General features: G+C 38.5%; 4 protein-coding genes across 8 annotated transcripts; 2 read left to right on the forward strand and 2 right to left on the reverse strand.

Moving 5' to 3' along the window:
* The first annotated feature begins 22,484 nt into the window (after nucleotides 1-22,484).
* Nucleotides 22,485-36,476, forward strand: LOC149012313 (uncharacterized). Of its 5 annotated transcripts, none has more exons than XM_089158306.1 (6): nucleotides 22,485-22,763; nucleotides 26,038-26,184; nucleotides 26,268-26,343; nucleotides 27,148-27,179; nucleotides 27,345-27,415; nucleotides 35,500-36,476. In XM_089158306.1, exons 1-6 carry the CDS (start codon nucleotides 22,737-22,739, stop codon nucleotides 35,540-35,542), a joined length of 396 nt encoding a protein of 131 aa, XP_089014432.1. In that variant the 5' UTR covers nucleotides 22,485-22,736; the 3' UTR covers nucleotides 35,543-36,476. The 5 variants fall into 5 exon arrangements, with proteins under 5 accessions (XP_089014432.1, XP_089014435.1, XP_089014431.1 ...); XM_089158309.1 differs by having other exon boundaries at nucleotides 26,038-26,115; nucleotides 35,500-36,471; XM_089158305.1 differs by having other exon boundaries at nucleotides 27,106-27,179; nucleotides 35,500-36,468.
* An 11,019-nt stretch (nucleotides 36,477-47,495) lies between these two features.
* Nucleotides 47,496-49,421, forward strand: LOC149012314 (uncharacterized). Its single transcript, XM_089157570.1, has 6 exons — nucleotides 47,496-47,591; nucleotides 47,714-47,916; nucleotides 48,005-48,338; nucleotides 48,475-48,525; nucleotides 48,642-48,831; nucleotides 49,063-49,421. Exons 1-6 carry the CDS (start codon nucleotides 47,496-47,498, stop codon nucleotides 49,419-49,421), a joined length of 1,233 nt encoding a protein of 410 aa, XP_089013696.1.
* Nucleotides 49,422-52,104: 2,683 nt separating this feature from the next.
* LOC149012315 (AIG2-like (avirulence induced gene) family protein) lies at nucleotides 52,105-53,410 on the reverse strand. The gene has a single exon (XM_089159541.1). It carries the CDS (start codon nucleotides 53,324-53,326, stop codon nucleotides 52,757-52,759), a length of 570 nt encoding a protein of 189 aa, XP_089015667.1. The 5' UTR covers nucleotides 53,327-53,410; the 3' UTR covers nucleotides 52,105-52,756.
* A 3,752-nt stretch (nucleotides 53,411-57,162) lies between these two features.
* On the reverse strand, nucleotides 57,163-57,933 carry LOC149012316 (uncharacterized). Its single transcript, XM_089157572.1, has one exon. It carries the CDS (start codon nucleotides 57,931-57,933, stop codon nucleotides 57,163-57,165), a length of 771 nt encoding a protein of 256 aa, XP_089013698.1.
* Between the last annotated feature and the right edge of the window lie 14,156 nt (nucleotides 57,934-72,089).

The following is a 72,089-nucleotide window of genomic DNA, read 5'->3' on the forward strand; positions in this document are numbered from 1 at the left end:
GCTTTTGCAGATTTTTTTCTTTTAGAGAATTTTTTGATATAGTATGAGTCCAGATTCTCTTCATCTAGCTTGTTCATTTAGTGGGATCAACACTTATAGGGCTTGCGCGTGTGAAGACAAAGCATGCATTGTGGGTCTCATCCTCATATGGCTGTGTGGATAGGATAAGTGAAGATGATTGAGTTTCAGCTCTATGCATTTAATGCATAACACCGTCCTGCGAAATTTTGATCTCGACCATTGATTGCATAACAGTTGAGATCGAAATCTTGATTGAAATCTCGATCTGTCGGTCTCCCAAATTTCGCAGGACTGCAGTATAGTCCTCCAAATTCATAATACACTCATGTTCAACAACCAGGTAGGTATAGACATTCTAGTGAGAACTGAAGAGTGATATGATCCAATCAAATACGGAAAAAGCACTGCCAGCAAACGTAAAATGATTATAGCAGAAGATTTGTCTTTCACATTTTTATTTTCTTTTCTTACTTCATTTTCTCCCATCTCTACATCTTTTTTATGTATATCTCGATAGCAATTTTCCCCATTTTGTTTTGCTTAAGATCTGTGACTAATCTCGCCAAGGATAAGATTGACTTCGTTGTTGTTATTGTTCTTAAGCATTGCTGAGAACCAGAAAAAAGAACAAAAAGAAAAAGGGTCTATCTCTCTCAGTACCTGCTAGCATTGCTTATTTTCTAAGGTTTTTGATACGTACAGATAGGCACCAAACATCCCAACTTGCTTTATTTTAGCAGATATCACCTTATCCCAGCACATGGTGGTCTCTTCCATTTGTTCTTGGTTTGATTTGGTGTAGTGGAATGGCTTTCTTCACAGTTAGACACTCTTACTTAACAGTTTTCTGAGTTTGAAAATTTGTCTATTCTCTTCTAGAGAGAGGCCACATAAATGTCTTTCTGGGCTTTCTGTCCCTCACACAGGACAGCTTCTTCTGATCAAAAGCTATCAAAGGTTTCACCTATTGAGTACCTTCTCCAGCATCTCTGAGCTTCGGCCTAGACATGGACTCTTACAAAACGGAATGGACAAGGAAAAGAAAATGTCCGCACCTTCCATTCATCATTTCGGATACATATATGATTAGGTCATTGCAGGTAAACATGAATTTTAAACTTTCACAGGATCTAGGACCACTAGTGGGCATTCTATCAAAATCGAAGTGATGGTTTTTTTTTTCTTCCTCTACTCTGCAAAGATTCAGATTTCTTATCCTAAGTTTAAAGTATTAGTATCGAGCATTGTACTAGTCAGGTAATTTTAAGAGACTCTTCCTCTAGTATTGAGTATTATTGAGAGACATATCGATGTATCATATCAATTATACCCAATATAAATATGTATCGTCTGCGATAAGTTAAACCTTGTTCTTATCTAATTGTAGGACTGCTTCTTGAAGGCATTTTTTCTGGAAGTTTAGTATGCGTTTGGTAACGTTTCCATTCTAAGAAACCAGTTCTTATGTAAAACCATTTTTTGGTGTTTATGTGCTAAAAGACTGTTCTTTGATTTGAAATGGGCGTTTGATAAATCCGATTTGAAAATATTTTTCAGAACACCATTAGAATAAGTTGGTGTTTGATAAACTCTTTCTAAGGTTTCAATTGGTCCTAAGGTTTCAATGGTAAACAATTTTATCACTTCCGTTTATGTTCTTTCGTAAAAACAGCTTTTTGATGTTCTGCAAAAGGCGTTCTTCATATACTTTTTTGACCGATCCATTCTTAAAGAACAAAAGAATGAACCGTTTTAACAAACGCCTCTAACCTATTCTTCCGTTCTCAAATAACAGAAGAACACCAAAAACATTATTTTTCATAGATCTAAAGTTAAAATTATTTTTCTTCCTTGTTTTTGCGTGAAAGATTTCAATTAAAGTAGCAAACCAAATTGGTTTCCAATTGAACCTTTGTGTGGTTTTCATGGTTCATGCACTGGATATATGCATCTGACACTTGCTCATCCTGTGTATGGTTAAAGCATATTTGAGCTTTGAATCATCTTCCTAATTTATTTTTGTGGCTGGTCATAGGAGTTTGCTTTAAGAAAAACGTTTTCTGCTTCAAAGCAGCCACAAATAAAACTAAGTCACGTCCACATGTCTTGCTTGATCAGAAATCATCCACACCAAGCACTTCCCTCACACATAAATGAACATTTTGTGGAATAATGGCAACCATAAATGGATTGGGCTGGGCGGGCTTAAGTTAGATTTAGGCCCAAAATTCTATTTCAACAATCATATTTCATATCCACCGAAGTAGACATTGAAAAAGAGTCGACTGGTGAGAAATTTTTTGCTGGAAGGAAAACATTTAATGCTTGGTTATTGTGATTGATCCAAGTGATATGTTACCATCCAGTGGTCTACTTGATGTCAAATCTTTTTTTCTTTTTTTGGTAGAACTTGATGTCAAATCACTACCATGTGAATTGCCAACATTACTGTGCGAATCGTGCACGGGGGAGGGAGTAGACTTAGATGTTCTTATGCCATGTCACAAAAGGGTTGGTCAGTTGGTAATGGCCAACACCTCTTCCTAGTGAATAGTTCAGGTTCGATTCTCTTTGATGGTATATGTAATAACTTCATATATATACTTTGATTTTATTATTACTTTATCCTCTTTACTTTTTAAAATTGTTAATCCAACCTTTAACTTTGTCTAAAATTACTAATGCCCCCTTCCGTTAAGCTCAGTTAGTTTATTGATGATGTGACATCTATATATTTTTTCAAAAACTCAAAAATAACCTTACAATTATCTCTTTACTTATTTACTATTTTGCAAGTTATAATACCATTCTTAAGTAACTATGGAGAAAAATTAACTTTAAATTAAATTTTCTTTTCTAAAAAGAAACTACCGAATAAAGAAAAGACTTGATTTTTCTTCTCTAAAAAGAATTCGCCGAATAAAGGAAATATGTGATTAAATAAAACTTAAAATAGAAACGAAAATATTAGGAAATATCAAATGTAATTCAAAATTGAAAATTGAAAATCTCCTCATATATGCTAACCATTGTACAAAGTGTGTGGTCCTACCAAAGCCAAAATTTATTGTAAAATATAAAATTTTAAGGATATAATTGACATTCAATATAGTTTCTAAATATGAGGCTAATGTCATATTTTTTAACTTGTTAATTTTAATGAAGGGCAAAATAGACATTACATATTTGATGTTAACAACCACTTAACACCGTTAGAAGTGAGGGGGGCAACAGTAATTTCATAAAGAAAGAGGTTTGATTAGTAATAAAACCAAAGTACAAGGGGGCAATAGTAAGTATCCCATATATAAAATAACTAGCTTCTAAAAAAACAAAAAAAAACAAAAAAAACAAAAAAAAAACAAAAAAAACAAAAAAAAAAGAGAGAGAGAGAAAGAAGAAGAAGAAAAAGAAGTTCTTACCCTATATCAAACTTGGCTGAGGTCTGAGGAGGGTGAACTACATAAGGAAGTGAAAATTCACTTTTGGTGGGATTGCCACATCAACCATCACATAACTTTGATGATAACAAATACAAGGTATTAATGCCTTTGTTTAAGAAATGCTTAATTAAGGCAAATAAAATTGATTAAGCCTTACAAATTAAGCAAACCAAGTGAATTGGATAAAGAAAAAGTGAAGCTTTAGACCGGGTCAAAACATGAATCAAACCCATACCCAAGGCTCAACAATTGAGTTAGAACGTGAAGACTTGAAGCTTGAAGATCACATGAAGACTTAGACACCAAGGACAATGACCAACCAAGCTCAAGACGACTAAGTGCATTTATAACACTATGATACACTTGTAACATTGCACACACACACTCATGCGTCATGTCTAATTTAACCCTTGATAGATCTCGAATATGTTTGAAAGCAAGGGCAGGACCCGGATTCAATATTGGAGGAGAGCCAAAGAATGAAAGTCTAGATTAGAGAAGCACCAATACTTTTTTACTACACACATTGTGTGGGCCTTTATGAGACCCATTGGGGTCCCACCTATGAATCATTTTATTATATTAAGGAATATGTCCACATATATTTTGTGGGGCCCACACACATTTGACAAAAATAGATAAATTATTGATAATGATATTTTTTTCAACAAGATATAGGTAATTAAAGCATCAGTAAAAAAAAAAATACACACGACTTCAACCCTAAAAAGTCAGATGTAATTATGCAAACCAAATTTTTTTTAGGTAAGAGATGCAAACCAATGGTACGTAGTTAGTTACTTTACTAACTGTAGACATTTTATTTATAATATAAAATCAAATAAAAAAATGCAGAAGAAATAAAGAAACAAATAATATAAAATCAAATAAAGAATAACAAAAAAATGCAAAAAAGATTAACAATAAATAAATTGAGACAGAGAAAGAGTACCTAATTGTGGAGAAGATTTTTTCCCAAATTTACCTTAACCCATGCTTATAGAAAGGGAAGAAGAATAAATAGGAAGAAAGAAACGGAAGAGAATAAATAGGAAGAAAAGAGGAGAGAGGAGAAATATGAGAGAATAAATAGAGATTGAGGAGTTAGTTTCTAATTATGAATGACATTTTGAATATCTAATAAGATTTTTTATTTTTTTAAATCCTTTAACTCATGTTTATAGAAAGAGAAGATAATAAATAGGAAGAAAGATGTGAGAGAGAAGAGAGGGGAGAATAAATAGTGATTGAGGAATTAGCTTTTAACTAGGGAGGACATTTATACCCATTATTTTACCTTTAAAAATTATTCTCAATATTGGGGGGGGGGGCAATTAGTGACATTTCACATGTGAGAAGTGAAAAAACTGGAATAATGAAAAAAAATCAATATAAAAAAGTGAAAAAGTAATGGAATCTATAAAAAAAAAAAATTTAAATCCGGGGGGCATGGCTGTCACATCTACCCAACCGGTACCCTATGCATACCCGAGGTTGTGATCCATAGCCCCGAAGATCAGTATCAAGGAAATCAACATCCCACATTCACAATAATATAATCAAGAACAAGACTAAATCAAAGTTATCAATATTATTTAGAAGATCAAGCAATGTAATGAAATAACATCAGAGTGCGGAAATGATACCAAATATATATATATATATATATATATATATATATATATATATATATATATATATATATAATCAAAAAGTAAAATGAGGCGGAATCTCACTCCACGGTTACAGCGGAAATGTAGTTCGAAAGTAAAAAAGGAGATTACAACCGATTCCAAAAGAAATGAAAAAAAGAAGTAATCAAACTAAGCTAGAGTTTATTCTACTTTATAAAGAACGTCTTCATAAACATAAACTTCATAGATTAAGCACAGCCACTTCCACTCTACGGTAGGGCTAATCATGGTACGTAGAATGATCACATGAGGGATCATCACCAGAATCTTCGTAAATGCCAACACCTTCGTGAAGTATGCTTCATCAGCTTGCGTTTCCTCGTACTGGCCGTCATAGTCATCAACACCTATAGGATAATCTAATAAAAGATATTTGCACGAAAGGAGTGAGTTCAAGAGAACTCTACAAGGCAAGTTATTCCATAACAACATAAATAACATGATAGCAGGACATAGCATGATGTAATATGATATGAGACAGACAATGCATGTATGAGTCGTATGGTGGTCTCTATAGGAAGACATGCTTTAAGTCATAGCACCATACTTCTTTGGGTAGGTCTCAAATCACTTTCCCTCAATCATCTCGGTATCTTGGGTTCTCCGGTGGTAATTGGGTCCTACATCCCTCGGGACATAACATGACTGGGGTTTAGGTCACTGCTCTCTTACATCGCCATTGGTCTAAGTATTGGCACATGTCAAGGTAAAGCCTAGCCAAATGCAAGTCATCTACTTGGTTATATCAACTTAGATCTAGATTTGTCCATTCCTCACCCCGGGTGATCCTTTCCAGTATCCTTCACACTAGAGTTAGCGTATCCTATGGTTACAACTAACTCGGACCACGGACTCATTAACCCTACTGGTCATCCACAAATAATAGACGGGATTACGGGAAGCTCTCATGTCCTCTCATGGGTTGGCTATCGGTCTTGAGCGCCTATGAGCCCAAGTCTACTAAATGCAACCCTACCAATGAATGGCCTCTCACGAATATCCACAATGTGATTTATGTCCTCTCACGAATATGACTCACTGGTCTTGAGCACCCATAAATCTCCATTGCTACCACGGGTTACTCAGTCTCAATACCCTTCCAAATCGGGTTTGATATAACAGGGAATCCTAGCCAACACTGCTAGACAAGTCCTAGGTATGACAACCAATAATCCAAGAAAGCGTCAAAGGGCACCATCGAAAATATCTCATACTATTCCCACTGATGTCCAAGGACAGAAATGTCAAAAGGACATTCCCCAATCCAAAATCATACATAATCAATCACAATCCCAATTCAATCATAACGTACACAACTGATATCTCATCATATGAAAGAATACATAAAGACAAGATCAATTGAATAAGCAATATATATGAGTAAGAGTCCATACATGATCAAGTACATAAAGGAAAGGTAAAAGTAAGATCCTACTGTACTTACAACAGTCATATCATAATTAGAAACTACAATATTAGTAGCAAATCTAGATGTTTCCCAATTTAGAAACTAGGGTTCACGCAATCTAGGTTAATAAGGAAATAACTGTCCTTACCTTAAATAGATTCGAAGACATTCCAGACAAACAAGAGAATGAATCCAAAGTTAGCAAACAAACCCTAAACAAGCATTAAAGAATCATTAGGAAGCAATCCTAAAAGAATAGACATCAAACGGATTGAAACGGACGAAGAAATCCCTTGCTGTCATGCTGGGAAGACTGGCTGGGTCGATTGGTTCAGTCGACCCAATGAACAGTAAGCATCCAAAAACTGATTTTTCATCCGAAACCTATTCTACAAGATTCAAAACGCTACGAAACTTGGAGGGAATCTCTAACACAGTAATCTAAGACTAACTAGCATAGATTAGACATCAAACAACGATCAAAACCAATACTTACTAATTTAGAATCATAATTTCTAATTTGATAAAATCATGGTTTTCAATGAAAACAAGCTATGAATTCAAGAGAAGAACTAGAGATTATGAGATCTCATTCTTGTAGATTAACATAGTAAATCAAGGATATGAATAATCATGAAAATGCATCTATGATGCTAGAGAAATCATATCAAGAGTATGATCATAGTTTCATGAAGAAATCATAAGAATCATGGTTAAGATTAAGTATGAAGATCATAGCATATAAGAATGAATGGAGATTGTAGAAGAGATGATTGCAAGGAAACATCTTCTTCATAATCTCGGTACGGAGAATAGATCATAGTAAGAGTAGATCAATACCATACAAGAGTGATTACTAACCTTTGATTGAAGAACAAGAGAGAAGACTTGAGAGTTGTAAGAGTTGATCTTCTTCCACACTAATGGAGGCTTTGAGAGGAGTTCCCTTTGTTCTCTAGGTGTTTTGGAAGCAAGGGAAACTAAAAATACGAAGGCCTATATAATATAGCAACATAAACCCTATTAGAGGATCTTAAACAGATTCTGTCTCTGTGGGTCGATTGGCTGGGTCGATTGACCCAGTCGACCCAAGCTGTCAACAAAGCCTGAAACAGGGAAATGAAGGTCTATCTCTTATCAAAATCAAATGGGCTTCTCACAACATAAACTATAACTCACTTAGCATGGAGGAATGCCTTCAAATCATGTCCAAGCAAGCTCTAAGGTCATCAACCAAACTTCTCTTCATCAAGGTGTAGTCTCTTTTCCAAATCCATCAAGGTCTCCAAGTATGGGGCATCATCGTCAATCTCCATGGCTTCAGAGTCGAACACCATGTCTTCCACTGATATGGCCCATAGTTGACTTCCACTTCTACTTTGGGTCTTCAGACCTACACACAATAGAGTTTTCGGGTTAAGGTTAGGGCCGAGTTTCACAATGGCCCCTGCAGCCTCTTAGTGGGTCCACCCCTGTTTGAAAGGCTCCAAATGGACTTAGGGATGACTAGAAATACTCGAAATCTAAAAAACTTATAAGTCCAAGGCTTGCTGAAACAAGTGGTAAGTCATTTTAGCACAAGCTTACTTGCCCACTAAGCAAAAAGGTGAGCTATTTATCAAATAATGTGCCATTCCCCCTAACAGCAAGTTGTTTTGTATATCAATGGTTTAAATTCTCCAATAAACTTTCAATCATAAAGACTAAATGGCATAGAATAGTTTCCCCAAATGGTTAGCCCCTTGTAAAATGGTAAGTCATTTTCTTTTGATACTATTTTTGCATATTTTGTCATGTATAGTCATGTGAGATCAGTTTTCTTAAAGAGGGGCCTTGGTTGGGAAATGTTTTTTTAACTAAGTCTACCACTTGATAAAGAACTAGTGAGTGATGGATGTATTGGGGGCAACTATTATTGTGGGTTTGGTGTTTTATGTTCCTTGTAATCTTCTTTTCCCTCTTTTAATAAAGTTGATCTTTTATTCAAAGAAGAAAAAAAAAATGACCTAGTCGATTAATGAACAAATGCCTTTCACATAACTTCTCCTATACATAACTTCTCACCTTGAGACTAATAACTCTATTTTTTGTCCGCATTGTGCCCATCTCTAAGTGATCAAAAAGCTCTCAAATCTCACTTTTAATATATTCAAACCTCCCTTTCACCCCTTTTGCACACCTTGAAGAACTCTTCCAACGAATTAAGCCTGTCAAGATTGATTGTGGCTGTGGTGATAGAATCCTAGGTGGAAAATCAAGTAATCCCAAAGTGGTGCAAACATTTTAGTAGTGCATTTCATTCTATATTGCATCACAATTCACTTAAGGCATAAAGTATCATATCCCTTGATAGGTAATTCTACCTTGTATTTTGTTTTTTCTTTTGCTGGATTTCTAGTTCTAGGTTGAATTAGAATTGTAAAAGGTGCTCTTACCCTAGTAAGATAGATTATAAGGGTACTTTTGCCTAGTGAACAAATATTATAAGGGTTTGTTTCTTTGTCCACCATAGTTAAGGAGAAACACTAGTTGGATTTCTCTTGAGATTAAGAGATGAGTGGACATAGACTTAAATAAGCTGAACCATTATAAGATCTTTGTGTTTTAGTTGTTTAAAATTGTTTCAATTTTCTAATTATCTTTTAAGTTGCAATTGTTGTAAGAATTAGGCTAATCCATTGGAGGTAATCTATTCACCCCTATCTTTTAGGTTACATTTACACTATTGATTTCAGTGTCTATCGACAATCTTCATAAACATAAAAAAAATTTTAAGAAGATGTGCAACATTTGTTACTTGAACATTATTCTATGAAATACTTACCTTCTTATTATAGCGATAATTTAGTTTTTATGAAGAGAAGTTCAATTCCGAAGAGTGTGGTTCATTCAGACATTTGGGAGGGGGAAAATGATTGCCTAGCCCTGATGAGAGGTGAAAATTCCAACAGTAAGGAAGCCAATGTGTGTATTCTCATTAAACCTCGTGTGCAAAGTGACTATTCTTCCCCATAGAACGCATCAACACAATTTTATTATTGACTTTATACCCAATAGAGTTAAATATAAATCAAATTGAACTTTTAACATGAAATGTGATGATACATTAAGGTAATCCACCTATGGATAATTGACACATGATAGAAGACTTTATCAAATCAGAAATATAAGTTAAAGTTATTGTTCTCCATAAGAGTCAAATTTTCATAATATTACAAAGGTATTAGAGATTCTTTGTAAGGTTAATATTCCATATTGGGATTATTGGGATGTTTTCTGTAATACAAGGCTAGAGCATAAAGTAAAGTAAACAAATTATACCAGAGGTCACCTTCTTTTAAAATTCTCAACTCATATTATTGGGTTAAAAAATTTCCTTTCTTTCCTCTCCCTTATAATTTGCTCTATAACCAAATGGTAATGTGATTAAAAATCTATTTACATACAAGTAATACATGAAGAAGACTGCACTCACTGGTCAAATGTTAGTTTTAAAATGAAAATAAGTTTATAAAAAAAAAACATTGGTTGTTTGATAATGATGTGGTGTGGCTTGATTTGGTTGTATAATTTGCATACCCATTTATTAAGGATATGATAGTTAATGAGTTAACCCTGTTTAGTATATTGGATATGGTGTTGGAATTTTAAATTTATTTTTAAATTATAAGATTCAAAATATTTTTTGTGTTCTACTATGAAGGGTTAGAGGTAATGTTATTCCCTATTTAGATACCTAAATAGCCAATGGGTAGTCTATGGAAGTCTTGTTTGAATGGCTAACTAACAAGACTTAAGGGAAAAGACATGATCTGAGAGGTATGTTTTAGAGATACCCTTTATAGGTGTCTCTTCCTCTTCTATATAAAGAGAGGAGTTGATCCCTAGTAACTCTAACAATTTTAACACAAATATTAGTATTTTGATTTTCTATTAAGGTGTGAGCGTTTTTTATGAGTTTGTGAGTACTACCTTCGGACGTTCTTTGCAAGTAGATTCCATTGGGGTGCATGCCATTGGAACTAAGGAGTTGTTGTATCTTGGAGGTGAGGATGCCATGGTCAAACCCAGTCTGCACTATAGGGGGCATTCAAATACCTTAAGGAAAAGTACTGATATGTACGCCTCAACTCACCGTGATCGAGTTCTTCTTGTTGTTATCATATTGTTTCCTCGATGACATACGGATGCTTAGTGATGTTATCGATTTCTTCTTCACTTCAACAAAGACTTGGATATCTCTTCGAATCAGATAAGTTCTATTTCATCAATTCTATAGTCTTCTACTTGCTGCCCATTTAATGATTTCTAACATATGGTGAATGGGTTGATCCATTTAGGATCTACTTTCATTGGGTTTCAATACAAAATAAGTATATCTTTGAGATTAATGGCATCTTTGTATTCTTAGCTAAGAGATGTCTCATTGAGATTAACAAACACAATAGGTAAAGGATGAGATTCAAATGTAGACCTCTTTCCTACCTAAGAATCAATTAGATTATTTATGAAGACTAAAATATGGTTCCCTTTTGCTTTTGTTAAATAATACAAAGAAAACAAGATGTTTTGACTACCAAATATGTTACAAAATTATCGTATGAAAGATAAAATTAACCCCCACCACTAGACACAGAAGGGTCTCAACAAGTTGTCTCCTAAGATATTACAAAATCCTACAAATGTTGATTTTTAGTTTACATTATGCATATATGGAATCTAGCCACATAGAGTAAGAAAGATTTTTAGTAACTCATTATGATTCTAAATGTATAGGTGCCTTTTAATATATGTTTCTCATAGTTAAATTTAAACATGTTGGAATTTTTTGATTGCATAATCTAATGATTCAAATTAAATATTTGAATGAATTTTTGTCTTTCCTTATAACAATCAAATTAATGAAGCAAAATTAACTGTTATATATTTTTGAAAACTAGTAAATATAAGTGTATCTTTAACCAACCATTGTTCAATTGTTTGAATGAAAAATTGACAAATTTAAATCTATTTATATGCATGTGTCGTGAGTGACTAAACAACCATATAACTTAGTATCTACTATCAAATGATATATTGTTGATCTTCACTTGGGTTTGTAGTATTTTTACCTTTTTACTTAAATTTAAGATTTAGGAGGATACACCCATGGTTCCTCGTGTCGGCGATAGGCGATATGTCGAGGTGTCGCTGGGGGGTGACACGACACCCCCCAATGACACCAAAGTGTCACTTTGTCGACGATATATCGTCGAGAAGTCGGCGATAAAATGGGGAATTCGGGCTAGTTTCGGGTCGATTTTTTTAGAATTTCTCTCTCTTCTCTCACTTCTCCAAAGCTTCTCTCTCTCATTTTTCGCACTTTTCACCATATTTTGGTCCGATCTTTAACATCTACAAGTACATCTTGCTTCTTTATTTCCGGATATCATGTTGTTTCTGTCGAATCGGAGCCGTTTCACACAGATCTGGGAGTTTTACCGTCAAACAGGTAATCATTCTTCTCCAAGTAATTTTTGACAAAATGCATGCTATAATGATGTTGGATGATTTTGAAATTAATATATGTTGAATACCATGAGCCGATCTACTATTTCACGGAGTCGGAATTTTTTTTCGCAAAGTATTTCTTTTTTTATTTTTGTGAGTAAAAGATTATATTTTGATTATCTTGTATGATTACTTTTTAAGTGATACAGTGGTTGTATAATGATAGAAAAAACATATGTGGAACTCCATGAGCTGATCTACGGACTCACAGAGTCGAAATATTTTTTGACCTAAAAAATAAATAATTTTATTTTTCAAAAAATATTAAAATATTAATAAAAAATATCAATAATTATGAAAAATGGAAAAAATAGGGAAAAATGGGGGAAAATGTTTTGAAAATTATGGAATAATTATGTAAGTATTTTTCAACTGTTGGTTGTGTTGCCCATGTGGCTTCATCGCCGGTTTTGATATGGGCAACCTTTTTTTTTTTTGCCGAGAAAATTGTAAAAATTCATTTTGTATTTAAAAATAAGATGAAGAATTGCCAGTTAATACTTAATAGATACTTATACAGTTATGCACTTATGCAGTTATGCTTAGGTATATCAGTACATAATTACATATTTATATCATACATGCAATATTCATAATTTCATATATGATTGTTTATTTGTGTATAAAAAATTATAATGATGTTGTTAATGTTATTTGAATGCAACAATCATCATGTCTGCTGGTGGGAGTCAGAGGGGAACTGGGTCTTCTCAGGGTGGACGGGGACAGGGACAGCCCGAGAGACCAGCAGTAGGAGGGAGGATTGACCCAGCATGGCAATACTATGTGGCTATTGATGGAGACAAAAATAAAACAGAATGTAATTTTTGTCACAAAAGAATATACTCAGGTGGCATCAGTAGGTTCAAGGGTCACATCACTGGGAGTTCAAAGGATGTGACTACATGCACAGAGGCCCATCCAGATGTAATCAAGGCACTCAGGGATTTACAAAAACAGAAGGGGAAGAAGAAAGATGATCGGAGGAGAGTCAACAGAGCACTAGATGATGCAGTGCGGGGACCGTCATCATACGTGAATGATTCAGATGATGATAGGGATGTTGATCCTGTTGATGTGGACAGAGATCAAGAGGAGAGGGATATGCGACGGGCCATGGCAGAGAGCAAATGATTGCACCATCAAGAGCAGGATATGGCCAGAGCTAGAGCTACAGGAGTTAGTCCCTTTAGGCCTGCAGGGGCTAGACCTTCTGATTATGGGGGGAGGGGTGGTGTATTTGGCATGTTTGGCAGATCACAGAGTCAGCGGGCCCCTCATACATCAGGTTCAAACCGTTCAGTGCCACCGCAACCATCTGATTATCCATGCCGTCAAGACCCGATCATGGAGCAGGATCCTGATACATTCAGGAGAAAAGGGGCCAAGCAGCCCAAGATATCTGGTGCATGGAAAGGTATGGCAAAGAAGGTAAAAAAAGCAATGTCAAAGTGGATTTATTACAATCACATCCCAGCAAACACAACACAGGGTCCATACTATAGGAATATGATTGATACTATTGCAGCGGAAGGCCCTGGACATGATGGTCCCAACCCTACAGAGTTGATGACCACCCTCCTTCAAGAGGAGAAGCAAGAGCTACAGGAGTATATTGATAGTATGAAACCCTTTTGGGATACTTATAGATGCACAATCATGTCTGATGGATGGATCGGCTCGACAAGAAAGTCCATCATCAACTTCATGGTATACTGTGACTGGAGAATTGTCTTCTTGAAATCAGTGGATGCTACTGGTCATATGAAAAACCATAGATATATCATGGGTCTCCTGCAGGATGTGATCGAGGAGGTTGGTAGGAAAAATGTGGTACAAATTGTCACTGACAATGGCTCCAACTTTAAGAAGGCCGGTGAAGTGTTGATGGCTTCACCTGATTATCATCTTTTGTGGACGCCTTGTGCAGCACATTCAATTGACCTAATGCTGAAGGAAATGGAAAAATCAGCATTGTCCACAACACCGTTGAGAGGGAAAGACAGGTAACCAACTTCATCTACAATCATAATGCTGCTTTGGCAATGATGAGGAGATCATGTGGAGGTGAGTTGGTGCGACCTGGTCCGACAAGATTTGCGACGAATTTCATCGCCTTGAGCAGCATGCAAGATAAGAAGTCGGGCCTCAGATCCATGTTTGCATCGCAGGAGTGGTTTGATTGGGCTGGATCCAAGTAAGATAACTATCTACTATTTCATCTTATACATTATTATATTTATATTATGAGTTTATGATTATCTTGTATGATATCTATTGTCTATTAACTTAATGAGTTTGTGATAATTCAGCACAACCAACAAGCGCGAGGCATAATACACAATATCATCTGATGATTTCTGGAGATGTATTACTGTGGTGTTGCAGACCATAGATCCTATTGTAAAGGTCTTGTGTATGGTGGACTCTTCCTTGAGGGGACCCACTATGCCCCACTTGTATGCATCCCTTGAGCGTATGAAGGATGCTATAAAGGCAGCAAACCCTAGAGGACATCGGGCTTTCTTAGATATTGTCGATGCACGATGGATAGCTCATCTGATGCATCCTCTACATAGGGCCGGTAAGTAAATATTTTGGGTTGTTGACTTGTAGTTGTAGACTTGTGAGCTTGTAGCATTGTAGGTATTGGTAGTTGGTACTAATTTTAAACTTTTTTAATTATGCAGCCTATTTTCACCCTAAATATCAATATAGTCAACACTTAGGGTTGGACACAAACCTGTTGGATGTCCTGTTACAGGTGATAACGAAGTTGGAGCCAGATGGGATGCTCCAATCATTTTGCCACAATGAGGTGAGACATTGGGAATTTCAAACGATTAGTGGGTTGTATTTATTGTTTAAATAATTTAGCAAACCAATCAATACTAATGATTGTATTATTGCAGATCAAGTTGTTTAGGGATGCATTTGGGTCTTTTAGTGGAGCTACTGTATGCAGAGGCGAGAGAAACCGATGATCCAAAGTTAGATACTTATATAGTTAGATCCTTAGATGCATAAATGTTTTGAGTTTCTAACTTAATGTTTTTGTGATAATGCAGCTGAATGGAGGTATCTCTATGGCAACAATGCATCAAACCTTCGGAGATTGGCGATTAAGATCTTGTCTCAGACTTGCTCTGCCTCTGGATGTGAGAGTAATTGGAGTACATTCAACATGATCCATTCCAAGAGGAGGAACCGGTTGGGAAGCCAGGGTCTAAATGATCTTGTATTTATTCACTATAATATGAGGTTGAAGCTACAATATGCCAGGGAGTAGGCTGAGAATGATAGGCAATACATCAATCTCGATGATATATTTGATGTGGCCGAAGATGAGCAAGATCCCCTCACTCAGTGGATGTTGGACAGGGGTGAGCCGATATTGGACCAACTTGGAGGGAGGCCTGACCCAGACCTAGCTCAAGCTGCAGGGGTTAATGTGGATGAGTTTATGGCCACGTAAGAGGGTCAGGCACATGCGAGGGCAGCTGCCACTGCTGATGAGGATTGGATCATGGCACCAGGCACGGTGGAGCGGCAGGATGACGATTCAGATGACACACTCCCGCCTAGTTAGACTAGTCGAGATGATGATGATGATGGTTGTAGTGGTAGTGGTAGTGGTGGTGGAGGCATTGGAGAGCGTCTACATGTTCCACTACTAGAGACACAGCGAGCCCCCACTCGATACATTGGGGAGAGTCATTTCGATCATGCCACCCAGGATTATGATCATGGTGGTGATTATCAGCGTGGTCGTCAATATCCTGATACGAGGCCGAGCCACCATTAAAGGAGGGTTGGCCATAACGGCCAACAACAACACAGAGGTGGTTGTTGTTGGGTTTTGTGGGCTTAACTAACACTAGTCAATTTATCTGGGCCCATATTCATTCAGGGGTATTACTGGCCTTTACTATTGTGGGAGTGGTTAAAGGTTAGGGTTTTATTTTATAAATAGCTTCTTGGGTCCTCGTAGCCGTCATATGATATATTTTTGGGTTTGAGGTTGTTTCCACAAAACACTCAAACGAAGGATTCCAAAGGTGAAAGGCTATGGAAGATTCAAGGAGAGCAAAGGGAGGATCTACAACAAGAATACACTACAGGTAACGCTTCCGTGATTATATTCATAATTATACTTTCATTATTATAGGAACAATACAGATCCTGGTTGATCCAACAGTTATGATTATGTTAATCCTTGGGATGTGGCGATTGAGTCAATGGAGTCCATGAGCTTGGATGAGTCCGTAGGCTCCACAACAGCAGTTATTGGCCTATAGGTAATTATGGTGTCCCTCTCCCTCCTTCACATGGACAGTATGATATGGGAATTAGTATCCCCTCTAGTTCTTTGTATCATGGGAATTATGGTGTCCCTCTCCCTCCTTCATATTCAGAGTCATTCGTACCAACAAGAGCATCTGATGGCATGCGGAACGTTCCTTGGTCCTATTCTCACTTCCCTCAAATTGGAGTTCTCATGGCGGCGGAAGATGACCCCTATAAAACTGCAGTTAATGATTATCTAGACAATTTTCAATATCGTATGAGATGGGATGAGTATGTGAATTTGTTGGGGGGGGGCATCACTGGAGACAGTCTGAGTCACAGGAGTTTGATCCACCTAGGCACAGTACTTGGTACTGAGAGTTCCAGATTTTATATGGTTGGATGACTCTATGTATTTGTACAATGAATTGTAGACTTTATATGATTTGGTTTTTATGAGTTTTTAGATTTTTAGTTTCGAGGCTTCATTCGCGTACAATAGGACATGGGTCGAGAGAACATTAGTTTAGGTGATGTTTTTAGGTCAAAATAACACTCCCAATGTGTTTATTGGCCTCAAATTAGGCTACACGTCAAATTTCAGGTCAAAATGACCTGAAATACCCTCCGAAACAGGGGTTCGATTTTTCATCGAACCCCAACCAAAAGTTGGCCGACTTTTGGCGACATGTCGCTGTGTCGCCATGGTCCAACACGGAGACACGGGCCGACATGTCGAACCTTGGATACACCTATTGAAAAGTTTAAGTTCCAACTTTTTGGAGGATACACCTATTGAAAAGTTCAAGTTCCAACTTTTTGGTAAATCACACTTTGTAAGAAAATAAAAAAAAGAATAATCTTTATTCATTATATTTAAAAGGGAAAATGACACTTGAGGTGCCTTTAAGTTTATTAAAGAGACATATAAGGAACCCCAACTTAAAATTGTTAGATAAATTTTTTTTCTTCTCAAAAGTGACATTTGGGTTGTATTATCAATAGGTTGGAATTAAACAAACATTATTTTCAATTTAACCTTATAAATCAATATTTGAGTGCCCAATACACCCATTCTTCACCACCACCACCTTTACCATCTACTCCAACCATCTCTATGCTGCAATTATCAAACCTCTATTGCCTTATATCATTGATCTCTGAAAGCCTGCAATTCCATTAGCCTTACTACATCTTCAGCCTTCATTACTTAGCCTCATTAACCGCATCTTTTGATACAACCTACCATCAAGAATAGTGGAACTAATGAAAGTTATGTATTATCTCTAAACAATACAAGATGGAGTTCAACTTTCTATAGTAGAGTTCAATGTTCTATAATTAACATCCGTCTAGAATGAACTTTTAGGGCAAACATGGTTTGCATGAAAATATGGGGGTGACTTAGTGGTAGTGGTTCATGTTAGTGTTAGAAGGGAATCAGAATTGAAATTAAAGAAAAGGTCAAGGGTGTGATTCATATGATGAATTTGAAATTTTATTTATTTTGCAATAATTCTAATACAACAAGGCACTTCAAATGTCACTTATGGAGAAAAAAAATCTAAAAGCTATTTGAGCCTTTTTCGCAACCTAGGGCCCTTTAGTTATAACTTATCTTATTAGGTAGTTAAAATAATAGAACACCTTTTATGGGAAGCTAAGAGCATTTTTAGCAACCACATGATATTTGCATAAATGTAAACATTCATCAGATATTTAAAGGTTCTAGTCACTTCCACCAGCTAAAGAAAATCTTAAAGAAAATAATAAAGAATTACTGGTTTGCCTAATGTAATTGATGATTGAGAAGAAATAAGGTGTATTGAGGTAGGGGGTTCACTAGAGAAAAAGAGTCATAAGCCAATGAGTCATCTTCCCTCCACTACAATCATCTAGAGGTCTACAATCAGTGATCACTATTAAATTAAAATAGAAATGCATATGAAGTAGATGAATAGATGTGGATGTGCTTTTGGTGTAGTGGTGTCAATCTTTTATGCATAGATAATAAGACCAAGGAGGTCTTAGATTTGAATCTTCATCCCTCCATACATTTTGTCTTGCTCACATCTTTATTTTATTATGCAAAACTATAGAAGATTCAATAAATAAAATAGTGAAAGCCAATAGACCTGACATACAACAAAGAAGTATCAATAAAAAACAAAGGGGACATTCATCCCCACTAAGACCTAAAAAAGGAGAACTTGCAAGACCCCTTTGCTAAAAACTTAGCGAAGCCATTGTCTACCCGAGGAATGTTGTTGAAAGTAATCCTACTAAAATTTGACATGAGTCTCATAATACTATGTACTAAATTCAAACTCATCTAATCTTATAAGGATTAGAAACCATGCAATACACTAACCATTGCCAAAACAATCCGAATGAAGTTGCACATGTATAGCACCCAATGAAATCCTAAGAAGCAATATTCCATCTCTAATGGCTTTCAACTTCGTCAATATCACTGAGCCTCCAAATCCATGCTTGCACTGAGTCATAACAAACTTTTCGTTGCACAAAATACAACGTTTACCTCCCTTTTGTGATCCACCATCCCTTGATCTATCTACAAAGAACTGAAATTGAGCTTATAACACACACACACACAAGAAATCTCAGTCGCTTTCTTTCTAAATCTTAAGGTGTCATAGTAAGTGTTGGGAAATGCCATGTCAGCATTGACACATTAGCTTTCATTAGTTTTGATGATAACAAACACAAATCACTAATGTTTACATTAAGTTATGATTGTCTAACTCATTACTAAAACAAGTGGACCAAATCCAACTCATTGAACCAAACTCACCGGATGCTTTGGCCCAAGTCAAGATCAAGTAATTTTGGACAAGGAATCAAGGTCAAGATGAGCATTAAGATCAAAACACAAAAAGATATGAAAATCAAGTCAAGTTCAAGATTTAGATGAATTCGGGACTTAGGACACATACACATGCATTCATATGTAATCGCATCAAATTATATGCATATCATGTCACTAAACTGACCTAGGACATATTGGGAGAGTGTATGAGGCTTAGAGTTGGCTAAAAATACCAAAAACTCAATCAAGTCCTTGTCTTAACTTACTTGTGCACTTTGTGCTACAAACGAACATCCGTCTAGTCACAGAGAGCCAGACAGAAACCGAAATCCGTCTACCTATAGCAAGCTAAACGTGTCCGTTTGACTAGATGGATGTTCGTCTAGTCCTGACTTAGCCCAACGACTATTTTTTAAACGGCTATTTTTGAGACGGATCTCCGTCTGATTTAGACGAATGTCCGTCTAGATTGAAATTTCACAAAAATTTCTATCCATTAGGAGGTTGGGCCAAACAATTAAATGCCATTTTATAAGCCCAATCACCCCCATTTGAGATGCTCTACCTTGCCTATTGAGTATTTACTCTCTCACAACTCTCAAAACTCTCAAATTGGTGAACAAGTATTGATCACTTGCCTTCCAACTTCACTCAATTTTGAAGGACATTCTAAAGTTGTCAAGCAAGCTCATTGGAGTAAAGCTTGGAGCGATTGAAGGCCATTGGAACTTCATTAGTGGTGCATCTCATTTCTTGAGTATTCATTCATCATTGCATCACACTCACACAAGGAGTAAAGTGTCACACTCCTTGTTAGTTAATATCTTCCAATTCTTCAAATTGTATTGATTGGTTAAAATTGGTAGAGGGTGCTTTTGCCTACTTAGAACAAAGATTGTAAATGGTGCTCTTGCCCTACTTAAAACAAAGATTATAAATGGTGCTCTAGCTCTACTGAACATAAATTGTGAATGGTTTGATCTCTACCCATTGTATTGAAAAAGAATCACTAGTGGAATACTCTCTTGAAGCCAAGAAATGAGTGAACGTAGACTTGCAAAGTCGAACTACTATAAAACACTTGTCTTGTGGATTGATTGCATTTATTTTATTATCATTGAAATTTATAATTTACTTTATATTTGCAATTAAACAAAAAAATTAGGCAAGTCCAATAGTTACAACCATGGTACCTCGTGTCGGCGATAAGGGGCGATATTTTGAGGTGTCGCTGGGGGGCGACACGACACCCCCCGACAACACTGACTTTACTTTTTGTCTGCTATACATTGCCGACTTCTCGGCGATATATCACCAACGGTCGATATATCGTGGTTTCGATCGGCAGGTACCTGTCTGCTCTCGAAAATATGTAATCGGAGCTTCCACCACCACCACCTTTGCCAATGGAGGATGGAGGATTGCCGCTGGACATTTTGAGGAAAAGTGGTGGGAGATGCAAATTTCATATCTCCAAGGTGAGAGAGTGATAGAAGGAATAACGAGGAGATGCAAATTTTACGCTCTCTTTCATTCTCTCTCTCTCTCTCAACGAAGTGGTGTGTTCTTATCGGCAACACCATCGATCCGCTTGTCCTCCTCGGGGAAAAGCAATCTGGCAGCACCAGCAAACCTATGCCCCAAAAATCTCTATCTCTACAAAATCATCACCAACAAATATCTCTTTGCAAAAATCTCTCTGTTTCTAGCGAATATCTCTCTCTCTATCTGCAAAAATCTGCAGGTCATCTCTAGCGATTTCTCTTTCTCTCTTGTTAAATCTGGTAATATCTCCAGGATCTCTTCACACTCTCTCTCTCTCTTGACTGCGAGAATCTCCAATGATCTCTTTCTCGCTCTCTGGTTAGAAAAAATCTGGAATCTCCGGCAATTTCTTTCTCTCTCTCTCTTAGAAAAAACGATCATCTCCAACGATCTCTCTCTCTCTCACTTCAAAACTAAAGATCATCTCCGGTGATCTCTCTCTCTCGCTGCAAAAATCATCTCTAGCTCTGCCGTCCAACAAACAATGAACTGAATGAAGAACGGACCCATTTGTAACTTTTAACCCAAATATTAAAAATCGACGATCATTTCGCCGATATTTCGGAATTTCGGTGGTTTCGCTGGCCACCGACACCCGACTTAAAATTGACTTTTTGAACATTGGTTACAACTTATTTACCCCCATTCTAGGTTGCCTTAACAATAAGATTTCGCATATCAATACATATATAAGAGAAAGTAACCATAGTATCATAGTAGAAGTCTCAATACCCTTATAAAGTGCTACATTTCTAGTGTTCCAAATGCACCATGCTAAAGCTGCTATCCCAATCTTTAAATTTTGAGTGTAGAAAATTTATCTAGTCATGTATAAGTGTGATCTATGGTAATACGATGAATCAATACATAACCGAGAAATCTTCCAACATTCTTTTGCATGAGAGCAATAAAATAGAGCATGATAAGTAAAACTTTGCTTTAGACCTATGCCATAATAGCGCACAACGGTCCTGCTGACCAAATCAATCGTTGGATCGAGATTTCAACTAAAATCTCGATCTCAGCCATTGAAAATCAATGGTCAAAATCGAGATTTTGGTTGAAATTTCAACCAAATTCCTACCCGACGGTAGGAAGTACGATCATGCGCCATTATGACGTATGACTGAAGCAAAATCAAATTTCATGTCCATGACCACAAATTTGACATAAAGGTGTTAGAGATGCCCTTTTTGAAAATAGTGAACTACCAATGACCATGGTCTCATATGAAATGCTCCATAATTTTTTTTTTTATATTTTAGACAGAGTAGGGATTTTCCAAATGAGATTCTAATACAAGGAGAAAGAAGTAGATGTAACATTACCTTGCGCAAGCCATTGCAAGACAATATTGATATGCCAAGCTTGACATTGAAGTCACCACCACATGTTTAAGAGTGGGGACCACATGTTTAAAAGTGGGGCCCACTTGCAATTTATTTTATTAATGTTCAGAGGTAGGCTTCCTCCTAAATATGTGATGAAAGGGTGTGAGAGGAGTGCAATTCTTTACTTGTCGGAGTTGATGATCTAACCGGCTAGGCTTATGAGTCCCCCCTTGCTGCTAACAATAAAAATGCACTACGTATATAATACACGTATAATACAAGTATTTGCCAAGGTATCCGGAGAGGAGCTCAATTGGCGTTTATCATGACGTGTCAAATCTAAGGCAACGTATAACACATTGAAATCGGTTTCAATCCCAGCTTCCTCTAGATTGTGGGCCTGTGGCATTCTCTTTCTGTCTCCACCGAAAATTCAATTCTACCTCAGAATCGCCAGTTTCATTCTCTTCCAGAGATTTTTCTCTCTGCCCACTAATTTATCTTCTTCTGCTTTAGATTCGTCGTTGTTCGGTTTTAATCTCCTAAAGGAGAGGTGTCTCTCAATGAAGTATGTAGTAGGAAGTTTCTTTGCAGAGAAGCCTTTCTACTCGCACCAACTTACTGCAGATGGACAGAAATGATGAACCCTACAAGGTGAACCAAAACCTCCTAGCGCTGAAAGATTTGTGTTTTCTTGATTATTTCATCTGGTTCGATTTCCGCAACTTCCAGCATAATCTCCATGTTCCATGCTTTTATTTTTTATATTTTGATATTTGGTTGGTGAGTTAGCCATGGTTTGGTTTTCCTCGAGTTTTAGGGTTTTTTTGAATGTGTCTTCCTTTTCTTGATGCCGTTTGTTCTCCTTCCTTTTCATATTATCAGACTTTACCCTTTACAGAGCGGATTCATGAGCAATGCTGTATTCTGTGATTGGTAATAACTTCTGATATCAGCATTCGTGTGGGATTGTGTTATTTTTGTTATGATTATGTGTTGATCTTACTCATGCAGCTCAGGTAATTTCTTGTTTGTGATGCTTTGCGATGTGAACAGTTAGATGAGTCATTCTTCTGACTAATACCACCATTTAGAGTAGTTTTGAAGTTCTTTATATGCAAAGAAGGTCAAATGGTTTGGAGCTGGAGAAGAATGGTTTCAAGTCGTGACTAAACTTGCTGTCGTGGGACTTAGTGGAATGAGGAGTCTGGGATATAGTTGAGGTGTCGATTGTGAATATTTTCTGCTAAACCCTTTCATAACCCCATGTGACACAAAATAATTTGGCTTAAAATTCCTTGGTGCTTCTAAAAGAGCATCCTTCACACTGTTAATGACGGATAGGCCACTTAGTGGACAACCCTGGGAGCAGGGTAATGGCCATGCCTAGCAGATGTGTGATGATTACCACATAATGATACTGCTTTTCTCAGTAGGCATATTTGGAGGATCTTTTAGAAGCCGATTGAATATTGTTGTCATCTGAAGAAATAAACAATGATTAACACAGAAATTATTACCTCATGTAAATGAAGGGAGAGTTTTTTCCTCCCCTCCTTATTTTTGAACGGGGGTTGTAGGTTTTCAAATGGGGGGAGGCAAAGTGGATTGATTGCACAGAGGTATCTGAACTACGAGAAGCAACCCTGCCTCTGAATCATCAAACAGAATTGCAACAGGTCTTGAGGCGTATATTGGGAACAACTCAATTTCTGGTCCGTCCTATGCATCTTCCTCGGTTCATTTGGAAGGAAGTTTGCAGCAATGTTTTTTCTTTAAATTTAAATGGGTGTCACTATCTGATTTTTTCCATGGGATCCTAAATCAGTGGCTATTCTTGGATTGCAATGCTACATAATGTGTAAATTGCCATATGGGTACTACCCTTAGGCAAACAACTACCATTGTGTCTGTATGTCTATTTATCTCTTCATGAACATAAATGACATTTTGAGAAAGCAGGTTCGGGTGGGGAGGGAGAGGAGGTGGGAGGGGTTGGAGTTCTCAAGTTTTCAATGGAGGGCCTTGCTATTCTGTGAAAAAGTTTTGCCCATAATTGTAATTCAGGTGTTAAATGTTGGATCCGTTCACTTTTATTTTCTCTACTCCACACACCTTGCTTGTCTGCTTTTATCGACTTCATAATATATTGCAGTTTCCCATGGAACTCATTGGTAAAGCTCCTTATATTTTTGTTACCACTAGAGCAATGCAAAGACACTAATTGCTGATTTGTTCCTTTTTTTTCCTAGTGAATATAAAGTTTTTGGCAAATAATGCACCTTCCAAGTTCTCTCACAGAAACTGAAATGATAAAACTTTATTGACTGAGGATTTTGTATTGCCTTCTTTTAATCAGATGCTATACAATCCCCTAGAAAGTCAGTGGCAGTGGTATTTCTTGTTTTTGTTGGGATCTGAGACAAGATGCAAGGAATTTGTAAATTGAATTTTCTGATGCTACAAAGCATGATTTTGGTCTGTATGTGTCCTGAAAAGTTGTTGGCTTTTGTTGACCTTATATAAATACAGGAGACTTCTCTCTGTTTTGATCAGTCTTCTTTCCACAAGTGAGATCTGTGCCTTCTTGAAGTAATACTTGTCTTCTTGCTCCTTCAATGACCTTGTTATGGCTTCTTTCAAAATCTTAACAGAAAGTATTTACCTTCTCTGACTGGTCTTGTCGAAGTGATACATTTTTTTCTTGCACCTTTAAGGATCTGATGATTTGATGACGCTTTCAAAGTCTCAGTTAACCATATGATAAGTGGGAGGTGCATAAAGGCAAGCTGTCTCTCCTCCGTGTAGTCTCCTCTTCTCCTTTTGTTTCAAGAAAGGAACATGAAATCCCTTTTTGGACCTATTTTGACCTCTTTTTCTTTTAGCTTTGGTCTAGTTAAAGGTTTCTGTTCTAGCATTCTTCCTGTACAATCATTTCTGCAATTTGATCAAGAGTACTAGTGAAATTATTGAACCTGATAAATTTATTGGGTACTATCTTTTGGAAGGCAATGAAGGTAAAACTCAAGCATTTAACATATAACTGCCCATAAATGTGTTTACATAATGATATGATCTCCTGTTTGTAGGATCAACTGTAAGCTAAACAAGTGCAAATCAAAAACTTCTTCCACCCCCACCTCCCATTGCTCTTCCAAATCCAAACCCCCCACACCCCCAATTTAAAATTAAAAAATAAAATAAGATGGGAAGAATGAAGGGGCAGTGGGTGGGATTGATTGCCAATGCTACCAGCCTGCCACTCTGTAGGTTCCACCCATGAGATCTTTATTAGAGTTGATCTAGTTAAATGATTATTACTATCTAGTTAGATTTTTTCCCCTGCTTCTTTATATGAATCTACAGATCTAATGGTTATGATTAATATCCCGGTGGAGTAATCGTTAAACATAGGCTCTTACCAGCTGACCAGTCTCTGCATGCATATGACATTCATTGGCATGCTGTTGGTTTATTTTCACGGTTCATTTGGCAACTGCTTTATATTTCCCATGAAGAAGACATGTCTGACAAGGATCTTCCCGCCACAGTTATCCGAAAGTGATTTATAACTAATACTTTAGCAAGACTAGAGAACATAACGTTCAGTGTGTTGGTTTCATATAGGAGATTTTTCTGGTGAAGGAACAACCTGCTTATGGTATTATCATTTTGATATCTTTGGAACTTTCACATTTTCTTTTTAATAGAATGTGATACATTGGATTATTTGACTTATCTAGTAAGGCCATTATTGTTCAAAGTCTTATATATGGGGTTCTCACTGGATACAACATGCCATATGCCACCCTTGGGTTTATTTTATGAACTCTGAATGTGCGACTAAATGATATAACTTGGACAACTGGTATTGTATTCGTATTCAGAACTTCCAGTGTTTCTGACTAGAACTTTTGTCTTCTTCAAGGATTACTACAAAGTTTTGGAGGTTGATTATGATGCAACTGAAGAGAAAATCAAATTAAATTATCGAAGGCTTGCATTGGTTTGTGACCTGTGTTTCTCATATGTCTGGAGATTCTTCTTCTTCTCTCTCACTTGTTTGGATCTTATTGTCTGTTTCTTTCTATTACTTTTATTCTTCAAAACTACTGGGGGAGTCTTAGAAAATTTACCACGATATTTTTCTGTCCATAGAAGTGGCATCCTGACAAACACAAGGACAACAGTGCTGTTACTGCAAAGTTTCAAGAGATCAATGAAGCTTATAAAGGTAATTGTCTTGAATTGTACTGGAGCTGAATAATGGCAAACTACTGCATAGATCATAGGTCATTATCAGCTAGTTTATTTGTATCCTCAAAATTTATGGCAGATTTCAACGTGGGTTGTGGTATGCAGCTATATATGTGTCACTTTGGATCTAATGTTTTGAGTCTCTTGAGACCCAAGTGATACCATACTTGTGTTGCATCCATTTGGACATTAGAATTGGTGGAATGCTGGATTCAGCTGAACACAATGTTTATTAGTTACATACCCAGCTTTGAAAACTGTGATAACAAAGAGATGGGTGGTTTTGACTGTTTGTGTGGAAAGGGTGAGAGCATGCTGATTCATCTTCAGTAGTTGACTACTGTAAGATTTCCAGGATGTCCACTTTTGAGCTTCTGAGCAAACCCACTTTGAGCTTCTGAGCAAACAAGTGGTATACTACTGATTGAGTGACCTGAATTTTCTTATACATTCAAAGTTGACAGTGATTCTGGTAAAGTTGATGAACAAGTTTTGCATTGCTGCTTAATTTGGTGTTAATTGATTGATCTTTTGGTTTTTGAACTTCAATTTAAATTCCATATACCCCCTTATTTTAGAAATTATTAAATGGTCAATCCTAAAATTAAACTCTCATTATTCTGCTTCTTCTTCTTTTTCTTATTTTTTCTGCTTCAGCATTGAATGATCCAGCTAAACGATTTGCTTATGATTTGTCTCTTGATCTTTTTCTTTTTCTTCTTTGTTTTGTTTCCTTCAGTATTGAGTGATCCGGCTAAACGACTTGATTATGATTTGTCAGGAAACTATGAGATTGACAAATACACTTTAGGGGTAAGAGTTATTGCACCACTTTTATGACTACAAGGCTTTTATATTTGGAATTGGGCTTTGAAACCTTCATTTTTCTGTTTTTTTTTTGGACAAGAAATTAGTATAATCTAAGTTTTCAACAACAATGTTGCTGATGGTTTCAGTTGGTTTAATTTGTTAATACAGGAATATCTTACACGATTCAAAGGAATGATACTTACTTGCAATGGGCTTGGTATAACCCATACTTCATTATGGTAATGCATCTGTAACAGTGTTTCCATCATTGAAGATCATTTTATATTGTACTGTGTTCAGATACTTTATTAGATTACTTTGGAGATGCATCTCTTGAATTTAGGCTGTCCCATCTGAAGTGTCAATAATTTTGCACGTGCACATGGGTGGGTGTATGGTTGATTTTGGATAAGATACATTTTTTTTATATGGAAAAACATAAATATTCTAATGCAAATCTCCCAATCAGGGCATTTATTCAGTTATTAAGGACCTTATATGTGAAAAGTTCCTTGCAATGCCATTGTTGGGCAGCTCGTCAGCATGAAAATTGTGAAGAGCTGGGTCTATGTGCAAACCATATGTTGGAAATGCAATGCACAGCCTTAAGCTCTCCTCATGTGGTGAGGGACACCACATACTCCAATTCAAGGAAGTGAAGTAACTACTCTCAAGTACTACGGATGTAAACGGATTGGATTCGGCTAGGATATATTACCATCTGAATTTGAATCTTTTTACTAAATGACATATAAATATCTGATCCATGTCCAACAGAAGTTGAAAAACCCTGAATTTGGGAGTTACTGGATAAACTATCTGAGTGGTCAAATGAATCTGAAACCTGATAAACCATCCAGGTTGTAAATGAATCTAATCTATACTGGTTACAGATTTTAGGCTCTAATTACATTGAGAAAAGCCTCCTGAGCATCTAGGAAGATGATTTTTTTTTTTTCTTTTTCATTTGATAGGCCAAGGGGAACTTTGAGAGATAATATAGCATTTCAACAACAAGGACTGATGAACTGAAGAAAAGAAAGTTGAAGTTGGTATTTTAGGTGTACCATTTTTTCAGGAATTAAAGCACATTACCACCCAGAACCCGTCATATATTCTCTTCTTTCTTTGATTTCCCAAATAGTGATATGCCACCTCCAAACATTGATGAATTTGACACCGGAAAATATTGAGAAGGCAGTGGAGGAGTGTCTATGCACTTAGTCGACTAAGTGCCTGCCTAGGTGACAAAGGCACCTATTTTATACTGTTCGTGAAAGTGGTCATTGTCATAGTGTACCTTGTCTCACACTCAGTTTATATTATTCTTAAAAAAAGTATAAATGTTACATCTTGTCTCAGTCATGCTGAGATTTAGTACTATGGGTGCATCCATTTTGGTTGCATAGTATTAACAGGCCTTCTCCCTGCTTCGTCAAAGTTTGTAATGATTCCTTTGCTTTGGAAACTCTCTTTTCCACTCGCTTGATTAACAAAATGAAGAGATATGTCTTTGAGTTCAATCTTGTGTTAGATTGGAACTTTTATCTTGAGTGACCCATCATACAGGCATGAAGCTTGTTTACGTTCATTTTTATGATGTAAACAGGCTTGAGCCTCCCGTAATTGGGCCAAAAACTCAGATAGAAAGGCTCAATCAAAAGTTGGCTGAATGCCTTAGGGGCATTTTTGTCATTTTCCAGCCCTTCTGGGGCTCAAAAGGGGTTTGGTTGGAACCCCTCGATCCAAGGGTCATGGATCTATCATCAATTTTTTATTTGGATTAGTAATTCGTGAGTTATGATAGAGTCCTAGTGAGTGTAGGAGTGCCAATTGGAATCCATTTGAAAGTGAGATACCTTTTGGATAATTAGCTTTAATATTGCAAGTTGTCTTCTTGAAAGTTCCCCTTTAAAGTTCCTTTGGGTTTGAGTGAGATTGGACTTGGATTTTGAGAAACTTTTCAGGAACTTCTATTTGCGACCGGATCGGAAAGCTAGTGTTTTGTGCCTTGATCCATCACCTTTGGTGGGAACGCAACCTACGTAGATGGACCTTCCAATCTTGCTCTATCGATACGATTTGGAATGCCATCTATTTCGATGTCTATTCAAGACTATTAGCTATTCCCCATCCCCCTGTTGATGATAACCCAAGGAATAGGCTTATTGTTGTCTCCTGGGGTCTCAATTCCTCTTTTTGGTCTTCTAATTAAAGACCTTGTCGTTTGTCCTTTTCTCTTTAATATAATTTTTTATTCATCCAAAAAAAAAAGGGGATCCTAGTCTATAAAAGGATTCCCTAGTTGAGTCAAATTAGGTTTCCTTATTTGAGTCCAAATCTTTTCCCATCAACTGTAAGGTTATATACCACCCTACTTCATTGAGAGAGAAAGAGGGGGGAGGCAAGCAAGGTCGTGGTCCTCTTGGGAAGGCCACGGCAGATTTAGAAGCATTATTCTTCAAATTCAGCAAAGAGTTCTTGAGAGTCCAGTAAGCATTTTTCAGCTACAGCAGCTCCATAACCTAATCCAAGTAAGTACAGCAACCACAACCCCCTCCCCTCTCTCTCACCAGCACCCCTCCCCCACCCTGTGGCCTTACCAAGAACCCCCCCCCCCCCAACCAAAAAAAAAAAACGGCGCCCCCCAACCCCCTGCACCCTTGGGAGCCCCTTCCCTCCCCTTTCTTTTTAATTTTTCCCTCTTCTAGGATCTTGTGACAGTTTTGAATTTTCAGAACAAGAAAGAAAGAAAACAGAAAAGAAGGAATAAAGAAAAGAAAGAACAAAGAAAAAAGAGAGAGACGGCAAGTTAAGAACCAAGATTCTTGAAGATTTCTGAGAACCCAATACCTGCCCAACTGCAAGTTTCCCTATTCCCCCATCCCTAATTGTTACCTTCTTACCTCCCTCCCATGAGTTGAATTGCTTTTTCTCCAAAGTTTCCACCCATTAGGGATTGCTTATAACCTTAATTTGTCTCAAACCTCCCGGCCCATTTTCACATTTGTTAAAACCCTAAAACCTTCCCAAACCATCCCCAAACTCCTCCCATACCTAACCATATTGCTTTAGTTAACTTAACCATACCAAGACCCAACAACAGACTTCCCTTTCCATCTTTGGGTAAGTCTGGGCATCTCAAAACCATCCCATATTGTTTTGTTGCAACCTTGACATCATCCATCCAATTAATTCCCTACCCCATTCAGGTATTTGTTAACTGAGTTTTCCCCATAACCCAACTTCCCAAATTTGAACCTTTTTTCTGATCCCATTCCATCTTGTTAAAACCCAAAATTCCCAACCTTGCTTGCTGGTTCTCAAAGAGGGGTTAGGGAGATACGTGCACATCTCAAATTCCTAGGTTACATCAATTGGTACTAGAGCTAGAGGAACCAGCAACACCCAGAGCTAGAGAAATCAGTAGCAGCCAGAGATAGATGGGTTGGTAACCAAAAATTCCCCAATTGAAGATAGCTATGGGTTTGGCCCTTTAATGGACTTGTCGAAGATAATGGTACTGATGCTGATGAGGAAGATTGGAAGAGGGGTTTCCCTTTCTACATTAAAGTTAAATCAGGTAATTGTACAAGCAAGGTACTCATTGATAGTGGTAGTAGTGTCAAGTTGGTTTTTGATGTGTCTGTGAGAAGGACCAATATGAAATTAGAAGAGCATCGCCATGACCCCACCCGTATAGTGTCTCTCTCTTGAATGATGATAGTATAAAAGTTTCTCAAAGATGTTTAGTTCCTATAAATCTTCATGTTTAGTATGATGAGCTTTGGTGTGATGTAATTCCCATGAGGGTGAGTGATGACGTTGTATTGGGGAAGCTCTGGTTGTATAACAATGATGCAGCCATTATGGGGAGAGAGAATGTGTGTAAGTTTGTCCACAGTGGTCATGTAATTGTCCTATTACCACTAAACCTATCAGTAGAGATAAAAAAGGTACAGGCCAGCCAAGCACATTAACATAGTCCTAGCCCTACATCCCAAGAAATTGAAGGATCCACTCTAGAAGATCAGCCTGAAGTCGAGCCCCTTCCATTCCCGGAAAAATTAAAGCCAAAAGTACCAACCTAGGAGGTTTCACAAGTAGAAGACATCACCATTAGTGACCACACAAAGGCAAGGTTGAACTCCTCCATCCAAATTGTAGACCTTCTCCACCAATCCAGAAGCCTTCTCCAGGGGTATTACCAATGAAATTAGAAAAAAACAGCAACTTTGGAGATTGTTCTGATGAAGACCACTTAGCCAGAGAGCACCACCAAAGGAAGGAAGTTGCTGTCCACCACATTTACCAACTAACTCCTGACAATGAGGCCCCATGGCCACCTCTAGAGGCAGCCCTAGAAGATCCCATTGATAAGGTGGCACACTCAGACCACTGCCAAGCAAAAAGCTACTGTCCATACCAACCACACCATGCTAGAAGAGTTTGATGGTGACCCTAAGGATAAAAAGTGGAAGACAAGAAGGTGGTTCAAATCCATGATGATAAGGACGTAACAATTGAAAAAGGTGCCCCCATAGAATACAGAGACATGGCCAAATCAGCAACACGAATCAGAGATGTAATTGATGAAGTGCCCACTCCACCAGTGGGTAGAGCATTGTTGCCCACAGACATCAAGACCACACCAGCCCCTATTCCATGCAAAACTGCCCCTCCTTTTGGGCTCAAATTTTTTCTTGGAGGAGGACTAGTAAGTCAGAACGAAACTAGCCAGGCTAGCACCATGGAAGAGAAAGGAGCCAGTGTCAGCATTCCCTTAGACATCCTTGAAGTCCAGGCTATCATTACTGAAGTAAGCAAGCATAGAGAAGACACTATGGGGATGCTTAAGGAATAGCTACAGTATTGACACTTGACAGAGGTGATACTCCATGCCCATTGACTTCAAGTCCGAGCATACTGGCTCCATCTTTCTTCCTTGGGCTTTTAACAAAAGAGCCCCTTGAGTTGAAGAATTCATCTCCACCAGCCCTATCTTACTGGAGTTCTGTCTAGGAAAGGTGCAAGCATCCACACACATGCTACTTCCTCCCCACTGTAAGATGCGAGGGTGAGTACACACCACAGGCCTGCAGAGGATTGACCAGGAGGCAGGAGCACATTGTCGGCATCTTCATCAAGAGATAAAAAGTTTTTAGGAAAGGGGGAATTGATGTACGCAGGGTTGAGCCCCCCATAATTGGGCCCAAAACCTGCACCCAAAAGGCCCAATCCAAGCTGGCCTAATACTCCAGGGGTATTTTGGTCATCTTTCTAGCCATTTTGGGGCACAAAAGGGTTCTGGTTGGAACCACCTCCATCCAACGGTCATGGATCAATTTTTATTTATTTCCCTGGATTAGTATTTTTTGAGTTCTGGTAAAGTCCTAGTCAATGTCAGAGTCCCAATTGGAATCCATTTTAAAGTGAGATTCCTTTTGAATAATTAGGTTTGCTATTGCAAGTTGTTTTCTTTAAAATTCCCTTTTTTTGGGTATTATTTATTGAGTTGTAAAGGGGATCCTAGTCAATAAAATGATTCCCTAGTTGAGTCAAGTTAGGTTTCCTTATTTGAGTCCAGGTCTTTTCCCTCCAATTGTAAGGCTATATATAGCCCACCCTACTTCATTGAAAGGGGAGTTGATTTTGATGAATAAAATTTCTGTCTTGGAGGCAAACTAAATTTTGTGGTCTTCTTGGGAGGGCCATGATGGATTTAGAAGCATTGTTCTTCAAAAGTCAGCCAAGAGTTCTTAAAAGTTCAGCAAGCATTCCTCAACTACAGTAGCTCCATAACCTAATCCAAGTAAGTACAGCAACCACATCCCCCTTCCCCCTTCTTCTCTCTCACCCACAACCCTACCCCTGCCTTCTTTCTTCTCGAGCTGACCGCAGCAACCCTTTCCTCCCCTTTTCTTTTATTTTTCCCGCTTCTTGGATCTTGCGGCAGTTCTGAATTTTCGGAACAAGAAGAAAGAAAGAAAACTGAAAAGAAAGCAATAAGAAACGAAAGAAAAGAAAGAAGAAAGAAAGAAAGAAGAAAGAAAATAGAGAAAGAAAATAGAGAAAGAAGGCAAGATCGGAATCAAGATTCTTGAAGATTTCAAAGAATCCATTACCTACCCAACTGCAAGTTTCTCTATTCCCCCATCTCTAATTGTTACCTCTTATTCCCCCTCCCGTGAGTTGAATTGCTTTCTGTCCAAAGTGTCCACCCATTAGTTGCTTATAACCTTAATTTGTCTTAGATCCCCAGCCCATTTTTACATTTGTTAAGACCTTAAAATCTTCACAAGCCATCCTGAATCCCTCTTGTACCTAACCATATTGCTCTAGATAACCTTAACCATACCAAGATCCAACTGTAGACTTCCCTTTCCATCTTTGCGTAAGTCTGGGTATCTTAAAATCAACCCATATTGATTTGTTACATCCCTAACATCATTCATCCATTTAACTCCCCAACCCATTTAGGTTTTTGTTAACTGAGTTTTCCCCATCTATTTCCCCTTAACCCAACTTCCCAAATTTGAACATTTTTTCTAATCCCATTCCATCTTGTTAAAACCCAAAATTCCCAAACCCTGATTCCTTGCTTGCTGATTCTCAAAGAGGAGGATTCTGGGGCAACCATAAGGTTAGGGAGATACTTATACTTCTCAAGACCCTAAACCTCAGGTTACATCACTTTACCAATGATGAAAAGAGCAGAAATATAAGCATAGGCTCATCAATTAAGCTAATGTTTCAATTGAAGGATCAGAGGTAGTCTGACCAATAGAAAGCCTTGAATTGAAGAAAGGAGGAATGTGGTTTGGTCTAGGAAGGTGTTAGCAATCAAGGAGAGGAAGATGCTTATAGGCATGTATCTACAAGAGAAGAGATCTAGGTGATGCAGTGATGAAAGTGCTGAAAGACCAGAATGGATATAAAAAGAGAAGACTAGTGGAAGTGAGGCCTCAGTAATTAACCGAAATTACAGAATACTCAACCCAAACACTTACACCATGTGTGCACTTTTATCTATGCATATCTAGATCATTTTGACTTTACATTTCTCTTGTCTTGGTACTTCAGAATTTAATCTTTTGTAAATTTGCCTGTTATCTTCACAGTGAAGGTTAATTTCATTTTAAGTTCACTTCTTTATTTTATTTTTTTCTTTGATTTCTTTTCAATTCAATTTTAATAAGGAAGTCCTTGGAGTGACCAAGGCAAGAGTGAAGAACTGTATTATTTGGTAGAAATCAGATTTTGAAAATTTGAGCTTTTGAAGGCTCACCAGCCTGGCCACCCTCATTAAGTAAAATTTCTATAGAAGAGAACTTAATTTCTAGATTGAAAAATCAATGCAGCTTCTGGTGCTGGAGTGACTCTTTATGAGGTAGAATTTGTGTTGAATATTCCCACTGCATAGATTTGCTGATGTGGATGACTGGTGGAACTAGGATAACTTAGGATCAGTCAACCAGGAATCAGACAAATGATCAGATCAGATCACAGATTTATGAAACTCAATAGATTCATGATCTTTGGTGATGATTTTCGTGGAAAGATATCATAGTATCAGAGATAAAGTAGTCTTCAAAGGAATGACCAAATCCTATTGGAGATGGAGCTCAGTATCCACTCAGCAGATTCAGAACTTGACAAAAGATTGATGTGTAGAATATTGACCATATAAGATATATATGAGCTCAGAACTTGAATCAGATTTGTAGAAAGGCTTGATAGTGGTACCCTTGAAGAAGGAAAGCATCCATCTTAGGAAGCATACTTGAAATCATTTGCAGTAAATAGAAGAACAAAAAGTCGAATGGACAACTTTTTAAGGAAGATCTAGAGAATATAAAAAACAGTACCTTAATAGGAGAAAGATAACGACGGCTTCCCACCAACTGGGTCAGAATCCCACACTGTCCAGATCTCCAGGGCTTCCTTACCATGACTGAGTTTGACAACATTCATGACCCTTGCATTCATCAAAAATGTCTTTTGTATATCTAACAAACCAGAGCAACAATGTATCTAGGAAAGGCATATCTTATTGCTAAGCAACAAAACTATGAATCAAACTAATAGAGGAAGACACCACATTACTTGAATCCTGTTTATTGACAGGTTGTGCCAGCTTAGCTAGTTACTCTAATTTTTGTCATGCCAGGACCTTAATTCAAGCTCGTTTTCTACATGGACAAAATTTAAGTGAACAATTAAGTTTCAAATTAATTGAGATGCATTCTCTATATGTAAATTTTTAATAAACAACATGCTCAGCGGATGAACAGGTTCTGATTTGATTTTATTTTCTTGGCAGGTCACAGCAGCTGAGGGAAGCCAATGATTATGCGGATAAATAGTGTCAGGATATTAGGATCCATTTCAAGTTCATTACAGTTTATAGAGCTTTCATACCTGAGGATCTGTGGATGTCTGTTGGAATGTGACTTTGTCTTCTTAACACCATTGCAACATTGGAATGGGTTGAGAATGCACATTCTGGTCTGTTACCATTGGAAGGACAAAATCTATTCTGGATGTACCTTAACGCTCTTCTGATATGATACATACATCTTCCTCTCAAGCTCACGTGAAAGAAACATTATGGTGGACTTCAAACTTGACCCAAGTCTATAATATCTCAGAGGACAATAATCCCTTTGCAAGTGAAAGAAAATTGTTGATATCAGATGAAGCCAAAAAATTGAGTCTTTGGTAAGTTGCCACACCCTTGGGTAGTCTTCTATCCCTAAGACTAGATGACAATTAAAGTGCAGGATCTGAATTAAGGTTAACTCTGCAAGAAGATTTGGACCAAGAAGTCAGATGGGGGATGTGGTGAATGGTTCATCTCTGATGGTGTAAAGAATTCAGTGGCAGAGCTGCAGAGTGAGTCTGTTTCTAAAGCATGCAAGGAGTTCTGGAGAAAAGTAAAAAGAGAAATAAAGATGAAAAAGTTCAAGCCTTTGGAACTTTGGAAGTGGAATTTTTTTTAAGACGTATACTATTTTCAACAAAATTAGGGATAATGATAGGTTCTGGTCTGGCCTTAGAGAGAAATACACGTTAAAGGTAGCGTTTGAGTCGGACGAAGGACAAGCTAGGGTTTTATTAAAATATTTTTTTAATCATGTGGAGATTTTTTAAGTGTTCATGTTGGACCCTTTTTTTGTGGATGTACAGAGATAATAAAGGGTTTTGAGTTTGAACTTTTTTTGCTTTATATTCCTTTCCATCTCTTGGGTCTATGGACTGTTAGATGATGACCAAGTTCAAATAGGGGAGGGGTGGGGCAGACTACCATTTTGTTGTAAAGGGGCCATTTTAAGAAAGGAAAGAGAGACCTATAAAATGCTAGCATATGGGATCTTAACACTTTAGGTGTCTATCGAGCTCTTTCTCCTCTCAATGGATGATACGGGAGAAGAGTTATTCTAGAGCAGTAAAAAGAGAGATAGACACGTAAGGTGTTGACATACCCTATATCATTAGGGATCTAGGTCCAATACCTGGGGTGGAGAGGACTAACTCTATACATTCATGGGGCATGGATCCATACCTAAAGGTAAGAGGTGGAACATACAATTCACGTTCAATAGGGGATCAATTCCCAACTTCCCCTTAGGATGGGGATGTTTTTGTGTTAATTGTTTCTTCATGCATAGTAAAACCTGGTAAATATCCTTATGCAAAGAAAAACTAAGGGAAGATTAAGATATTTTTAGGAGAAATGACGAGAAATTTTAAATGGAGCTGATTGAAAAACAATAATTTATGTAATAGATCCCGTTTAGATGGAATAAGACTTGTCGTTGTTGTGCATATGCTAAAACCTGGATTTCTTTCTTTTTTTTTGGTTCACCTAAAACCTGGAATAGTTAAATCATATTTATATCACTCGCATTTGTTAAGGTAGAGTAACTATATATGAACCTAAAAAATTGAAAAAATATATTAATTAAACTTAATGGTATATAAATTGAATCCATTTTATATAGTTTTCTATATATTAATTAGATTGAGTCCGTCTAGTACAAGATAAGTTAATGAGACAAATCTCGGATAATATTATATTGGTCCAAGAAATATTCCACTTTATGAGAAAAATAAGAGGAAATGTTGGATATGTGGCATTTAAGCTTGATATGCTCAAAGCTTATGATAGGGTGGAATGGAAAGTGTTGACCAAACTCTTTGATTTTTTGGATTTTGATCAAAAGTGGCATACACTCATTGATACGTTGATTTCAAGTACTTCTTTTTCAATTAAATATAATGGCAATCCGTACTTATGGTTCTTAGGAACTCGGGGACTAAGGCAAGGCTGCCCTCTGAGTCCTTATCTCTTTTTATTCATTATGGAGATATTGTCTAAATTGCAAATGAATATAGATCACTCAATCTCTTTAAAGGTATTAAGGTTGCAAGAAGAGCTCCTGAATTATCTCATCTCTTCTTTGCTAATGACACATTTTTGTTCTGCCAGGTCTTGGCCCTAAAAGTTGTTTTAGAACTTTTCTTCGATATAACGGGCCAAAAAATAAAAAAGTGGGGCGTTCTTTAGTAGAAATGTACCCTCTGTTGATAAGAATGTAATTCTATCAACATTGGGAATCAATGAAATGAAGAGATATTCAATCTATTTAGGCACCAAGTTGATTCATGGCCAATCTAAAATGAAGAATCTACATTTTGAAATCAACAAATTGAAGAAATAAAGGCCAATTGGAAAGCATCAAGCCTAACTTTTGCAAGGTGAGGAGTCTTGCTTCAATCAGTTCTCCAGCCGTAGTTGTTATTTCACATGCAATGTTTCAAATTCCCAAGTTTGCTGTGTAGGAAAATTGATTCTCTATGCCAAAAATTTTGGTTAGAAAATTTGACTAAGGAAAGACAGCTTACACTAATATCATGGGACCAATGCTGCCAACTGAAAGAAAATGGAGGACTGGGTTTCAAAAAAATGGAGGAAATCAATATGGTTCTTTTGCTCAAGCAAGGATGGAGATTGCTTAAGAACCCTGAATCACTATGGGTATAGACTCTGAAGGCAAAATACTTTTCGAACACAACACCATTCTATCCAAAGGTAAAAAAAAAAAAGGAAGGGATCATGGACATGGAACAGCATCCATGGAATCCTGCCAAAACTCAAAAATATGGTATGGAGAAAGATAGGAAATGGGAGAGTACATCATTCTGGTTTTATCCATGGATAAAAAACCTAGAAGACCGAATACATTTGGAACTCAACACCGAGCTGTGGGCAAGAAACACAACAATGGCCCAAGTGGCAAACTCAATCAATCATCTCAACAAGAAGTTACCTCTTCCTCACCTTCAACTCTCTCATATTTTCAACATAAATCTATCAAATGAAAATGACGCGTGGATGTCTCTTATTTTAAGCAATGGAGATTTCTCTGTCAGACTGGCAGGGAAAACCCTTTCGCAAATAAGAATGACATCACAATCTAATACTTTCACCACATGGTGTGTAACAAGCCCCGTAATTCTAACCTGGAATCCGTATTGCAGGTCTGATAACCCGAAGGTCAAGTCGGATTAAGTTGTGGAGTGTCCGGATAGAAGTCCATGATCCATACCATGAACCCATGGATCTAGATTCTCTTGATGAAGAACTTGCCTTACTGGGAAGTTGGATCTCTAGTAGAAGGCAAGAGGTGTTTGGAGATGTTCGGAATGAAGGTAAGACCTCTCCCCATATGTTGTTTAAGGTTAGGTTGAGGTTGGGAGTCAACCCCTTGAGCAAAGCACCCAAGTACAACAATGTATTAGGAGGCGATTGCTTAAGGCGGTTGATTGGGCCAATCCATTGCCCCAAGCGACCGCCATGGTCTGCTTACGGGAAATTGCCCTAATTTGCCCCCTGTCCTCTATAAATAGCCAATCCCGTGTTTTTAACTCATTATTATATTCAGGATTGCTGTTGTGGACGTTTAGGAGGCAGTGAACACGTGCTGGAAAGTGAGGAAAGCTTGGTTTGCGATCTGGATCTTTTCCCCTCGTTTGTTTGCTGATCTGGTTGAGGTAGGTGAAACCCTTTTGCTCCTTTCTCTTCTTTCAACTTTGGATTGGTGTTGGATCCATCTCCATCATGTTGGGGTGACCTATTTATGATTGATTGGTTACCCTAATCAATGTGTTTGAGAAGATCTTATCCAAAAACGAATCCTTGCATTCGAATAAAGGATGGATCTAATCAAGGGAGAGGATTTAGGTGATAGATCTGTGGTAATTTTAGGTTTTTGTTTTGCTCCTTGGTTTTAGAATTGTTAAGTTTGGAATTCGAATTAAGATCATTCCAAACCAGATTGAAATCGGATGATCAAAAGTCTGAGTTTTGGAGTTGGAAACAGTCTGAACTTGGGGCGGTTGCTCAAGGCGATCATTTGACCCAAGCTGTGAAATCCCCCAGATTTCTACCCCTTTAACCCGTGGTTTCAAGACCGAGAACCCGGGCCTTGAGTTGGCGACAACTGGGGACCATTCAATTCGAGCCCGAAGGATTGGAAATTGAACCAATGTTGGTGGATGACCCTTGTAATGACCCAAAAACTCTCCTAGAGTTTAAGTGAAGAGAGAAGATTAATCTCGATAGTGTAAAAAGAGTGATCTTGGAACGTCCATTATTAGTGATGGAAAATTTGATTGATGCGAATTAGGTATCAAATTGAAGATCGTCGAAATACCTTTCCAACGAGCCAAAAATCATCAAAATCGGAGTTCGTTTGAGGGTCCAACCATGGACCAGAAGTTTGGGCCGTTTGGGTGAACCAACCCCCACCCCATTTTCTATTAAGGGGCAAAATTGGAATTTTGGATTTTTAAACCCTATTTATGTTTTATCTCATCCGTAAACACATTTTTGGAGCCTAGAAAGAGGCGGAGGCTTTGGAGAAAAGGAGAAACAAAAGAGAGGAGCGATTTCCATTCTTCCGAAGGTTTTTACGATTCGAATCTTCGCAAAATCACTAGGAAATGTTAGTTTTCTTTAACCCTTCTCTTTAATCATAGTTGGTGAGAGTTTATCTTCTTTTCTTTCGTGGAGATCTTGAAAGGAAGGTTGTTAGGTAACTTGGATGCTTTCCTTTCTTGTATTAATGTCCCATCCTAGTTTGTGGGAGTAGTTTCTCTTCTCTTCTTTTGAGGGATCTATGAAAGGGAATAATGATAGGTACCCTAGATGCTTATCTTTTCTTATATTAATGTTTCCCTTGAGTATGGGAGTAATGATAAGATCTCATGCTAAGGTTTACGCTTTGATACTTTAGGTCACCCACGGGTGATTTATGAGAGCCAAATTTGAGGCTTTTTGAGATGGGTCAAATTTAATCAAATTGAAGGTACCCGTAGGATCCTTCTGTTGCCAATTAGACTTTCCCAAAGTTTTGCTTCATTATAGACTTCAAATTGGTGGCGAATTAGAGACCATTCACTAGTGAGGTTGAGAACTACCATTTTTTAACCTAGTTTTTCAGATTTGGGTTTTTGTGAGAAGATTTTAGGATATCCTTTGAAACCCAAATTGACTCTAATTTGTGATAATTATTTCTCTTGCATGAATATGTTAAATATCTTTACTCACTAATTTGTGGAAAGGAATTACTGATCTTTGGAGAAAAGAATCAAGTGGAAGGTGAGGAATATACTTAACCTTATCTTGCATGTTTAATTATATTAAGTAATTTTATTATTAATATCTTGACTTGCTTTAGTATTATTTTGTGATTATGCCTTTTATTTTTCAATATCTTTGAATGGTGATATGAGAATGTATGAGATGGATGAGATTGAATGGATTGAGTTTTTCTTGTTGAATCCTAAATTATTGATATAAAAATATATGGATGACATTGAATTAAATTTCTCATTCTTTTTTATGTTGCAAACTAGGGTTGTGGGTTCACCCATTGCCCTAGTGATCTTATGTGATTGTCTAGGTAACATTGGGGAATGGGGAATGCCCTTTTGGCATTTCTGTCATAGGATACCAGAGGAGGCGGTGTGGGACGCATTCCTATGGTACCCTTGGCGCTTTCCCTAATTACTGATTGACATGTGTACGGCATGTCTAGAAGTGTTTGGTTAAGTGACCTCATGAGTACTACTACCCTTTTGGCAAGGGTATTGAAGCCGGTTAACCTGTGATGTTAGTGGCTGGGTCCTGTGTGCCAAACAGGCCCACTATCATCATAGAGAGGTAGGGTTGCATATAATAGATAAGGGCTCATGGGCGCTCAAAACCGGTGAAATGATCCGTGAGAGGACATGGAGATCATCCTGTCTATTATATGTGGATGACCACTGGGTTAAGGAATGAGATCCAACAGATGCCTCCCGTTGAGGATTCCATTCATAGGTGGGAAGGTATTGAACCAACAGAGCACTAGGTTTGAGGGGAAGTATCTGGACCATATGTAGTACGAGACCGTATGACTTTGCATTGGGCCTAGGATTATCCTTGACATGCGCCAAATCTTATACCAATGGTGATGTGAGAGAGTGGTGACCTAATCCTAACCATGGCTTGGCAGGACTTTACACAACAACCGTGGAGAACCCAACAGACGTGCTTGAGTGCCGTGAGGGAAGAGTGATGAGAGTGCCCAAAGAAGACTGGTGTGTGACTTAATGCGTGTCTACCATAGAGACTTCATGATAGAGTTAGGAGCATAATCATTCATATATCATATCATTGTCATTAATTACATTATCGATATTCATGTTGTATGTGTGGTGTGGAATCTTGTGAATGAATGCATGATATGATGTCGAGTTGACCTCACTGAGTTGTGTTGAACTCATTCCTTTTATATATCTTTTTCTATTAGATTACACTGCAGGTTATGAGGACTTCTTCCAAATGGAGGATGCGTTGCCAACATATCTTCTTGAAGGAGTGACCGAAGAAGAAGTGGATGCACACGAAGCTTCATGCAAGTGTCAAGACTGTTATTTTGGGTGGGATTCCATTAGAGAACTAGTTCAGTTCAGTTTTCCGCTTTGATGAAAATTACTCTCTTTTCTTTTCAAAACTCTGATATTATATTTTTATTTTGAAGTAATGGATGATTGTAACCATTATTCCGGTTTTGATAACTTAATATGATAAACTTGATTTATTCTTGTCCATTTAATTATGCTATATCATGTTTTGTGTTGATTTGTCACTGAACCTAGATCTTGTGATGTATCACCCCCACGGGTATTCGGGTATGACCAGATCCGACTGGGTGGGGTGTGACACAAGCGACCGGCTGGGTCACAGTAGCAATGTGACTTTTGGCTTTTACTCTGTTTGACTAATGTCTCTTATATAATCTTGTAACCCTATGTTTAGGTGTTCTCTGACTTTGCTAAAAGTCTTATTATTGTGAGTGGATTGCACTCTAGGAAGCTTTTACTTAATTACAGGTAAGGACACACTATCTTGATAATATGCAATGACATGTATTTGATGAATCATATGTTTCCTATATTATTCATTAATCATGTACATTGCTATAGTTGTTTAATTCACTTTAATAGTGTTATATACTTGCTGTTTGTGTTATACTTATATACTTTGTTACTTCATGATATTGAATGAATGGTTATGATATGGCCTTGATTGATGCAGTGTAGTTGTGATGGAAAGGGTATCCAATTGGGTATCTTTGCTTGAGATATTAGAGGGCTGTGGTATGAGACACATGCTCACTGATGCCTCAAACACTATCATGATTGCTAGATGACATACTTAGGGAGTCTAGAATTGCATGGCTAGGTACCCTACATGCTATTACCCTTTCGGTAGGGGAATTTAAGCTGAATGACCTATGACGATGGTGACGTGACACTGCTTCATTCTACAATGGTAACCAGTCCATGCGAAGACTCAGTGGTCCTCTATTGTTCATGCAATGGTAGGGTTGCATATGTTAAGGTTGGGCTCATGGACGTCCAACGAGTGGCCCAGGTGTTGTGAGGAGTCATCAGAGCTTTCCGCCCCAACAATATGTGGATGGCTATAGGGTTAGGGAGTGGAGTCCAACAGCAGTAGCCAGTCCGTGAGGGATCTCGTTCCTAGGTTGCGAAGGATACGGAACCTAGTTGGTTGGTGCCATAGGGGAAGTATCTGGACTCCATATAGTATGTTACTAGTATGACTTTGCATTGGATTAGAAACCCCAACATGCGCTAGTACTCATGCCAATGGTCGTGGTAAGAGAGTGTTGACTTAAACCCCAGCCATGGATGCTTGATGAGGACTTGACCCCTTTACCCATGATCCCAATAGAGGTAATCAGTTTGTGAGGGATCAGAGTGACTAGACCTACCCAGTGGGGTCTGGTGTTATATTTTAAAGCACGTCAACTGTCTAGAGACTTGCATAGTTAGATCTTAGTAGCATTCATACTATTGCATATTATTCATATTATATATGCATTGCTGATTGTGTTGACATATGGATGAGAAATGTGTTATCCTTATTGATTTTGTCGGTACTCATTCCTTTCTTTGTATGTTATACTAATTGTACAGATGGTTACACGTCGTCAACAATTGGAGAGGATTCGTATGATTGAACCCTCTCGTATGAAGATGATGTGGCACCATCAGTGGGAGATGGAGATAGCTTGCATGAAACCTCTTGCGGATGCTTGGAGTGCGCTTATAGCACCCATTGATGGCCGAAGGAGGCAGATTGCCAGAAATTTTGAGGACCGTATGGAGAAGAACTAGACAACCCCCTTTCTTTATTCATGAAGTGCATTACTTAGCTTTAGAGAAAGAAACTGGAAATAAACTCATTTAGTTTATTTTGATTGCTTCCGCTGAACTCGTTATTTCTTTGATTATTGAATTCTTTCTTTCATTCTTTTATTGGAGTATTTGGACTCTTGTAATCCTTTGATTAAAGTATTTGAACTTGCTTGTGCTCTTGATTTATTTATACTTGCATTTATTATCATTCATGGGTAAAATCGTGGATCTTGTGACGGATTGCACCCACGGGTTGTCGGGTGGGTAACTGAGACCGGCGGGTGGGGTGTGACAGAGGTGGTATCAGAGCTCTGGTTTTACGAAGTCAATAATAGTTAATACAAGTACTAGATGAGCAATCTGAGTCATAGATCCATTAGTGACTCAAAAGAATTAGAAGTGAATAATAATATAATCTTTCGCTAGAAATGAACCAACGAAGTAAATAAATTTTTTGTTTTGCATAATTTACTATAAATAAAGTGAAACATATTCTCACATTATGATTTTTAAGAAGTGCATAAGAAACAATAATAAAAATGCAACAAGCATAACTGATCTTCATTAATAAGAAAAAAAGCCTTACATAATTTGGAGCGTGTTTCATGCTATACAAGTCAAAAAGTAGGGAATGAACATGTGCTGAAATAAAAATGATAATAAATATATCTAAATCCTAAAGTCAGTCTGTACTGAATCAAAAAGAAGCAAATCCTAGTCTGAACTACTCCTGTGCTGGTGGTGGTGGTGCTGGCCTCAGCTGATAGAGAAGATCAATGCACTCTGCTAACCGGTCCCTCATTGCTTCCTGACCCTGCTCTAAGTGATCCACCCGAGTGATCAGATCTCTAGCCCAAGTGGGTGCGACCTCTGAAGAACCCTGAGCCCTGGATGAACCCCCTACCTCGAACTGAGATGGTGGTGGTGAGTTTGCATGATCATCATCATCGGACTCTACATCCATATCCTCCGGCTCGGCTGGCATCTCTGATGAGTTTGGTCCACCAAGTAAGGGCCTGTTTGGTTACATGAGTCTGGATATTTCAAATATATAGAGATTTCAAATCTATGGAGTCATAATTTAAAAAATTAACTGTTTGGTTAACTGAATATGTGGAATGAAATCTATGAATTCATTTGTGATTTTTGTGAATGTGCAAATGTTTAGCATTTTCATAGTAGGATTTAAATCTCTGGATTTCACCCCATACCCATAAATTTACAGATTCATGTTTTTAGTGTAAAAAGATGAATCTCTAGATTTCATGAATCTAGATATTTTCACAACCAAACGGGTATAAATCTCGCATTCAAGAATCCAGAGATTTGAAATCTCTGGATTCATGTAACCAAACAGGCCCTAAGTGTATCTGAGTGACCAATTTATGACCTATAGTACCGCCGTGGCCGATTGGTATAGCCTCCTTACCCTCTAAGTCGACCCCAAAGTGCTCAAAGATCCGAGTTAGAAGTCTCCCATATGCAAGGTTTGCTCCCTTCGGATGTGTCACTCGATAGATCATGGCATTCTGGATAATATATACCAAGTTTATCTGATAGCAGGTGTAAACTGAGAAAGTCATCAAAGCCTGCATAAGAGAAATCTCACTCTGATGTCCTGCCTTAGGCAGCAGTTTCCGTGCAATAATCCTCGAGATTGTCCGACAAGATGGAAGTAGCTCGGTCACTGACTCAACCTCGCTGCACTCCCCTATGCTAATGCCAGAGTAGATGAGAGCTCTCTCCTCCCAGTGAATGACATCATTTGACTTTGCCCCTAGCTCGAACCATCTCCGATCATTGTGAATGTAGGGGACATCAAGGATGTAGGCTAGATACCGTGTAGGTAAGCGGATGTTGGTAGTCTTCACCCTACTCTCGATGATGAGCCTAGTATCATTCTCCCCCACTGGCTCCTCATGGAAGGTCAGGTTGCTGTAGAACAACTTGACAAGCTTTGGGTAGGCGGTCTCATTCAATGTTAGCATGTTACCCTAGCCTACCACCGCAAATCTCTTGGCAATCTGAAACTGCTTGAGCTCTAAAGTCACAATCGGTTGCCCTAACTCAACTTGTCGGTGACTGAAGTGACCAAAATAGAGTTCATGTGCCTTTGGTGATTTGAAGTAGTCTAGGTGGACTGGATCATGTGCGTCACCTTGACCCTGTCCATGACCTTGGCAGCGAATATGAACTCTCCTACCTCAGCGAATAGCCATCTATGATAAAAATCTGATCTTTTGGGTGAAAAAGAGAGAAGAAGAGAGTTAGAATATGTCTATGAGTTACCCATGACTGTAAAAATGCATAGTGAACAATAGACCTATGCCTAGACATGTTCTATGGAATAAAAGGAATGTTTTGCATCAAAAGAAACCTAGAAAAGGAAATACATTGGTAAAACCAAGGTTGCAGAAACCAGCGAATTGGCGAGATTTTGCCGATTAACTTTTATATGTCGAGGCTTCCGCTGCAAGCAAATGTTAAAAATAATTTAATTTAATTTAATTGATCTGTGATGTAAAAGGAAAACATGACATGTGGTTCACTTTTAAGGGTTTAATTAATGTGCTAAAGACAAAAGGAGAGAGAGTAAAGCACTAAAGCTTTTAACTTTCACAAATTTTTATAAAACCCACGCAGAAGCACCCAAAAGCAGCTTCGTCTTCTTCTCTTGAAGTCGGCTATTCCAGAAGTCTTGAAGGTGGAATAATGGAAGTCACCGGAGTTCATAGCCTTCTCTTTGCGGTTTGCTCAAGAAATCCAGAGAGTGGAGAGGAAGATCAATCAATTGCTGTACCAATTTGTAGAATGAGATGGCTCTGATTTCGTGCAGCCATCGAATCTTGTTCTAAGCTCATCGAACCCCTTTCTACCTCCCTTTTCTCTACCTCTGCAACTCTTTGCCGTCCTTTCTCCTCAACCACCGATGACCAAACAATCCTTTCTATTGAAGTTTCGGGTGAGTTTTGCTAGTTTATCGGAGAATCAACGAATTTTCGGTGTTCTTCCGGTTATTTTCAGTCAATCTCGATTTTGCCCTGCTTCTCGATTAGGTACGGCGAATTTTGCCAAATTTTGGGCCGAAATTTCCTTCCGTGGGTAAAACTCTCATCCAAATCCTAGAAAAGAGGGTATTGGGAGTAGATTACCTGTGTAGCGTGAAGGAATGCGTGCAAAGTAGTTATGAAGTCAACGGAGTCCCCAAAATATCTTCCTTGACCTAAGAACGAAATCCCCAGAGCCCTTTTTGAGTTTTAAGAAGTGTGGAAGTGAAATGGGATCCATAATCGTATATAAAACTCATTACTGTTGCGATACTTGGGGTGGTTGGTAGTGGTGGTTGATTGACCCAAGCGACCGGCCCAGTTGTTGTTGCACAGAGATTTGGATTTGTCCCTGTTTTGGTTCTTTTTGATTTTTGAGCTAAATACTACTTTTGTATACTGATATTTGCATTGAATTGGAGTATGTTTGGCTTGAAGAATCTTTTCCGGACTTGACATTATAGTGTTGTTAATCTTTGGATTTCTTTTCCGCAAAATGGTTCAGTTAAGGAATCGCACTATACTGAATGGTCAGGATGGTGAGATCAGTGGTGGTGGTGATCAAGCTAATGTTGAGACTCCTGCTGAAAATGTGAGTGCGGAGACTCCAATAACTGAAATGCCTCCTACTGGTGGAAACCCTATTCCACCGGACCCGCCTGTTGTAGTCTTCATTCAGGATATGATGAACATTCTGGAAACATGATGCATCAGCAGCAGAACCAGTTTAATACTATGATGCAAGGTTTCACGACTACTCAACAGAATGCACAAGTAGCTCAAAATCCTTTTGGAGCTAGTACTTTTGTGGCTGGTGCCAATGTTGACGGTTCTGCCTCTAGACCTCATTCGAGACTGATGGAGCATTTCATGAAGCTTGAAATCCCTACTCTCACTGGAATTTATAAGAATGTCTTGTTCCCAAACAAGTGGATTTGAGAAATAGAGAAAGCTTTTCGCAATCTTTGTTGCAATGAAGCTCAGAAGATCTTGTGTGTGAAATAGAGATTGTCAGCATGAGGCTGATGCTTGGTGGAGTGCTACCCAACCGATTCTAAAAGCTTTGCATCGCAACCTTACTTGGGAAATCTTCAAGGAAGCTTTCTGCAAGAACTATTTTCTTGAGTCTCTGAGAGATGCTAAGGAGTCTGAGTTCATGGCTCTCATTCAGGGATCTAGTACTATCCTCGAGTACCAGCAGAAATTTGAGAAGTTGTTTTTTTTTGCCCTGGAAGCATTTAGAGGTGAACATGAGAAGGCAAAGGAATTCTTCAAGGGTTTGAGACCGTCGCTGAAGACTTATCTTGCTATTCAGCCGGTTGAGGGATATACTGAGATGGTTCATAATGCTAGAAAGTGGAGGATAATGAGAGAGAAAATTATTAGCTTCAGAGATCTGTAGCGAATCGGAACATCTGGTGGACCATAACCGGAAATTCTCTAGGCCTACTCCATATCCTGCACCTACTTTTCAGCCTAGAGGTGCTAGCAGTGGACCAGTACGTCCCGTTGCAGGTGTAGTCAAGGTATTGGACTTGTGTATGCTAATCCTTGTCCAGCGGTGAATAACTAGAGACCTGCAGTTCCTTCTTCAGCAGCTCATGTTGGCATTAGGGATGTGACTTGTTTTAATTGTGGAAAGATGGATCAATATTCCTATAATTGTACTCAAAAGCCAAATTCTCAGATGTCAGCTATGATTAAGTCTGCTCAAAATGCCCCGTTTGGGAAAGTTTTCATTGTTACTGGTTCCGAATCTGAGACAGATCATGATGTGGTGATATGTATTATTCCAGTATCATCTATCTCTGCATTTGTATTATTTGATACTGGTGCATCTCATTCATTCATTGCATCTTCATTTGTGAGTCGTATTCCTGTTACACTTGTGAAGTTGGAAAGAGGACTTGTTATTAGTACTCCTACCAGATCTACTTGTTAGATTAGATGAAGTGGTTGAGTCTTGTCCGGTAGCTATAGCTGGTAGAATTTTGGAAGCTCGACTAGTGAAGTTGGATATGAAAGATTTTGATGTGATATTCGGAACAGATTGGTTGTCGAAGTATGGAGCAGTCATCCTTTGTTGAAAGTGCTGTTTCATCCTAAAGATGCTAGTCCGTTTGAATATCAAGGGAATCAAGGGAAGTTGAGTAAGAAGATTGTGGTTGTGACCTGTGAAAGTCGACAATGGACCAAAGATGTTGGACTTCTCTCCTCCTCTATAGATGTTTCAGAAGGTACAAAGCAGTTTTCTGATATTGGAGTAGTCAGGGATTTTCCTAAAGTTTTCCTTGATGATTTGTCTAGTTTGCCTCCAGAGAGGGAATTAGAGTTTTCAATTGATCTAATTCCAGGAGTAGCCCCTATTTCAAAAGCTCCATACCGGATGGCTCCAATTGAGTTGAAAAAACTTCAAACCTAGTTGATTGAATTGTCAGACAAAGGGTTTATCCAACCTAGTGTTTCACCTTAGGGAGCCCCGGTGTTGTTTGTGAAGAAGAAGGACGGTAGTATGCGGATGTGCATCGACTACCGGGAATTGAACAAGTTGACGATAAAGAATAAGTATCCTCTTCCTAGGATCGATGACTTGTTTGATTAGTTGAAAGGTACCACTGGTTTCTTGAAGATCGATCTAAGATCTGGATATCATCAGTTGAGAGTAAAGTCTAGTGATGTCTGCAGGACTGCATTTAGGACAAGATATAGGCATTATGAATTTAGAGTCATGCCATTTGGTCTTACTAATGCTCCGGCAGCATTCATGGATATGATGAACTGAGTATTTCAGGATGTCTTGGACAAATTTGTCATAGTCTTCATTGATGACATCCTGATATATTTGAAGAGCGAGGAAGAGCATGTTGAGCATTTGAGTTTTGCCTTGCAGCGATTGAGAGAGAAGAAGCTGTATGCCAAATTCAACAAATGTAATTTTTGGTTGTCTAAGGTTATCTTTTTGGGTCACATTGTTTTTGCTGATGGTATTAAGGTTGATCCTATGAAGGTTAAAGCTGTGGCAGATTGGGACCGATCCAAGTCAGTCACCGAGATTCAAAGTTTCCACTCCGTACGATTCAACTTTGAACTATGCACATATTAAAATAATATAATGACTTGGAATTAGATCATGCATAGTCACACAAATACATTGATTGATATTTGATTCATGTCCTAGGGTTCCATCTCCCCCGTTCAAGTGGGTAAACCCCCATGTCTTGTAACCAATGTTCAACTGAGCCCAAGACCCTTATTGGGTTGGGGGAGTTATTATTAAGAACTTCATCATTGCGGAGTTTCCAAATAAAGTAGTAGGTAAACATCTAACAGAGAGTGATTTTGTCATAAGAGAGACCTAAAATTAGAGAATTGCAGAGGTGAAGCAATGATCTCTGAGAGAGAAACTAAGTTTCAATCCCCAAGGTCCCGTTGCCCAAACTCCCTTAGTTCATTCACAAGAAAGAAATACACACCAAAGGGACTCTGGACATTCGCAACAAAAAAACCCAAAGAGATGATATGGAAGTCCACTGAGATAAGATAGCCTTACCCGAAAGTCATACATGTAAAACACGCCAAAAAACCAACTTGAATTTAGGATGAATTTGTAATTTCCCAAAAACCTTCCACTAAGACTAGAACTCATGACTAAAAGCAAGTAGTTTTAATTAAAGAAGTTCCCTCCCAGCTAACTTTAGTTGAAAATATCCCCTACAGGAAAGTATAGGGACCTATGAATCAAGGGAATTATGAAGATTCAAAAAGACATCATATGATTAACAGTTGGGGGGGGGGGGGAGTTGCCCCATCTAATTTCTACGAAAATCCCTTCCTCCCACATCTGCAACACTAGAGACCTTCTTACTGAAGACTATCAATAAAGAATCAATCTTATGATTTGGGGTATAGGGGATCCAAGGGTCACACTAGAAGGATGTCTTAGCTCCATTCCCCCACCTTTCTGAAGACAAAGCCTGCAAGAATAGGTAGAATGTATGGTAAGCTATTCAAAGACCAAGATCTAGATTTTGCCATTACCTTCAAGTCAAAAATAAGTCTTAGGAAAGTATTTTGCTTTTAGGGTTTGGACCCATATCGAGTCATGGTGGTTCAATAATCTCCATCCTTGTTTTAAAAGGAGGGTTCAATTGAAGTCCTCCATTATCCTAAACCCTATATTTTCCATCCACTTATTGAGGCAACACTTGTCCCAAGGGACCAGAGTTAGTTTTTTGGATCCTTCAGGCTGTTTGAGCCACAATCTTTGACACAACATCCATTTTACTTACAAAACTTTTGGAAACAAGGACCATTGCATTTGATACAATGGAAGAGCACTCAAGACATATTTCATCTAGACAGATCTTCCAACAAAGGGCAGGGCATTGGCCTTCCAAACATTCAACTTAGATTTCATTCGTTGAAGGACAAAGTTTAGATTTTTTTATACCCAAGTATAAGGAATGGAGTTTCATTTCTTTTACACCCAAAATGGAATTCTGCCTGATCCCATTTTCATTCTTCACATTTTTACTAAAGAATACTTCACTTTTATCAAAATTCATCATTTGTCCAAGTAGGCCACTGAAAGTCTCTAGCGTAGCTTTGATTGCAAGGGTATCATCAGCATTTGCACGACAGAACGAAAAAACAGTCATCAGAAAAGAAGAGATGCGAAATCGCAAGGGCATTCCTAGCAATTTTGATACCAAAGAACATATTAACCCTCCTATATTCAGAAAGCAAACATGATAAAACTTCCATTATTAACAAAAAAGGTATTGACTAAGGGTCACCCCTGATGCAACCCACTAGAACCAAAGAGCCATTCAGTTTTATGGAAAAAGACGCATATACGATCAGAACATAAAATTAATTTACACCAAGATTCATTGAACCCCAAAAAACTATAAAACTTGATTATTATATTCCATTGAACTCTATCGTAAGCTTTAGACATATCTAGTTTTAGAGCTTCAAAATCAGTCTTAGCCTTTGTATGGACCACGAAGTGAAAATATTTTTTGGACAACCATAATATTATCAGTAATTTGTCTAGAGGCAAGCAAAGGCTCCTTTGAAGGGGGAAATACTGAAGGTAATAAAAATGGATTAAGTCAAATGGCAAGTAATGTCACATAACCTAATGGGCCTAAAGTCAGAGACACCATAGAAGCATGATATTTTTTAGGGACAAAACATAGTAGCATATGGGTTATACCAGAAGGCTGGCTGAGTATATATGACACAAAAATTCTGTACAGAAGCAATCCATCAAGGATCAGTGGTTCCGAAAGAAACAAGCTTTGAAACCAACCATTCCCAGGGCCATGTAAGCACCAAAGAAGAAAATTACAGATTTTCATCAACATCAGAGAGTACAGATAAATAATTAGCATTCAAGATTGAAAGGATCACTATCAAACAAGCATTCAACAAAAGATGCATCTAATGGGTTAGAAGAAGTATAAAGATTACTCATGAAATTTTTTAAAACAGAAGCAATAAGGCCTAAAGTCAGTGATACACATACACTTTCCTCTCATCAAAATTAAGTTTTCGCTTATGGATTTGAACCTTGAATGTCATATGTTAGAAGTCGCTAATCCTATCATTACCAGGAATGCTCCAATTGAATTCGTCCAGAAGGTTTGGAGCAAATACATGGAAATGGGGAGCTTTTTTTTTTTTTTTTGGTGGAAGAAATGGGGAGTTTCAAATTGAGAGGGAGACGAAAAGAAACAAATTACACAGAACTCAATCAGTTACAGTAGAAGCAGGGGAAGAACAGAAGGACTGAATCTGTTCAAGAAAACTAAAATTCTGAGGCCTCTCACTCCTCCTAATGTAGCCACTTGCTTCTTCCTGGGAATATCTGCCAAACCCTTTCATTCCATTGCTCCTCCAGAGCTCCTCCCCATAGTTGCGATGGGCATAATAGGCTTCTACCCATACCCTACCCGTCGTCCCTGCAACTCGCTTTCCAACGCCGTCATCAGCGATTTCTTCCACCGGAAAAACCTCGATCGGCAACCTTTCGTAGTGCCCACGACTTATCCCTTCCAACTCGTCCATCCGTTCAAGCCCTTTCTCCGTAACAGCGTACAGCTCTCCCCAGATTTGATCTCCATGGCCGCTGAGATTGATGAGGAAAGGAACACGAAATGGTCCGCAGACGAGTGGATAACTCTCGACGGTTCGGTAAACTCCGAGAAAATTGGCATCACCTGTTGGCATCAGGGCTTCGATCAAGGCGTGGTTGGGGAAACCTCGTTTGAGGGTTCCGTAGGTGAAGATGAGTTTCTTGTTGTCCTCTTCAGAACCCATCTTTTCTTCTCCCTGTTTCTCTCTACAGAATCGAAATTGGGAGCTTGGTGAGAGCAATGGGTGCGGCCGTGTGGAAAATACAGGAATCTTAGGTTCTATACTTCTATCGTGAAAAAGAACAACTATATAATAATTAAAAACAGAAAAGGTAGGAATCTTGTAATTTAACCAATGAGAAAAAACGGTACTTTTTTGTGAATTTTTTTTTTTACTTTAAAAATTAAAAGTAGGAATCTTGTAATGTACCAATAAATAATTTATGATGTTTTCATCTTTTGTTGTATGTATGATGATTGATGATTCATGTCGTGGTAGGAGTATTATTTAACATATATGATAATGACAAAATATATATTATTATAGAATAATTTAGCTGAGGTATGACGAAAGTTATTTTTATAAGAAACACATTTTTTCCACTAAAAGACATTTTATATTTGTTTCATGATACATCATTATTTTTATAATCAAAGTGTCATTTTGCTTTTTGATTTCTTTTCTTCAACTTAAACAATTCTTTTTTAAAAAGTACGAGATACTAACAATTTAGTATTATAATAATCTTTTAACTGAATATATTATCAATTGAAAAAAGAAATTAAAAAAGTATAATAACGCATTGATCATAAAAATGCCAAAAGTCTACCAAAGAGTGTGTTTTTTTTTTTTTAATTCAAAATTCAAAGAAATGATCAAAGTGAGAGTTCACCTTTTTTTCTTTTTTTTTTTTCTTTTTTCTTCTTCATACATAAACGGGGTTAAAAAAATCCAAATCAATTTAAAGAGAGCTGGTCAAACGATCCACCTGAAGGAACTCCTCTATACCTTGAGGGGTTTCCTAAAAAAAATGCGTAGGAGACTCCAATGTTGTTCTTTCACCATCCAGTCGGCAACCATATTTGCTTCTCTATTAGTATGAGTAATGATGATATTTCCATGCAAATCTACCAACTCTCGAATCGCCACAATAATCCTTGTCATCCTTCCTTGATTTTGAGCACTCAATTTCAAACAATCGATTGCTTGTGAAGAATCAGACTCCACGTAAACAGGTAGCATATTTCTTTCTACTACATAGCATATGCCTACACAAATAGGATGGAGCTCAGTTTCGAGAACACTTGTCTTGGGGATTCTATGCATAAAACCTCCCAAGTACACCCCTTCTGAGTTGCGAAAAAACTCTCCAATTTGATTGAAATCTTCTTTGCCAACTGCAACATCTACATTGCATTTTAGCCACCCTTCCGTTGGTCTTTTCCACTTTGCCTTTCTTCTAACACTTCGTGATAATGATTGTGGAGTATTTTCCTGGGTCCAAGCTGCCTCCACATGTGAGTAGTATTCTTTTATCATTTCCACCCCTCCCCCTTGTTGAGTGAAGTCTTCTTCATGAGTATCACGATTTCTCCAACCCCACAGTAGATATAGTGTGATGGTGAAATTGGCTGACCATCCTTTCTGTTGTTGTGATAGATTTCCACATATGTTTATGTAAAGCCAATCACGACGATCACAATTGAAGAAATGTCCTTGTTGATTTATTGGGATTAATCGTTTCCATACTCCATTTGTATATTGGCAATCTCTAAATACATGTAGACTAGTTTCAGCTTCATGAAGACAGAAATTACAGAATGAGTGGTTCATGAGTCCCATTTTCCACTTCTTATCATTAGTTAGCAGCTTGTTCAGACTTAGAACCCTTATGAAACAAGAGATTCTTTGCGGCACCTTTAACTTCCAAATGGCTTCCCAATACCTGTTATCAAAAGAAATGTCCACACCAAGACTATTGGAATCTTCTAACACTTTATATGCAGATTTTATTGTAAAACATCCATTTTGTGATGGATTCCATAGCCATACATCCTTTCCTCCACCTGTATTTGGCGATGGGCACGCTTCAATTTTAATGCAACAGTTAGAAGGTAATATATTTTCAAATCTTTCCTTTCTCCAACCTCTATTTCCATCTACATATGATGATATTTTTTCCTTACTCATTCCACTGGGTATCTCATATATAGCTTTTGACTTAAGGTTTTGCTCCACCTCCAGCCAATTATCTTCCCAGAAAAAAGCTGAAGTTCCATCGCCAACATCAACTTTGCTGTTGCTCAGCACTTTGGGAGCTACAGTACAAATTGCTTTCCAGATGGGAGAGTCACTCGAACTAGCTTTGAATTTCTCTTTTCTTCTACTGCTTCCATATTTTCCCTGCAAAATTGATTTCCAAATAGTATTATAATTTAAGAACCCCCAAGCAAGCTTCATCGGGAAAGCTTCATTCACCTTAACAAGATTTCTAAAGCCCAATCCACCTATCTCTTTTGGTTTGCAGATAGTGTCCCACCCAATGAGATGAGATCGCCTTTTGTTTTGAGTATCACCCCATAAAAAACCTCTAGCTGATTTTTCAACATCTTGAAGTATTCCTTTTGGTAAGGGTCCTGACTGCATAGAGTAAACTGGAATAGCCATAATAACTGATTTAACAAGGGTTATTCTGCCAGCCAAAGAAAGTGAGTTAACCTTCAAATTCGAAAGTCTACTCTTCACTTTAGCTAAAATATGGTGGTAATTTTCCTTCTTAACCCGTCCATTCCAAATTTGGGTTCCTAGATATTTACCAATTTTTTTTTTGTTTCAGTGAACTTGCTGACATAGGTGATGTCTCTAGCTTGAATGCGACTGACATTTCTAGAAAAGAAAATTCTGGTTTTTGAAGTATTGACCTTGCTACCAGAAGCCATACAAAAATTGTTGAGACAATCATTGATTGTTGCTACCTATTCAATTGTGGCTTCGGCAAAAGAAGTACATCATCTGCAAACATTAGATGAGAAATGCATGACCTGATCCTCCCAATTTTGATAGGTTTCCATCGCCCATCACTTACAGCATCATGTATACAATGTGATAACCTTTCTATGCACATCACAAAAATATAGGGTGACAAAGGATCTCCTTGCTGAATGCCCCTAGTGGGTTGGAAAAAAGTTGTATCTTCCCCATTCCAAAGAACACCCAGCTGTCTGTGTGGTTATACACTTCATAATCACATCAATCAAACTACTCGAAAGATTAGCCAGTGTGAGGGTTTCTTGTATGAAGCTCCACCTAATCCGATCATAAGCTTTCTTAGATCAATCTTGATGGCCATAGTGAGTTGTTTGTTGGATTTCTTGCGCATAGTATGAAATATTTCTTGTGCAGTAATGATATTTTCCTGTATATGTCTCCTTGGAACGAAGCTGACCTGATTTGGAGATATGAGGCCTGGCATATACTTTTTAATCTAGCAGTAATAACCTTAGTAATTATTTTCATGCTCACATTACACAGAGAAATTGGCCTGAATTGAGAAATTAACTCGGGTTTGTCCACTTTAGGGATGAGGGCTAGATATGTTTCATTCAATTTGGCATCTATTTTTCCTTCAAAAGCATCTTTCACCATCCTAGTGACTGCTTGGCCTACCACTTCCCAAGATTTTTGGTAGAAGGCAGCTTGGAATCCATCAGGACCAGGTACCTTCCATGGACTAATCTGTCTAACCGTCTTGTAGACCTCATCTTCATCAACCATTTTCCCAAGTGATAATAACCAATCATGATTTAATGTAAGAAAGCAATGAAGGGAGTGAAGTACCTGGCTATTTGATTGCTCCTCAGAAAATAGATTTTTATAAAATCCAGTGACATGCGCCTGTACTCAGCTGGATCGCGAATCCATTCACCTTCATCAGATTTTAGTTCTTCAATCTTATTCCGCCGTCTTCTGATGATGGTTGAAGTGTGAAAATATTTTGTGTTTCTGTCCCCATGTAACATCTACATTTTTCTAGATTTTTGTGCCCAAATAATCTCCTCTCTATCAAGAAGTTTTTCCAATTCAGCTCGCAGTTCTTTTTCAAGTTTCTTAAGGAAAGGGTTAAGTAATCCATCTGCTAGTCGTTTCTGAATACCCCCTAGCCGAGCATGCAGTCTTTTCTTTGCCACATAAATACTTCCAAAATTATTATAGTTCCAAGTAACCAAATGATTCTGTAAAGAGTGAAGGGCTTTCGGAATCTCTTTATTGCTTTCCCATCCATCTGCAATTACTTTAGGAAAATCTCTATGAGTCATCCACATAGCTTCAAACCGTAACACTTTCTTTTTCCTTTTTTGAACTATAGGCTGCAAATCAATAACTAGTGGGTGGTGATCAGATTTAATTCTAGACACAACCCGAACTACAACATCAGGATAAAGTACTCTCCAATCAGCATGGCACATACCTCTATCAAGTCTTCTATATGTTATCTTGTAACCCTCCCATTTAGGTCCACGCCACGTGAATTTTGGTCCCACTGCTCCCATATCAGTAAGATTACACCTGTTAATATATTTGCTGAAGTTCTCACATCTTTTTATCTGAACTGCTGCTCCTCCCTTTACCTCTGATTCATCTAGAACATCATTCAAATCTCCAGCTAAAAGCCATGGTAGTTTAAACTGATCAACTGCAGTTGCCAATTCCTCCCAACAAAATCGTCTATTACCTTCCTGTGGACTAGCATATACAGCAGCAAAAATCCAAAGAATATTATGTTTATTCATAATTATTATTTCACAAAAAAAAAAAAAAAAAAAAAAAAAAACTATTATTTCATAGAAAGGCTTCGATTTTTTATTCAATAAATCATAATTTTTTTTAAAAGGTTGGGAGCAATGGATTTTATTATATCTCAGGGTTGGTAGAGTGATAGAGATCCATGCTTCTTAGTGGAGAGGTCTTAGGTTCGACCCTTGCAGACAGCGGTCTCCCCCCTTAGGATGTAATCAAGGTGCGCGCAGGCTCGGATGAACCTCAGCTTCACCAAAAAAAAAAAAAAAAAAAAAAGAAAAATTTTCAATACCGTGGGGTGTAAGTTGTGACCCTAAATACTATATAGGTTCCAATATTAGCCTTGGAAGTAAGTTAAAGCTGCTCTGGGTGGTACTAAACTAGAGCCAAGAAACTTTCATGTATCTTCGATTTTTGACCTTAGCAAGTCTAACAGGCTTGTCTTGCCCTACTATTGTGTAAGATATTTTTGGTAACCATCAGCGAAAAGGATGAGAAAGGTTTGTCTCTTGTCTCATGGGATCGATGCTCCCTCCCTATGAGTCTGGAAGGTCTTGGCTTTAGACGTATAGAAGATTGTAATCGTTGCATCACTGATCAAACAAGGATGGAGACTACTGAAGTAGTCAGAGTCTCTATGAGTGAAAATCCTAAAAGCAAAACACTTTCATGGATCTTCGATTTTTGATCCCAAGGTTCTATCTCGGAGTCGGTCTTGGACCTAGAACAGTTTACGCAGCATAATGCCTATTCTTGCAAAAATGGTCCTCAAAAGAGTTGACAATGGAGTAGTTGACACCTCATTTTGGTTTGACCCATGAGTCTCTTGCATTGAGAACCATAAAGTTGGAGCGCTTAAGCTTCATCTATAAACAAGGAGTGCAATGTTGCAGAGAGGATGAGAAATCGTCCAGCCTAACCAAGTAGCAGTGTTCTTCTCTATTCAACAAAAATCCTTCTAATCTTTTTGGAAATGAGAATTTGGATTAATAGCAGAATAGTTACATAAATTTACATTCTGATATAAGATTTGCCATTAGTGTCATTTTGACAATATCAATTAGCGCCATAAGAAACTTGTCGGGATCAAAATGGATCTTAACCTTAATGGCCAAGAGGCCGGTCAAGTGATGGGCAGTGAAATTGCTTTCCCTGAATTGGTGCACAAAGATGCAATCTGTAAAGCTTCCTTTCTGCAACCAATATCCTCCAACACATCTCTCGTGTACATGGCAATCTATGCAGCTCCAATATCATCAGAATAGCTTCCTTCAAGTCTGAGTGGAATTGAACACGATGAACCCCTCATTGTTACAATGGCGATAAACTCCATCACCAAAATCTAGTTTCCATCCACTGTACTAACGATTGCGAAGAGTACCTCGCCTTGTAATCCCTTGCAATGCATCCAAGCCTGCCAAGTCCCTGTGCAATAAACCCATCACAATTGATCAAAGCCAACCGAGAGTAGGAGGATCCCATTTGATGGTTTTTATACTAGGAAGAGAGAAGTTCATGTCAATCCACCATCTCCCAGAAAATTCTGTATTGTAAGTAGTATCAAGAAACGAGCTTAACAAGCCAACAAACCTCTGGCATGTATTTGCTTGATTCCTCTGAATGACAGTGCTAATACTGCTACTCTCGAGTTTTTAAAAGTCATGAAATTTCGGTCATACCTGATAAGTAAAAATAACATTGACAAGTCAATCGAGTTGAACCTTGGTCGGTAGGTCTTTGTTGGTCGGGACTGGCTCGAAAAGTTAACCCAAAGATTTCTTGAACATGAAGGAACCTAACCGTTATGGTAGGAAATGTGATCCTGTCGGATTCGGCATAGGCTATTGTGCCTAGGAAAGAATGTACAATAACTCAGATAAGGGAATTAAACCCTATAATCATACAATCACAGATAATACTAATTGATTAATCCAACAGTCGAGGATTGAAGGTAAATCTCATATAAATTAATGTTCAGTACAAATAAGAGGTAACAAAATCGTTTTCCCTCTACTCTAGTTTTCAATTAAGCTCTACAACTAGTCAGAGCTTGATAGTGGTGCATTCTTTGATTTAGCCATATGAGGCGGCTTCCCGATTAGTGAGGTGGCCCGCATTTGACTCTTGTTTTGCAAGACTCTGGTGGTAGATCAATTTTCAGACGCATCATTTTGGCGTTGTCTATGGGAAACGATTCGAAAAGTCATCGTGGAAACTAGATCAGCAATATTGAGAAACTTGAATCAAAATCCACATCCCCAAGGTGATGATCTTTTCTCCATGAAATTGAGGAAGAAGAAGTTGATGGAGCTTAGTGTGTGATGGGTTAGAACAATGAAGGGGTTTTTTATCCCAACAATGCAAGAATAGATGAATCAAATGTAGCAGCAGATGAACCAAAAGCAAGTTCAATTCCTTGACATGCATGCACTGTTTAGGAGCATGGCAAGGCACATCGCGGTTCCAAGGAATCAAATCCTTACGACCATGAAGAAGCAAGACGTCGTACCCAAGAAACAAGGAGGAGAATGTCGCCTAGAAGAAGACGCTTGTCAGGGGGAGTAAGGAATCCTGCCGAGGGAGAAAATTTCCTATGACAACCTGCTGGAAACCTAAGATGAGAAGGAGGAGAGGAGCTTGGTGATAGGCACTCGGAACTAAGAAGAACTAGAGAACTTCCTCTCCGAGGGGAAGGTGATATACCCACCCGATTGGGAAGCAGTCGAATGGGAACAACAACGAAGTTTGAGAGGGGTATCTGAACACATTCCGCGACTTCATGTTAGTCCAACAAAGGAAGTGTCCACTCGAATAAAGTTAGAGTTGCTGAGATTGATCGAGAATTGGTAAAATATAAACTAGAAGTTGAGACAACTTGTGGAAGGGAAAAAGACTGATAACATAGAATTGGTCATCCGAAAGATCCCGTTCGTAGATGCCATTGCTAGGTATGAAATACCACACAATTTTAGACTCCCAACTTTCTCATTATTTGAAGGTAGTGGAGACATGGTGGCCAGGAATTCTGATGAGATCCTCTGTAAGGTGTTTGGTTCATCTCTCACTAGGGCAACACATAAGTGGTTCTCAAACCTCCCATTGGGAAAGATTGCTAGTTTTAATGAACTCGCTAGAAGGTTCATAGGGCGATTTCAGATCGGCATTCAAAAAAGATGATCAAGGAGATGTTATCCACCATTAGGAAGGGGAGGAACTAGTCTATTCGAGATTTGTTGCGGGGCTTTTGATAAGGCGGCCATAGAGATTAAGAATCTTGAAAAACAAGTTGCAAAGAAAGTTTTGTATACAAGAATCATGCACCCTCGATTGTTTGAGGTCTTGTTACAAGACAACCTAGCTACTAATGCTGAACTCCTGGGGTAGTTCTAGAAAAAAGCAGAAGTGTTGGAAATCATAGAAGCTCGATGGGGAGAAGCAAAAACAATAAGCAAGGAGCAAAACAGCCTCAAGAAAGGACAAGTTTCAAGGGGGCCAAGTATTGATCATAGAAATAGGGGGTGAACCAATTGGAGGCATAGACCTCCTAGTCAAGTGGACTACACACCGTTTGTAACAACCCCCGTATTTCTAACCCGGAATCCGTATTGCAGGTTCGATAACCCGAAGGTCAAGTTGGATTAAGTTGTGGAGTATCTGAATTGAAGTCCATGATCCATACCCTGAACCCATGGATCTAAATTCTCTTGATGAAGAACCTACTTTGCTGGAAAAGTGGAGTTCTAGCCAGGGTCAAGAGGTGTTTGAAAGAGTCCGGATTGAAGGTAAGACCTCCCCCATGTGTTGTTTAGGGTTAGGTTGAGGTTGGGAGTCAACCCCTTGAGCAAAAGCACCCTTGTACTGCAAAGTACTAGGGGGCGGTTGCTTAAGAGGTTGATTAGGCCAATCAACCTCCCCAAGTGATTGCCATGGTCTACTTGCGGGATTTTGCCCTAATTTGCCCCCTATCCTCTATAAATAGCAAATCCCTCCCTATTAATTCATTATTATATTAGGGATTACTATTTTGGACAGTTCGGAGGCAGAAGACACGTGCTGGAAGGTGAGGAAAGCGTGGATTGCGATCTGGATCTTTTTCCCCTGTCTGTTTCCAAATCTGGTTGAGCTAAGTGAATCCCCTTCACTCCATTCTCTTCCTTCAGCTTTGGAATGGTGTAGATCCATTTCCTTTATATTGGGGTAACCTAGTTGTGATTAGTTCTATTCCCTAATCAATGTGTTTGAGAAGATCGTGTCCGAAAACAAATCCCTGCATTCGAATAAAGAATGGATCTAATCAAGGGAGGTGATTTGGGTTATAGATCTGGGTTAATTTTAGGTTACTGATTTGCACCTTTGTTATAGACTTGTTAAGATTGAAAATTGGATTACGATCATCCCAAAACTTGATTGAAAATGGATGATCAAAAGTTTGAATTTCGGAGTTGGAAGACTGTCTGTAATAGGGGTGACCCAAGCTGTGAAACCCAGCCCTATCCTAACCCTAACCCGACCCAGATCCTTTGATGTTTGTAGGTCTGAAGACTCGGAGTGGTGGAAGAAGAGACTTGTCGGGCCCTTGTAGCTGAAGATTTGGTGTATGACCCAGAGCATATGGATATTGACAGTGATGCCCCTTACTTGGATACACTATCAGTGTTCAATGAGAAATTGCACCTAGAAGAGGGGAAGCTTAGTTGAAGTACTTGATGCACTTCCGATCTTGTTTCGAAGGTATTTCTCTAATCTAGACTTGTTGATTTACTTGTAGGAGAAAACCCAACTCAATTTGGATCAGTCTGGTCTTCCATTTCCTTATCTGAAGTTGCTGCCATGGCTTGGTCGACTGGCCCAGTCAACTAGCAGATTATTAAATACGAAAATCACACATTTCTTGATTATTTTAAGCCTATTTATTGGGACTTCATGAATAGAACCCTACCCCAATCATTTGGACTCCAGAGAACGAGGAGTGAGCTTCCCAAGGCTATCTCTTGGAGTTTGTGAAGATTCTTGGTCTCAATCATTGCATTTCATCTCCATTGCTTCCTCAAGGTATCATTTCTCTCTCTCATCCTCTATTCTACTCATTCCTCTCCTCTTTCTTGCTATTGAGACCATGACTAAAGTGCTGCAACCTTGCAAACGATTAGTCATGTGTTTCCCGTTTCATTTTCATTAGTTTCCTTCCATTCTTACTATGCTATACTACCATTTTGATTATCAGCATTGCATTCCCATGATACCTTTCATTCCAACTTGTCTTATTGATCTAAACTGATGTGTAGATGTATGCTAGGTTTGATTTATTATTGGTTTATGATTCTAATCTAATTCTTATCACTTGCTTAGCTAATTCCCCATCATTCCTTGCCATTGCAACAAATCCCAATTCAATTCTTGATGTTTACCATATAGAACAGAGGTTTCAATTTGGGTATTCCTAATTGGACCATTAGATTGTGATAATACTTGTTGTATAGTGTTCTTATACTGTTACAATCAATCCCTCCAAGTTTCGGATCGATTCGAGCCCCTGAAGATCGGTTTCTGACAAAAATCACTATGCTGTCCGTCACTGTTCATCTTGGTCGACTGAGTCAGTCAACCAGCCAGTCAACCAGCTGAGAACAACAACTCTATATTTGCTCGATTTGCTCCATTTGATCCCCGATTTGATTGTTTCCTTCTCTAATGCTACTCATATGTTGTCTTGGGTACAAGCACTGATTTGGGGACTATTCTAGTGATACTTGGTATTATTTTCGATTCGATTAAGGTAAGGACGGTTATTGTCATAATTACATGAGTTATGTGAATCTTGCCGCTATGTGGAAATTTGGTAGATTTACTTTCTTTGTAATATTTTAGACATCTTATGACTGCTGTATACACTTCATAATAGTAGTACCATGTTATATATCATTTTGAATTACCATGCTTACTTATTTTGATAATGACATATGTGATCAATCGTGTTACATTATAACTCCTTTTATATGATGAAATGTCAATCATGTATGATATGATGGAATTGAACATATGATTGATTAAGTATGATTTGGGATTGGGGAATGTCCTTCCGACATTTCTGTCCTTGGACATCGGAGGGAATAGTATGGGATGTTCTCTGAAGGTGCCCATCAACACTTTCCTGAATTATTGGGTGACATACATAGGACTTGTCTAGATGTATGGCTAGGATGTCCTTGTCGTATCAGACCCGAATTGAAAGGGTATTGAGACCGAACGACCTGTGGTAGTAGTGTGGTTTGATGGGTGCTCAAGACTGGTAACCAACCCGTGAGAGGACATAAATCATACTACGGATATTTGAAAGGGGCCATTTATTGGTAGAGTTGCAAATATCTAGACTTGGGCTCACGGGCGCTCAAGACCGGTAACCAACCCGTGAGAGGACGTGAGACATTCCTGTCTACTATTTGTGGATGACCAATAGGGTTGATGAGTCCATAGTCCGGGACTATGCTGACTCTAGTGTGAAGGATATCAGAAAGGATCGCCAGGGGCGAGGAATGGACGTATCTGGATCTGACATGATATGACTGAGTAGATGACTTGCATTGGGCTAGGCTTTACCATGACATGAGCCAATACTTAGACCAAATAGAGGTGTGTGAGAGCGGTGACTTAAACCCCAGCCATGGATTTGTCCCGAGGGATGCAGGACCCAATTTCCACCAGCTTAAGTGATTGAGACCTACCCAAAGAAGTATGGTGCTATGACTTGAAGCATGTCTACCATAGAGACTAGCATATGTAGAGTTAGAATCATATTTGCATCATCTGTCTCATATCATTTCGTATAATGTTACGTTTTGTATCATATGATTTATGTATTATGGAATAACTGCCTTGGTGAGTTCTTTTGAACTCATTCCTTTTTGTGCAATTATTTTGTTAGATTTCTCTCAGGGTACCGAAGAAGCTGATGGCTCATACCTCAAGGAGGACCAGGATCCCATATACTACACTGAAGGTCTTGGCCATTATGAAAGTTACGGTGAAGGTACCGAGGGTGATTGCCCTCCGTACCATGATTAGCCCGACTTTGGTATGGGAGAGGCCCTACTTAGTTTCCTTCATGTACACTTATGAGGACACATTGTATAAGACTGAGGAGACCTTAGCTTAGGCTTTATGCTGTTCTTTTGGAACCTGGATTTGTAATTTTAACTTTCACTGATATACTCCTTGAATTTTTGGACTTGTAACTTAACTTGAATTATCTACTTTCCGCTACTATTGAGGGAGTGACTTCCGCTCACTCTCTCTCTTTTTGGATAATATATATTTTGGTATCAATTTATTCCGCACTTTGTGTAATACCCGCACCCCAAAATTTCCGGTCTAATTCGAATTTTATTTTTATCCAAAGAACCAACTCGGACCGATGACCTCAGAGTCGACACCATCGAACCGGCAAGCGAACCACTGGAGACCCTCAGCGAGGATGTCATTCCAAAGAGGTACGATTTAATTATCCGAGGATTTATTTATTTCCCCATGACCGATACACGGTAATGCTCATAGACCTCATATCCGGTAGGATTAGACTGATCTGAAAATAAGGAAATGATCAGCATGATTTTCTTGACCCGGAGGTATTAATATTATCATCTCAGGGTGGGCCCAGCGTAAGATAATAGAGTGGGCCCACGAGCCCATAAAGAAACTCGCTATCGAATTAAATATGGGTAGGTATAAGTAATATAATATATATTATAGATATCATTTATATAGCATGTAATATATATATATATATATATATATATATATATATGATATGGGATTATATATAAGATATATAATATAAGTAATACGTGAGGGATGGGGTTAGGTGAGTGGAGGAGGGAAAGAGGGAGGAGGTGACACCTCCCACTTTCCACTCATTTGCATGGTTAAAGAGGAAGAAGCAAGAGAAGTAGGAGGTGGCAATTGTACTATTAACGTGTAAGCATTAGAGAAATAAAGGTAGAAATTGATGTGCCAAGTGGTAAGTAAAAAGGTAAGAAAAATGGGAGAAGTGGTTATACGTACAACACAAAGTAAAGGAAGAAAGAGGAGGTGACACCTAGCAAATCTAATCAATTCATATTGATAAACTAATTAGAAGAAAGAGAATGAAGAAATGTAATTACTCTAATATGCGTGTAAGGTGATATAGAGTGAGGTGAATTAAGAGAACAGAGGAGAACAGAGGAGAGGAGAGAGAAAGAGGAAAACCAGAAAGAGAGTTGCACCCGTACCTAGTTGCAGAAATAATAAGAGAGAGAGAAGAAAGGACATGAGAGGAACGGACGTGTATACAAACTAGCCTAAAGTGAATTTTCCAAGGTTACGCGAAATCGACACGAAATTGGTGAGTGGGAACTTAGGACTCTCATGCATCATGGATCTTTACATTATTTTATTGGTTATGCAAGCATGCGTATATTGTGTGTAGAATTGATGTAATTAGGACATGCATAGCATAGCATGATATTTATATAATTGCAATACATGTGGATATGATTATGGTTGCATGCGTACCCTCTGGTGATGATGTGGAAAATACCTTGAATGTGTGATCGTACGCCCCGGTAGAAGTGCATAATGTGTATTACACTCCTTGACTGTACACTCGGTATTCCCACCCTCATCACTATGATGAGTATGAAATGACTTAATTATAGTAAACATCATTTTGTTCTAATTCTATGTTGCATACGAGGCCAGTTGTATGATTGTGGTATGGACACAGAACATATTCCATACCCCGCATAATCATCATAGTAGATTGCATGGCTAGAGTGCATATCTGAGTGCTACTTCCCTTGCCAACAGGGGATTAGGTGTTGGCCAACCTATGGGATGTGGGTGAAATGTGAGTAACCCATGGGCCTCATGCGGTTGTCTAGGGTGAAATGCGAGTAACCCAACGGTCCGGTGGAATTCTTGTGGTTATGTGAATATGATTAAACCCTATGAGGGTATTGGAAAAATATTGCCTCGCGACCGGAGTAGCGCTTAACCCTCACGGACCTAGGCATTGTATGTTAGAGCATATATTTGTGCATCATAACCTCATGATATATTGTTGTCTTTGCATTATAGCTGTTTCCCCTCGCTGGGCTCTGTGAGCTCACTTTTTATATACATGTGTTCTATAGATTCTGTATTACCGGAAGATGCCGATCTTACCCCTTCCGACTTCCTGTGTGAGGCATTTTCGACGCGTGTTCCCAATTACGAGGACTGGTGGACCCCCACTCCTCCTGATCATGGAACTGGATGTGTGTGTGACATTTTTGCCTACTCAGGAACCACTTAGGTTGAGAAGGATTACTGGTGACCTGGCAGCTCTCGGCACTGTAGATGTTCGTGTGGGGTATATGTTACGCCTTGTACCCGTGTGATAGGAAATGTATAGTGGAGATAGTGTTATGTCTGTTGTATTTTGTACGTCACTTGTTGGCTCAGCATCATGTATTTCTTTTTGGTGTGATGCACCATAGCCCTGGAGGGTATGTGTATATGTACAAGTGACTTTTGATGGAAATGAAGTAACATGTTCTCCCTTTTGTCCTTAGTTATCTATGTTTAATCCAGTTGCCTTGTTGTGGTTGATACTTGTGACAAATGGGTGTATATTACAACCTGATCCTGGGTTGGTGCGAGAGTAGACCGATAGGTGTTCGCACCGTTGCATCTTCGGTTTGATGAAATCGGGGTGTGACACTCTGATTATCTATTTATCTTATTCATGATTCTTTTATTATATGCTTTTACCTTGATTATTATTGTTCATGATTATGTTATCGCGTATGTGGGAGGCATGGTTGCTCGATACTTGATCCTTGGGACTGTGGATCACATACCCGGGTATGCCTGATGGGGTACCTGCTGGGGGGATGTGACACAAGCGACCAGCAGGGTCACAATGACTGAGTGTGATTTGTGTTTGCTTTGATTTGACTCATGACTCTTGTATATTCTTGTGACCTTATGTTTAGGTGTCTCTTGAATCTACTGAAGGTTTTGTAATTGTGGCTTGATTGCATTCTAAGAAGCTTTTACTTAATTACAGGTAAGGATACACTATCTTGTTTATATGCAATGACATGTATATGATGAATCATTTGTTTCCTATATTATTCATTAATCATGTACATTGTTGTAGTTGTTTAATCACTTTTAATACTATTATATACTTGCTGTTTGTGTTATATTTATATACTAAATCACTTCATGATATGGAATGAATGGTTATGATATGATCTTGGTTGATGTAGTGTAGTTGTGATGGAAAGGGTATCCAATTAGTTATCTTTGCTTGAAATATCAAAGGGTTGTGGTATGTGACACACCTAGGGAGTCTAGAATTGCATGGCTAGGTACCCTACATGCTATTACCCCTTTCGGTAGGGGAATTGAAGCCGAATGACCCGTGACAATGGTGACGTGACTCTGTTTCATCTTACAACGGTAACTAGTCCGTGCAGAGACTTAGTGGTCCACTATTGTTCATGCAATGATAGGGTTGCAAATGTGGGTTGGGCTCAAGGACGTCCAAGGAGCAGCCCGAGTGTCGTGAGGAATCATGAGAGCTTTCCGCCCCAATAATATGTAGATGACCATGGGTTAGGGAATGGAGTCCAACAGCGGTAGACAATTTGTGAGGGTTCTCATTCCTAAGTTGCGAAGGATACGAAACTAAGTTGGTTGGTGCCATAGGGGAAGTATCTGGACTTCATATAGTATGTTACTAGTATGACCTTGCATTTGATTAGAAACCCTGACATGAGCCAGTACTCATGCCAATGGTCGTGGTAAGAGAGTGTTGACTTAATCCCCAGCCATGGATGCCTGATGAGGACTTGACTCCTTCACTGTGATCCCAATAGAGGTAACCAGTCCGTGAGGGATCAGAGTGACTAGACCAACCCAGAGGAGGGCTTGTCACATCCCGCCCTAAATCCATGAAGGGGGTACCCTATCTGGATTACCTGGGGGAGTGAATTACGGTCCCGCCGATCAAGTTTAGGAACGATCATAGTCACTTAGCACATTAATATAATCAAAAGCAAGAACAATTCTGTGTATTCAAATAATTTAATAATAAAAGTCAATAAAGGATCTTAGAAGGATCACAAGAAACATCAGAGTGCGGAAATGATACAATTAGGACAAATAGTCAAAGTGTAAAAAGGAAGGGGGAAACCCATCCTATAATAATAGCGGAAGGTAAATCGACTAAAGTAAGGGTTACAACCGGTCCCCAAAATGACCAGGGAACAGACTAAACTACGGTCTCAACGAATTAACTAAAAGGTTAAAAAGGGGAGTGAGACGATATCCCATCCCTAACACATAAGTGCAAAACTGATCTGCTCTAGATAAGTCCCAACCTCGGACTACTAGTCTTTATCAACTTGTACACCGTGACCAGAGGGGTATGAGTCATCAACTTGGTCTTCAGAGTGTTGATTGTCAACGTCGACAGTAGTAGTACCTACAATAGAGTCTAACAAAGATGTTGCAGAAAGGAGTGAGTTCAAAAGAACTCAGCAAGGCAGTTATTCCATAAAACATAAGCCATATGATACAAACCATAACATGATGCAATATGATATGAAACACATGATGCAAGTATGATTCTAACTCTATGAATGCTAGTCTCTAAGGTAGACATGCTTTAAGTCATAGCACCATACTTCTTTAGATAAGTCTCAGTCAATCAATCACCAGGGGGAATTGGGTCTTGCATCCCTCTCGGACAAATCCAGGTTGGGGTTTCGGTCACCGCTTTCTCACATCACCATTTGGTCTAAGTATTGGCGCATGTCATGGTAAAGCCTAGCCCAATGCAAGTCATCTACTTAGTCATATCATGTCAGATCCAGATACGTCCATTCCTCCCATCCCGAGATCCTTTTCGGTATCCTTCACACTAAAGTCATGGATATTACCCACCAGACTCATCAACCCTATTGGTTATCCACAAATAGTAGACGGGAAGCTCTCACGTCCCCTCACGGATATGACCCACCGATCGTTGAGCGCCCGTGAGCCCAAGTCTATCTATTTGCAACTCTACCAATAAATGGCTCCCACAATGAGATTTATGACCTCTCACGGATCATCTCACCGGTCTTGAGTGCCCACAAATCCCCACTACTACCACGGGTCAGTCGGTCTCCATGGCCTTCCGATTCGGGTCTGATACGACAGAGACATCCTAGCCAAACAACTAGACAATCCTATGTATGTCATCCAATAACCCGGGAAAGTGTTGATAGGCATCTTTGGAGAACATCCCATACTATTCCCTCCGATGCCCAAGGACAGAAGCGTCAATATGACACTCCCCAATCCCAAGTTATACCTAAGCAGTCACATACTCAAGTCCATCATATCGCATACATTTGATACATCATCATGATAGAAATTAAATCATAACATCGAAACGATCCATCATATATACAAGTAGCAAGAATAATTAATCATTATGACAAGAGTATATGAAATCACAATACTACTGTCCTAAAACATGTATAGCAGTCCTATGACATTCAAAAGCAATTAAGAGGCTATGTTCACTAAGTTATGAGCATCAAGACATAAGTATAAAGCCTATGTATTTATGGTGATAACCATCCTTACCTTAAGTCGCGATGATGATAATCCAATAATCTCAAAAGAATGATCCAAAGATGGTAATAAGACCCTAGACAAACATAAATGAAAGGTTAGAAAAGAAATCGGGAAAATCGGAGGTTGAACGGGTCAAAACGGAGCAAGGTTGCTGTCAGTAGCATGTTTGGTCGATGCTCTTTGGTTGATGGCATCGACCAAAGAGGATTGACCAAAAGTGGCTTCGGGCAGCAAGTTGGATTTTGGTGATTTGGTTCGAAATCGGTCTTCTGGGACTCGGATCGATCCGAAACTTGGAGGGATGATTAATAACAATGTAAGAACACTACCTAGCAAGTATTGTCACATCCACCCAGCCGGTATCCTATCTGGCATACCCGGGATGTGATCCACAGCCCGAAGATCCAGATCGAGCGGCCATGCCTCCCACATACACAATAACATAATCATGAACAATATAATCAATGTACAAAGTAAACAATAAATAGATCAAATGAAAGAGAAAAGGAGTAATTAATCAGAGTGCGGAAACATTAAGTAACAACTTCTAAGTAACAGAGTCTCAAAGAGAAAGAGTGATCAGAAGTCACTCCTTCACCAACAGCGGAACAACGATAAATCAAGTTAAGTTACAACCAGTGTTATGAACAAATCCATAGGAACTAGAGAGAGAATATTCAAATGATTACAGTCATCCAGGGAAATGGGGCCTACACATAGGTTTCCTCTATCCTAATGATATCCTCTTCGAAAGTATGGATGAAGTAAACCCAACGTGGCCGCTCCCTCACTAATGGGGCTAACCTTGGTACGCATTATAATCCTCCTCGGTATAACAATCCTGACTCTCCACGTAGCCATCACCCGAAGGGTAGTATGCGGGATCATAGCTCGGGTCATAGGATGTGCCATCAAGGTCTTCTGTACTGCAGGTATAATCTAACAAATTGCACAAAAGGAATGAGTTCAAAAGAACTCAGCAAGGCAAGTCGTTTCATAATCCACAGTTCATTCAACACAAGTCAAAATAGGATGCAATATGATATGAGACAATGATGAATGATGATTCTAACCTTAAGTATGCTAGTCTCTAAGGTAGACATGCTTTAAGTCATGGCACCATACTTCTCTGGGTCGTCAGTCACTCCCCCTCAATCATAAGATATCTTGGGTCTGCCCGGGGAAGTTCGGTAAAGTCATCTCAAAACCATGGTTGGGGATTTAGTCACCACTCTCTCACATCACCGTTTGACATAAGTACTGGCGCATGTCACAGTAAAGCCTAGCCCAGTGCAAGTCATCTACTCAGTCATATCATGTCAAATCCAGATACGTCCTTTCCTCGCCCCCGACGATCCTTTCCGGTATCCTTCACACTAGAGTTAGCGTAATCCTGGATTATAGACTCATCAACCCTATTGGTCATCCACATATAGTAAACGGGAAGCTCTCACGTCCTCTCACGGGTTGGTTACCGGTCTTGAGAGCCCGTGAG

This window comes from Hakea prostrata, chromosome 6 (assembly GCF_041222555.1).
Source record: "Hakea prostrata isolate BN-2017 chromosome 6, UWA_Hpros_2, whole genome shotgun sequence".
Taxonomy (NCBI): domain Eukaryota; kingdom Viridiplantae; phylum Streptophyta; class Magnoliopsida; order Proteales; family Proteaceae; genus Hakea; species Hakea prostrata.

Excerpts from the sequence above, each read along its gene's own strand:
- LOC149012313 (XM_089158305.1), top strand. The coding sequence starts at position 22,737 with ATGGACAGAAATGATGAACCCTACAAG. Across the intron at positions 26,344-27,105 it reads GATCAATGAAGCTTATAAAG|TATTGAGTGATCCGGCTAAA; the intron begins GTAATTGTCTTG and ends TGTTTCCTTCAG. Across the intron at positions 27,416-35,499 it reads ATAACCCATACTTCATTATG|GTCACAGCAGCTGAGGGAAG; the intron begins GTAATGCATCTG and ends TTTTCTTGGCAG.
- LOC149012315 (XM_089159541.1), bottom strand. The coding sequence starts at position 53,326 with ATGGGTTCTGAAGAGGACAACAAGAAACTCATCTTCACCTACGGAACC.
- LOC149012314 (XM_089157570.1), top strand. The coding sequence starts at position 47,496 with ATGGTTCAGTTAAGGAATCGCACTATACTGAATGGTCAGGATGGTGAG. Across the intron at positions 47,917-48,004 it reads GGAATTTATAAGAATGTCTT|AGATTGTCAGCATGAGGCTG; the intron begins GTTCCCAAACAA and ends TGTGTGAAATAG. Across the intron at positions 48,526-48,641 it reads CCGTTGCAGGTGTAGTCAAG|ATGGATCAATATTCCTATAA; the intron begins GTATTGGACTTG and ends AATTGTGGAAAG.
- LOC149012316 (XM_089157572.1), bottom strand. The coding sequence starts at position 57,933 with ATGAATAAACATAATATTCTTTGGATTTTTGCTGCTGTATATGCTAGT.